Here is a 60492-nt window from a genome sequence, read left to right on the forward strand (position 1 = left end):
TTATGATATTTAACTGATTATTTATTTTTTATGACATCATGTATAGTATGGTATATTGAAGAACAAAGACAAATTTATAGCTTTTAAATTATTTTAAAACATGTCTCCAAAGTCCAATGAAGCATTAAAGGGATCCGGTAACTTTGTCTCAGATTCTGAAATAAAATTCTGGATTTAGCTCATGATGCAATGATAATTATAAACCTTTAGGTCAGTCAGGAACCCCATGACTTTTACAAGCCGATCGCCTGTCTGATTATCAAGATATTTATGATTGGAATTACAAATTTTGAAAACCGTTCGCCTGACGGTTTTCATAACACTACAGTCTATTGGGGAAAACGAGTATGGTAAAACCGGTCACTCAAAGATTTTTACTTTTTTGAGGCACTTCTTGATCATTTTGAAGCGGGATTTTTTTTAGGGCTTCAATATTACACCATATCACAGACACTGATAACATGTATGGCCGTGTATCTCAGATTTAACATTGTTAAACGATCCCTTTAAGAAGAGCATTTCAAATAAAGTTTGATGTAACTGTTAAATAGTATCAAGTTTCATACTGTACAACCATGAAAGCTAAGATTCTGAAAAGGTAAAAACAAAAATTTGGCTTGGCTAGAACGATTTCTAAGGAAAATAAATAATAATGAAAATAATATGGGGGCAGTATGAGAAGATAACAGAGATAATGGATAGAGTGAGAGAATTGCAAGTGACGGGCATTTAAATGGGAATGCTGCCCACTGGCAAGAATATCATGTTGACATTTTCATATGAAATTGGAGACGTGCATCGGTACTGGAGTGAGTCTATTGAAATAGCTCTATGAACAAACACAATGATATTGGAAGAGTTTTCTAGTATTACAGTAACTGACAAGGGAATAAAAAACGATATGCAGTATCTCTTTCCTTTTACTATTTTCTGTTTCATCATTTATAAACCATAAAGTTGGAACAAATAATGGCAAATCTATGCTTGATATTACTTTTATCATCTTGAGATTTTTTAAATGTTGCACGCATTTGAAGAAAATAATTTTCGACATATCTAAAAGCATAATTTCATTTTTTCAGGTGCTGAGATTTTGTTAAATATATCTAGAGAAAATTGCATGGAAGTTATCACTACTTCAATAACAAAAAAAAGTCTGGATCTTTATATTTTAAATCAATTACAATTTAAAGAACAAAATGCCATTATGTATTTTTGTGTGGATCCATTTATAACGATTTGTTTATCTTCATGAATATTAATGATTTGTATTTTTAAGTGAATAAACGAACGAACGAATATTCACTAGAGAGCAAGGACTACATGTACTGTATGAAGTAGCTACATGTATGTAAATGTTGACAGCTGTTGTGTTTACATTGAAGTTGAAATCTTTCCTCCTTTTATTTACATAATGATTACAGTGTTTACTAAGCAATACAACACTGTCTAATGAGCTCACTGCAGTGTACTGTGTCATGAACTTGCTCCATTTAGCAGTCCAATGAATGAAAATGCTTCAAATGGAAAGATCTTTTAAAACACCACAATCACCACATATATATGTACATGCAACTGTAAGCATTGTATCTTGGTTTGTCATTCATGACTGCCCTGACTGGTTTATCTAATGTGGTTTATTATGTACAATGTAACTACAATTTTAGAGACCATTATCAATTACATTCATGCCAGGGAAGGATACAGATACTGTATAAATATTTACTTTAGAACTTGCCAGCTTGGTGGTGGCTTACACCTAATTTTGTCACTTCAAAAGTTTAAATTTAGTGATCAAGGTGATCGCGTCCAATACATATATATTTTATTTTCTGGATTTTCTCACTTTCTCTTATTTTATTTTGATTTAAGAATTAAGAAGTACTGATTACAATTGGCTTTAGCTGAGCTTCCATGGCAACTTAGGCAACCTTGAAAACATTTGGCATTCCTCAAATTTCTTCCCCCTGAGTATCTTTTCACTCCACCCGAGTCGAGAGTGGCAAATGCAAAATCATGTCTTGCCAAAGGATGTACCTGCCATGGCAGGGATTCTAATCCTGTACCATATTATCGTAATGCCTTTAGTGCAGTGACTTGTTCACTAGACCAAAGAATGTTGATCAATATTTACTATTGATAAATTAAGCTCAGTAATTGAATAGTATTGATTTATTGAATTTGGATGCATATACAATACAAGAATGATTGTGTCATAATATTCAAGAATATAGATCATATTGTACAAGATATGAAATGAATTTCAGAATTTATTTTAGTTCTCAATTATTAACTTGCTGAAACTCATCGGAATACATACATGTACATGTATGTTTTAGAAAGTACGGTAGCCACAGCATATTTTGCAGTCCCTACTTATGAATTGGAATACTATTAGCAATATAATGTACGTCATTATAATTAACATAATGCTTATGGCTGTAATACACTAACATGTATTTTGAAGCAGCCTTGATACTTAAAACTTTCATGGAAATGGATTTACAAGTTGTAATTCTATGATTCATTGTAATTGTTCAACTTATCAATTCAAAATCAAAATTCTTGATTTTCATCCAACATTCACCACAGGACAAGTTCACATTTAAGCAACAGGATACAAGCGTCTTACTGCAACAATAACACCCATCTGCCAGAACTGTAATCCATTCATGAACAAATCAGAGGCAGGCACGTTTGCCCTTGAAAGTTGAAATAATGACAGAAATGTCTGGCAGATTGTGACCAGCAATTCCATTGTGCGTACAAGGAAGTTTCAGAACATGTTGAATAAAAAGACATACAAACTCATTAACAAGGTATTGTAATCTGTCAATGAATGTATAATAAATGACTAATGAATGTAATAGCAAGTTGCAGTTGTTTGATTAATAATGATTATACAATAGTGATTTCTACATGTCTATGCATCAGCAGATCAGTTTGTTTTACACACAAAAGTTGGTTTTAAAGAATATTATCACCATCTTTATAGCACTCTAGTCTATACTTTATGTACTTTTTGTAAATAAATATTGAGACAAACTCATGAACAGTTTGCTCCTGAATGAACATGAATCCTGATATCTGTTTATTGATCTTAACCTATTCAAGTTTCCTTAGCATCTGAACATGGAACGTACAAGCAATCAAATGAAACCATGTTCTAATATTGTACATTTATGAATACGCAGACAGCCAAAGTTTATTTTTGAAACAATTATTACAATTTCTGATAAGTTATGAAAATTGCATCCTACATCTTTCTGTGTATCCACTTTGCAAATAGAATTTGGAACACATGGGAGAAGGAAAAAAACATCTAAACCAGATAAGTTAATCTTCTAATCTAGTAAGCCAATATCTTCACTCTGCCTATCCAAGGCTCAGGGACATGAATCATAAATGTGGATACTTGATACTGATAGCATGTGTTCTTCTAAATCTGATACATGCAGTGAATAAAGCTCATATTTCCTTCAATACAGAGTGCATGTCTATTCAGTACCAACCCTACACGTACATGTACACGTACATGTATAAATTAGGGAAATGATTGATGAGTCAAAGTACCAAATTGTCAAGGAGTCGTTAGTATTAGCATAAATTTATATCACTTTAGACTAAATTAAGATAGTGATCTTGGGAGTTCACTTTATAGTCGAATAATACAAATGATTTGAATTTCTTTTGAAAACAAACACCTACACTATTATTAGAAATTAAATTCAATATGTTTTTATTGTACAATTTGAATTAACCCTTGGCATAATTTGTAGTTGTGTAAGGAACTGTGACAGTGATTTACTTCCTACTTATAAGTGAGAGCAGTATTATATCAAAGAATAACAAATATGTGAAAGTTTGAGAAAAATAAAATATTGACACGCCAAAGTATGTTCAAGAAGAGTGTCAAGTCAACATTCTTATTTAATTCCCCTTGAAGTTGCTTGAACAGATCCAAGTTTCATTGATTGACTACATGTAACATTTTACATGGATTTGTGCCCACTTTCTGGCTACTGAATTCAAATAGCACCCCTTTAATACCCCTCATCATAAGGAAATGACGATTCTTGTAGAATGGCTATTGAGGTCTCCTTATAAGGACATGACCTATTTTCCCATATTTGGCACACAGTAGTGTTACTGTTGTACATCATCCAGATACTACGTACATGTAAACACTCAAACTTTTTGTAGTTTGTGACATGTCCAAATAAAAAAATAAAAATACTAAATTAAGATGATTGCCTTCTATTCTACAATCTTCAACTTCACTATAATGTACACATGCCATTTTTAATTCCAATGACAACATTTCTATATTGAAGCTTTCACAAACATGTAATTTAAGTCAATGCTTCCAACAACAACAAGCTGGACCATGACAACGCCTTTCCATTTTTCCTTATCATTATGAATGTATTCATACATGTACATGAAGTTTTTGTTAAGAGCCGGAAGGGCGTTTCCTACAGTATATCTATGTCAAGTGTTTTTTAGTCAAACCCTTCTGACTCTCCGCAGCCAAAGCTTCAATTACCATTCTAATATATGTACATATGTTATTATTATTGTTATTATATTAATAAAATCTCATTCTGTAGAGAGATGTAATAATATTCATTTACTCTTATACTCAATTTGAAACTAAGTCTCATCACAAGAATAGGTCAATATAGTTTGTATGATTTGTACTGTAAATGTTTAATAGTATGCAGTGGACACAATATCAGACTACAGTTGTACCATGGTTGTACAGACAGACAGACATAATCAATGGCACTGAATCTTCTCAGTCAACACACCTACATAGTAGCACAGTTCAAGGCAAGCAGATCTCTTGTCCCGTCTGGGCGGATGTCAGACTTGGCTGCATTCCTGAACTTGGAGTTTTTCCCGCTGATTTGGGGAAAAGGGTTCTAAAATAATGTCAAAACAATTTTTGTGATGATGGGTGTAACATGGCCCTTAATGTCTCACAATAAAATTGTACCTACATGAACAGCCCATCTGATTCGAAAATCTAGCACACAAACTTGTATAAGTTTGTAATGCAGAGAACCAATTGATACCAAGTTCACAATGTTTTTTATTTGATAAAGATTTATTCAGTTAGTTAATTCTTTTTTTGCTCTTTTTGTACAAGTACACTGTACATGTACATGCATGTAGTTTGTATGGAGAGTTCCATGCTGGTATCATAAATTACATATTTCAGCTTTAAATATTACTTCTGTAATAATAAATTCATATTCTTAATAAAGGTCAAAGTGACTTGTTAATGATGTTTTAAATTTGCATATTTTTCCCTTTTATGTTTTATAATTATGAGTCCTTTTTTATGGGGAGGGAAAAGGGGGGGTGTTGGTGTTTGTTTTAACAATACACAAGTTATTTGTTTGTAATATCAGACTGTACCTGTACATGTACTGTACCAGGAGTCTAATCTTGATTTTAATTACACATAGCAACTGATTTTCCCCTGATGATTTTCAAATTTAATCACAACTCTATGATCATGTAATCTCTTTGGTATTGGAACTTTCCTGTTTACACGCGCCTTGAGCACTCCACAGAGTGGATTTGGCGCGGTATAAGTTACATTATTATTATTATTATTATACACCATGAAGAATGGTATGATATTGTGGTAAGCCAACTACTGTTTTAATCTAAATAATAATGAATTGAACCTTAGCTCCTTTCTCATGTAACATGGCAGAATTCCAAATCTGGGGTTTTGTGTATAATACTGTGGTTTGAGTCAGACAATCTTTGGTAAGATTGGTTTTTGTTTCGTCATTCGACTCTTTCATGAATTACTTTCGCTGCCAAGATGATTCACCAACATTCCGAGATTGAACAAAATGTCAGATTACACTTGGTTTCAGAATCTCAAATAATTGCACATCAACACAATGTACCGCAGGTACATGTATAGCATCGAGGTTGGTTTGCACAGATTTCCCTCAATATACTGTACAGTGTACATCAGGAATTTTACAACACACAGGTATGGACATACATTCTTTGGTTTATAAAAAGTAGAACAAAAATCTTTTTGAAATGTTTAAATAACAATAATAATTTGATAAGAGCTTGTAGAATCTGTTTCGATTCATCTGAAAACATGAGTGTAAACGGATTAAACAGATGCTTGAATTTAAACAAATAAAAAGAAGATAAGATTACAGAACAGTAGTGGACACAAACATGTTTTGAACATGCAGCCATGATACACCTCCATGTGACCTACTAAAGCTAGACTTATGAAATTATCATCAAAATACTTGAGCTCACAACCAATCTTGTTAATGGATCAGAGTCCTTCAATGAGTCTTGAGGGGATTCCCCATCAGTGAAATGGCATTTAAACCATGGACATACACTGTCACTTTCACACTCCATCTTTAATGGCCCAAAACAGCCAAGTTTCAAACGCTCATGTTATTTATCACCTCCATTTTTACTGCAAGAAGTTTGTTGTTTATCATTCATGTCATATTTGTACAATACTTGCACACTTACATTTAGTCATAGACCTAATGTACCATATTGCACTGAGTACATACATGTACATGTACATGTAGATTCACGTAGGCCTACAGGTACATCGTAAGTACTAATATTGCACTGTTTTGCACAACTGTACAATGTGATGTCCTTGCAATGGCTTGTGTTCTACTAATTTGGTTTACCCCGGTGCTGGTTTTATGAAACGTATATGTATAATCAATGTACACCTAAAAGCCCACCTTGATTATAGACCAGGCTTATCATAACCAGCTTCAGGATTAAATTGCAAGTAGAAGGTGTCTTGTACTGTCTTGTCTATTTATACCAGCATGTAGGATCTATTCTATACAGTATATCTTGGTTTACATTGTACCATTGACCTCTCTGGTTATAACCTGATAGGATAGACTGTAGGATGTATTGCAGACAAGTGTGAATGCTGCACTACTGGCAACATTTGAAGCATGTTTTCAATCAGTTGATGGAAGGTTGAAAATGGGCATTGAAGTACACTGCAGATAGAGTGGTTTACACTGTACTTGCCCCCCCCCCCCCTGTTTCTATCTTTCTCTCTCCTCCCCCCCCCCCCCCCATTTACCCATCATCTAGATTCCATTTCTATCATTCTCAATCTCTTATTAATATCCTTTATCTCTCTCTCTCTCTCTTTCTCTCTATCTCTCTCTATCTCTCTCTCTCTTTCTCTCTCCCTCTCAATGCAGATAGAGTGGTTTACACTGTACTTGCCCCCCCCCCCCCCCCCCGTTTCTCTCTCGATCTCTTTCACTCTCTCTCTCTTTCTCTCTTTCTCTCTCCCACTCTCTCTCTTTATTTCACACAAACTACTTCATGAAAAACATTTCACAATCATTTGGATGATGCAGTATTCATCGCATTAGTAACACATACCCCAGGATTTAAAGGTCATCCTGATTGAATTAAATGTTATAGGCAGATCAAGTGATTTATAGCATTATGTCTCATCCCACTCTATCCTGCAGTACTTGACTGCAAAATAAGGAAGGATTATTAATACAGTCAAGCTTGCATATAATTGGGCTTCAGGTTACGAAAAGGAGAATCATCTATTGGGGTCAAGCCCTGCAGACAGTTTCCCATCTAGTTTTGGTTTCATCTCTGAAAACATAGCAGGACACAGATCATCTGTCTCATCAGGATTTACTTTTATTGGAAACATTGCTTCCTCATCATCTTGATCTAGGACTAAGAATCTACTGGACCACTGGACTATATATATTATAAATAAAATATCATAGGCTCATTGTGGGTTATAAAGGCAATTGTTTAGAATCAATTTACCTTTATAATGGTCCCCGATGTCACCAAATTAGACATTGAATATTATGCTGCAGAGTTCAAAATTAAACCCAATAACTTAACAGGTGCTTTCAATCACCAAGTTAGTACTTCACTTTTACAACTGACGGATGTTGCGGAATGCACTATGCCCTAGCCTACCACCATAAGGAATTGTCATCACATTACTAAATTTCAATCTCCCTCTAGACTATATGAAGGCAAATTGGAGAATTTTCTGGTGGGACAAAGGGTTCGCTGCTTCATAGACCTTTGCAAACACAGACACACCAATTCAACTAAAACAGGTATCAGCGAATTATGATGCAATACACATGGAGGGTGAATACTCTGTGGCTTTAAAAATGTTTAATGCTTGGGTAATAGTCGTTCATAACACAGAGCCGTGGTCATTAAACAACACAGAGCCAATAGGTATTACGCTCCCATGCGTACATCCGTGTGCTGCCCTCTATATATTACCAACACTTGAGCAACTTTAACACATGTATTGAAGAGAAATGCACTGAAATGCTTACCTTCATAGCAATCCCTGATACTGTCAAAGTAGACATAGTAGTGGTCTTGACTGAAGAAGAGAAGTGATAGCCAGGAGTCGAAGGAGTAGATGGGTATAATGAAGAGGATGCGTACTATCCAGCGCTGTTCACCCGGACAGGTGTAGTGGCGCAGGTGCATGTAAATCTAATGGGGAGAGAGAGCAAAGGTAAAAGTCAGTTCAACTTCCGGTAACATTTCATGATGAAGTGGCTGAAATAAGTACAGGACGTTTATTGAATCTTCTTCTTATAAAGTCCCGTCCAGTAAAAACTAATAGAACTCGAGCAGTGGGGTTGAGGGATTCACAGATTTTCATGGATACTCCTTCACAACAGGTTCCATGTACGGACTACGGATGCTATTAAAGTAAAATTTAATAGGTCAAGATCAATAAACAACTACAGGTTGTATCAGGATTCATGTTCACAATAACAATTAAGTAATTAACATTAATCAAAAGAATGAAGCAACTACAATTACTCTACCCGTACATATTGAATAATAACTAACCACAGAAAATGTCATCGAAAGGCATACAGTAGCACACAAACACTGGTAGAATGTTAACACTTTTAAGATTGCATACAATAACTCTTTTTTTGTCTATGCACACACAGACTTTAATAATTTATTCTCAAGTGATTGGACCAAGAAGACAGATTTTGGAAAAACAGGCTAATTACGCATTGGCTCATGTCATGTGATGAAGATCATGATCGAATTAGTTTTTAATCATTTTTCATGCAATACTGGTACACTGCATTTGGGTTACTAGTACTTGGATCGCAGGGAAAAAATTAATGTTTATTTTTCGGGGGCTACTTTTCAAGCTTGCCTGCCTAAAAAATAACACTCTAAAATTTGTTTTGCATTGAACTCTATGAAAATTTACTGGGGCTCTTTTCTGATTTTCGGGGGCAAATTCGCCCTGAGCCCCTGTGTATTTTTTTCACTGTTGGATCAGCTTATAGTGAATTAAACAAACTAACACAAAAAACCTTCATTTGGATGGCACAATATTGTGTACATACATGTATAAAAGGGATCAGTCAACTTTGAAAATGTAGGTTTATACTATTTTTGCACTAATGAAATTGGTGTGGACATCATAATTATGCAAGAGTATTTAATACCATAACTCTAACATCTAATTCCAGGGGAAAACTTTGGGGAAACATCTTAATCCAAACTTTCGATTACTTGAGACAAGTTGGCTAATGACCATTGAAAACAGGATGTTTTAATTTGTGGCAACCTACTCATACAATGGACTATGTAGATGTACAGTATACATACAGTAGGCATTACACAATTTGCCTGAAAGAGAAGAAATGTCATTTACCTTTCTTTTTTTGTCAGTTTATCGCTCCTATTTTTTCTTTCTTTTCTGCCCTTATCTCTCTCTCACAACAAATAGTTACACTTACAATGTTCTGACCCTCACTGCATTCGTCTTACATTCTACAAGCCAATTTGTTAATTTTAAAAATGTTAATTTCAAGATCTAGAGCATGACATGTGTGCCAAATTACCAAAACAAAATTGTGTCTACTATTTATAGACCCTACAGTTCTTTATTCTAATTGTTTGATTATTTGTCCATATTCGAAGATGTTGATCACCCAAAATTTGACTGATTACCATTAAAGTCTACGGTACTTCTAAGGCTATCAATATGCACAATTTGCAACACTGAACATCATGAAATTCATACTCAAGAGTCATAGAACTTAGACCAAAAATTCTGTCTCTTTCGTTCGTTAGCCTCTTATTTGGGTAGAGTCGGGGGCCTCACTTTGAAGATTTGTGTAGGGTTGGCTCCTCACTTTGAGGAGCCGACCCTACCCAAATAAGACTCTAAGAGGCTTATTAAACGAAAGAAAGAGACAGAGAATTTGGGATAAGTACACCTGTACTACCGACATCGTCTTCATGACACGTCACTCGCTAATTTAAAAAGGATGAGCTAGATTATGATTCTGGAGAAGGTGGTACCTCCAAGCAAGGAGGTACCAACCTGATTTTTAAAGTTTTTTCATGACTTTACCTGATAGCATGTGATAATGAAAGCTGCCCAAGCAAAGATGCCTGCCACTGCCTTTGCTCCTTTCGTCTGCAAGAAAATGGCATGAACGGACGGTGGCAACTCTGTGGGTGCTGGAGTGCTCGACCCATTTGGGAATGGTGACGACAGATTATGGGCAAGCATCGACACAACTTTAGTCAAAGGGGCGGTTATTCCTGCAATGGTTGTCGAAGAACCAGGGGAAGATCCGTTTCCAGAAGACATCCTGATGTTGCAGATCAAAGTCAAACTTCATGGAGCTTCGACGCGAAACTCTCGAGGAAGGGGCTAGGCTGCGCCGCGGCCGGGGAGACACGGTCCGTCACGTACGCTGTCAACTACTTTCTCAAGCAGCTGCTCGACTGCAGCTCAATGAACCGAGTAAAAAGTAACGAGATCGACCTCTATTTTAACCACTTTCAGATGGTGATTCGGTTCTCAAAGAAGTATTTCCTCCAAGAATGTAAATGTCGCGATGATTCTGATGATCCAAATAACTTAATCACTGTGAAACAAAGGATTAATATCAACGATATGTTCAATGTTATTTATTCTGCTCTCGTATCTCTCGCCATCTTTCCAACATTAAAATAAGTTAACGCATGCGCACACTACTGTGCCACGCGAGTGTGTTTACGAAGTGCGGTTATCTTTATTTAGGGGAATCACCAAAATAACTGTTTGGTCATGGGATAGGTATTTCCATGTGACACTTAGTAAGTTGTGCGAACACGTATCTTATTTGCTCTAAAAGAAATTAAGTTCTATTGTGTACCATCAGATCTATTGTATATTATAGGAAAGAAACAATTACTTTTCTGACATTTATACAGATCGAGCTTCTGAGACTATTATGCATTATAAAATATATATTTTAAAATTATATTTTAATTATGATTTTCTATTAAAACCTTGACTTTGCGGCTGACCAAACTTCAAGGGATTTACCAGTTCTATATAAAGGCTGTTTGAAATGTAATAATGAAAGTAAAATCAACTGCATTCTCATTATATTTCTTGAAAAAAAAGATATTTACAGAGTCAACATGTTATTTTACTCCCTTCATACAATTTGTAAGTTTTGGAATACTCGAGTGACACACTTAGCATATCATGCAAGCAACCAGGGAAGGGGCATCGATGGGGGAGGGGCTGCATTAGTCCCCTTATAAGTTTCTTTAAATCAACTGTGTGCATTAAGTTGCAGTTTAAAATGCAGCCCAGGCCCCTCCCCTCCCTCCCTTAAATGAATGAACTAACACCCCTGCTGGCAACAGTTTATCCATGAATTCTAACCCCTCAATCGTGGAACTTTCTTGGGGCAGGTTTTTTCTTCTGATTATTTTATTATTAGATGGAATACAAAAGATTATATTTTCTATAAAATTGTGAGGCAAATAGAAAAGTGTCTTTCTCTTCCTGTTGAGGTACCATCTCTTGAACGCAATCATAAATAAGATCTCCTTTTTATATGACAAATATTTGACCATCTTCATTTTGAAATATCTAAAATTGAATATCAAACCGAGCATGACCTAAAAGTTTGTAAGCGACAGAGGGGATATATCCCTACTCCGAGTGCACTTAGAGCTGGTCAGGGCCAAAGAAGATTACCAAACTTTCCCACAATTTAAAATCACATATTTGCCAGCCCGAGTTTAAAAGAACCGTCAAATGAACATACAGTTAAAGCCCCTCTAGTGTTGGAAGCCCCAAACATTTGAAGGCAAAAATTTCACTTAAATTGTATCATAATGTGAAAGAAGATGTCTTTTAAGACACATTTCTGCAAGGATTTTCAAAATATGTGTTTGAAGTCAATTATTGATGAAAGAATACAACATTTAGGATTCCTGCAAACAAAAAACACAAATTAAGCATTCTTTTATCAATATTTGTCTTCAAAAACATTTTTTGGGGAAAATCTTTGCAGATGTGGATCTTAAATAACATCCTCTTTCACATTAAGATACAATTTAAGTGATATTTTGCCATAAATTTTTTTGGCAAATTCTGGGCTCCCAACACTTTATAGGGGCTTTAAACACTTGTTGAAAGCAAAATTCACAGGCACATACCAACACTAAGAGGCAAACTGAAGCAAAGTACACAGACAAAGAGATATTTTAATGTCACATTTGTTTATTTCATGATGCACTAGTAACATCATATCCTCAGATTCTGTTACACACATGTACAATGATTAACAAAAATATGGATCCATTGTACAGCGTTCTTTACCAGAGAATTTCAACAACTAAACTAGCCAATTCTAATACCACATAAATATGGATGAGACAGAATTACATTTTCTGTGAATGATCACATGCACACAATTATTAATGTTTATTTGATAATAAAATACATGCCCATGATTGGAAATGGGACTTAATAACAAAAAGAACATCTCATAAAATATCGGTTTGTTAATAGATGGTTAAAGATGGGCAAAGAAAAATCTTGAAATTTCTCATGCAAAGTCTTTCAAGACATGTTATTTCTTGCTTTCTTTAATAAATACCTGGTATATCAAGAGTCTTTCAAAATATATGCCAAAAGAAGATAATACGTACATGCACCTTTGTGAAACCATATGACTATCAAGGGTTGTATAATAAACTACTTTATCTATATAGTTATGTTTCTTAAAACTAATAACAGGATGCAAATGGAAAGAAAATCCTTCGGAGTTTGGCTTCTAAAGAATTCCTGAAACAGTTGTGTGACAAGAGGAAACAGAAAATATAACAGAAGCTTTTAACAATTCACACATCATCCAACCCTTTGCTTGTTGTAGAAACATTCCAATTGGTTGCCATTAGGGCCCATCACTAACAGGAGCCTGGGACACATGGGCGCCAAAAATTGAAGTCCAGACTCCCTATATTTTTACATAGGGCTCATGCATACATATTATAAAAAGTAGCATCTGGACCACCTTCCAAAGAAGTTAGTGTGGCGTCCAGGTCGTTCATAAAAATACCTTCATAATAATAACCTGCATAATAAATGGAATGTGTGGACTTGCATTAGATCAGTATGTTATTTAGTAGCTGCACAATAGGTATTAAATGATGTGAGTTGCCCCCCCCCCCCAAAAAAAAAAATCATAATTCATAATTGACTTACAGTTTGATATTCAGAGTTCTAAGCCAATACCTAAACCAACACTGCAAAGAACTTTCACTAGTATGACATAACAATCACTGAGGAGGAAATAACTTCCTGATGAGGTTAAGATTTGAAAATTTTTAAAAACTAGTTTTACCGAGTATTTCCAATGTGTTTCTTCCACCTCTCCTAAGGGTTTATGACAGCCTGGCATATCACAATATTTAATGTACAGATTATTACATTATTCTTTGCATGGTCCAATTGCATAAAAATTCAAATTATTCTTTTGAAAAGAGAAATGTAATACAGTATATTTGAAACATACTACTCGAAGAAATTCCATGCATATTAAATCATAACAATTCCAACATAAAGAATAAGGGAGGAAACTTGATCGGTGCATGCTTCCGGAAAATTGTCAAACATGTCCCCATATTGTCACACTTGTTGCTGCCACAAAAGCTACCACAACTTCTATCCAAACTACCTATTGTTCCCATTGTTGTGAAGAGTAGATGTTTCTTCCGCAAAAAGTTCATGTTGCAGCCATGTTACCCCAAAATCCTGACTGTTGTTTGAAGTTGACATCATTACTCGGATGTTTCTTTCTTTTAAAGTTGCGCACTAGTTTGAAGAGGCAATCTTCTTCAGATTCCGGTTCAGCTGAAAGAGAATGAGAAAATCAACGGGTCAATGTCTATTTTCAGCTAATGCCCACCACACACTATAAAATCCATACTAAGATCCAATTTTGAAAGAATTTGCAATTCCATTTGATAACGATCATTCAAACATGTAAATCTTAATGACCAAGGATCTGTCTTAAGATTAAGAAAATCTCAATTTCAAGAGATTTCATGCTTCCTTGGAAAAGGAAAAGCTAAATCGGCTCAGAATCGTGGTGACATCAGACCAGTAGTGGTATTCTAGGTGAACATAGCTTGGTATACTTTAAAGATCAATTAGCAAAAGTAGTACCCCCTGAAAATGTAATAATTGCCACACTAGTTTTGGATGCACTTAAGCCAGCCACATGGAAAAGCAATGTATCTTGAAGATATATTTAACACTGATTTTTTAACTGCCCAATAATTTCACCTAATGCTTTGAATTGTTTACTGATATTTTGAATTATTGTATGATTTTAAGACTGACTTACATCATGGAATTTGTGAATTTGACGAATGAAAAAATCACCATAGCGACGGGCCACCTTGGTATCTGCAATGTGGATCATCTCCTGCAAGATAGAAGTATAAAACAGATCAACTTTCATTTTCGTGTGTGCGACGAGAAAATTATGACAGAACAATTACAAGATTATAATCTTTGGGCAATCACATACTTCTTAAAACTTAAAGGGACTTGTTAACATTGTTCAGATGAGAGAAAATATTGCTAAGGTAGTGACATCAATGTTAGATATACAATTAAAGATAATCTAAAATTTTGAGTGAAAACAGACCATTATTAATGATAAAAATTGGGAAAAACTTATCTGATGGATTCCTTAATGCTCCCAACTAGGTTATTACAATTGAATTACATTTTAGGTGAATGTAAATCTTCACAAAGCTATGTATTGGTTCTATATACCATCCCAGACATTTAAGTGTGAAAAGATTTTAAAAGCCTGTCTATTGTCTTATTTTCATGGAAAAAACGGTTGTAAAAATTCAAAAATGGTTAGTGAATTTACTGTTAGAGGGTGTTGACCAGTGACACCTTCAAAGAAAACTGTAAATATCTTTGCGGTTTAAGAATTTTTTCAGGATTTTTACACGCTAAAGGGTCAGTACAGTAAAAGGAATATAATAAGTAACATTTCATACAAAAATTACGCATTTTTTTTTGTCAACCTTCAACAATGATACAGAATCACTTTAAAACTCAAGAGACTATGAATTACAGCTGTTTTCACGACATGGAACTTTGCAGATCTCGACCACTCACAACATTAAAAAGTTCATGCAGGAAAAATTTCAAGTTTTAGAGTATATTGACTAAAACGAAATCAATGTACTATATCATTACTGTAATTAGATGGCTTTGGACAATTTGTGAAATATATGAAAGGAATTTTGCACAGGCTGTAGGGCTTTCAATTCTACAGGACAGTGCCTAATATATTAAGCCTAATAGATATAATATCAAATTTCATCATAAATTCTAACAGCCCCATAATCTATGCAGCTTTTTGTAGTTCATTATTTAAACATGGGTGTATAGTTTTTCTCTTTTGATAATTAGAAATTAAAAATTGACCCCATCAAAGAACTTTTAATTATGCAAAACATAAAACATTTTCCTTCCTGCGGAAATAGTTACATATCACTTTGTTCATAGATAGAAAAAGAGAATTTGATATAAATATATTTCAAATAACTCACTCATCATCACTTACTTCTCTGCCACTAGATATATTTCTCATGAAATACTACTCACCCCGTCAATGTAGAAGTCTACCTCTGATGCAGACTGAAACTCTCCATCTAGACCGCTAGCCCCCTTGGTCCAGACCAAGTTCTTCATTTTGTGCTGCATAAAGAATTAAAGGTAAAGACCGGTAGTGGTGAAATTGCGATTCAAGGGTTTAGGGTGTAAAATATCCATTCAATATTGTTTAAATATTGCCTTCAGAGGTTTAGATGGCAATACTTCAACCTAATATCACAAAAAACAGAAATATATGCCCAAATGTTGAAGTGCATTCGCGATATCTATCCAGGCCGGTTCGATATAATAATTTACCAAATATATCAATTAGTAGGCGGTTTCCCGGCAAAATTTGTATCATCACGTATTAGTCAAAACATATTCTTTCACATGATTGGTATCACGAGCTTAGATTTCATTTTTAGAGAGGGGGGGGGGGGGTGTTTCCAAAACTGGTCTATACCTTCACCAATCAAAGAATGTTATCAGAATACGTGTGCAGCAGGGATAATAAACTTGTGCATTAGTTCAGTCGGATGAGAAGACAAAGATGATTTTCTTGTATGTTGAATATCTTGAACGACTTATATGTATATCCTGTGTACTTCGGGAATACATATATATGCATCAGGGAGAAAATGGCACTGAACAATTAATTGAAAGTCCAACAAAGGGATCGTTTCACCCCAGTCAAATTGACAATAAACCAAAGAATTTCTAGCTAGTGGGGGGGGGGGGGGGGGGGGGGGGGGTCTGAACGATGATTTTAAAGGAAAAAAATTGATTGCAGGTTGAATGTTATAAAACCTTTGTCTTCATATCATTCCTGTGAAAAACTAAATCAAGGCATAATAGTCCCTCATACACAGTGTGGGAGCTAGCTTTTATGCAATTACTTGCTTACTAAAAAATACAAATTACTAACAAGGATTGTCTACAGCTAAAAGGCATTACAAAAACTGTCTGAGATTCAAAAGAAACAGCAATCAGATACAGGTGACAATGGTGCGCAAGATACATACCTTGAAACAGAGAAGCTTTGTGCGGAAATTTTCCTCACTCTGTAAGAGAAAATGTTTACTTTATTAAAATCATATTTCAATGATCTCTATTTGGAAGACAGATACTGAAACATGAATACAAAAAACAAAAATACATCACAAATTTTAATTTACTTGTAGATCACAATTTGATTCATGTAAAGTTTGGAAAGCCCGTCTGTACTAGTTTGGTCAGGAGGGATTAGATCACTCAGCGAGGTCACTGCCAGGTGGCTTTCTCATCAACTCAGCTCTCAATTAACACAAGAAAAAGAGGATCATGGGGGACCAACGGGCACCACTTAGGCAAAACGCAAAACAATATTTACATATTTTGCATGGAGTCAAGTACATAAAACTAAAACATTACATATTTCTTCTTTTGGTCAACCTCCTCTTGGGTGATGAAATGAAATATCAGGATTAACATCATTTAAAATATCACTAATATATCCAACTCAAATGTTGTCGGAAAGTCAACAATAATCTTACCATGTCCAGGAAAATGGCCAGCTTGGAGACAGGCATTGTGGTATACAACTTCAAGAAACTTGACGGGGAAAAAATTAAAGAAAGTTTGAATTATATTTCTATCAAGCGTATATAATTGGAATGGATTTCATATGCACTAAACTAAAAGAATGTGGAGAAAAATAATTTCCTTAACAATTATCAGCTTCTTCATCATTGATTATTACAATCATATATCAATAGCAAATATAGCACTGCCCTGAACTAAAAGTATGTATAGCCGTTTGGTCTATGACCAGTTCGTCTACTACCCAATTTGTCTATTCCCCAATGGACAACTTACTATACACATGGTCTAATAAGCATTTAATCATAAATAATAACCATCATCAAATAATTATAAGACCTTATGGATGGTAGACAAAATGGGGATGAGACTTAATGGTTATTAGACTAAATGAACTATAGACCAAATGGGTAGTACACTTGATTGGAGATTAGACCATATGGAAATTAGTAGGATGACTATAAGCCTAAATGTTCAAAATGATAAGTAGACAAAATGAGCATCAGACAAAATGGGAATTAGACTTAAAGTTTATTAGACTAAATGAACTATAGACTAGTAGAATAGTAGACTGACTGGGTGTAGACCATATGGGAATATATCCATTGGGTAGGAGACAAACTGGTTGTACAGTCGAACCAGTCTACAGCGACCGCCCAAGGGAATCACAAAAAGTGGTCGTTGAAGACAGGTGGTCTTTGTAGACAGGTTCCTTTAGTACATTATTCAATGAGAAACCATTTTAAAGGGAAACAAAAAATGTGGTCTTTCAATTTCAATTTCAAATTTATAGACAGGTGGTCACTGAAGCTTGACTGTAGTTCAAACGGCAATTCACCAAAAAACCTACCTCCTGATGGTCTGAATAACGAGCTGTTGGTTGACCTCCTCCATGAAGACCTTGACCTGGAGGGTGAAGGGCTCCTTGCTGGAGCTCGGGTTTGCTTCCTCGTAGTTTGGTGGGACGGGAGACAGGAAACGAGGGCAGGCAGAGGAGAAACACTCCTCAAAGGTGGCCACATCTCTGCGGAGATCAATGACACATTGTGATCATTTAACATTTACAGTGAAACCTGTCTACAAAGACCACCCAAAGGAGACAAGAAAAGTGGTCTTTATAGGCAGGTGGTCCTTATGAACGGGTTTCTTTAGAACATGTTTCAATGAGAAACTATTTTCAAGGGAAACAAAAAATGTGGTCTTTGTAGACAGGTGGTCACTAAAGCAGGTTGGACTGTATTACAATGATAATATGTTTAAAAAAATGTTATTTCAGAAGGTTGCAATTCCCCCACCAAGCTTGGGCAAAATAATACCATAAATATTTAAAGAAGAAATTGCCAAGCCAGTGCCTAACATGTTTCCAAAGTCCTTTTAGCGTTACCTTGTGTAGTTATATAAACCTGTGGACGATTTTCTTTCCCTTCTCATTCCCCTTAAATTAATACAGGCACCACCCAGCTCCCGACAGTAATGGATTCAAGTTGATTAGATCGTACATGTATATCTGGCCTGATCCTTCCATCCAGTGCTGCTGATCAATTGTTATATAAATAAGTAATGATTTCAGTTTTCCCTCATATAATCAGAAGTATATTCAAAGCAGGACTCCACTACTTATAGCTACTTGTGTCCTCTATATAGCCACCAATGCTATTGATCCCTCATGGTCCCCTTTTTCTTATGTTAATTAAGAGCTGGGGTGGTATTCTGAACATTGTTGTAAGTTTTGTGTTATCTTTTGTTGTATCTTCCAGAGATAACACAGCGCTAATATTGTTGTAAGTTGGTATTCTGAACATTGTTTTATCCCTGTGTTATCTCTTGAAGGACCGCCTCTATCTTATCTTTGACCATTGATGACACGCCCATTTTCATGGACCCTACCAATCAAAATCTATTTTATATAAGCATGATAAGTAGATCAACCAATAGGAATACTTTATGCCATATCTGAAGATGCGCCTAGCGCATACTAATCTTGGGCGTAATTAGTTATTTGAGCACTTATTACGCGCGTCATCATTATGCGCTGTTGAATGTGGATCATGAAGACAAATCACGCTTTAACTATATTGGTTAAGATGAGAGCATTAAAATAGTCCCATCCTGGCATGTAATATCTTGGAAAGTTCTCATCTGTGATGTTTCCGGTCAACACACAATCTTCTTCTAACTCGTCTATTGGCACGAAGTTGGTTCTGGGCAAAAAATATTGCCGCCATTATATCACCACGAAAGATACAACAACCCCCTACCTGTTGTAAATATTGTTGTAAATACCATGCGAGATAAGATAAGATAAAAGATACAACAACTTTCAGAATACCAATTATCTCGACATATTATCTCCCGTGCGCATATGCAAATGAGGATTAAATGCCACTTTATTAATAATACGCACAATTACAAGCGCACCAAAGTATGAGCGCAGGCGCGGCCAATAAGATGAGAGAAAAGATACAACAAAAGATAACACAAAAGTTACAACAATGTTCAGAATACCAACTTTATCTTATCTTCAAAGATACAACAATATTAGAGATAACACAGGGTTCAGAATACCGCCCCTGATTTGATGAGATAACCACCTGCCAGTGACCATGCGGTGAGGTCTGATCCCTCCTGGACAAACTAGTGCAGATAGGCTTTAACTCAAAAGCCTTCCACATCACCTTCAAAAATAGTGTAAACTCACCCTCTCTGCATCTTTGTTAGCTTATCACCCAGCTTGTCCCTAAGCTGCATGTGCACGCTCTCATCAATACGCATAGGATGCAGGGTGAGTACCAGGGCCAGAAGCCTGTAGATCTTATCCTGAAGCTTCTTAATCTAATATATCAATCAGGAAAAGAGAAGAGATCGTACAGCTTTTTGTTGAATACAATGCAAATTGGATTCATTTGGCATAACAATAACTTGCACAAAATAACAGCTCATGTTTTTGTTGTATTTTTGATAACTTGTGCAATGTGTTTATGGTTTTTAGTTACAAAATCTAAGTCCTATTTTTATATTGCTGATTTTGTACATGTATATATCTTTTAAAGTGTTATCTATTGTGCCTAACATGTAAATATGAATGTTCCACCAATGGCTGTCTTTCATATAAAATTGTATTTGTATGACCCACGTTTGTGATATAATAAAAAACATTTTTGAATTGAATTGAACTAAATAAACCTTCATCATCACCATCAATACTACCACTGCCATCATCACCACTACCACCACCACCACCACCAACACCCTCACCATCATCACCACTACAGCCACAATCACCACCAACATCGCCATCACAATCACTACCACTACCACCACCACCACCACCACCACCTCCACCACCACCACCACCACCCCTACCACTATCTTTACTCACCACATCCACCTGGTAGGAGCCGGTGGTCAGCATGCGGTTGGTCCTCTGGATGAAGAGGAGGATGTTGGTGAAACTCCTGATGGAGTCTTGGTAACGTCTCATCATCAAGTAAGCAAAGCCAACGTAGTAGTAGGTACTGATCTGACATGCGGCCACTTTGGAGTACAATGTCTGCATAAACAAGTACAAGATAAATACTTGAGGAATTTTTTTGGTCTCTTCTTCTTATTATTAAAGATAATATATACCATTCTGGCATGGTTGTATGATACTGTTTCATCAATTTCTGACTGAACAAATAAAAACATATAGCTGTACTAGTTGCTAAAATAATAAACATTTAGTAACTGAAAAATGTAATATGTTTATAATCTAGAAGATTTCTAATCGCAACCTGGCACAACTAACCCAAAAGATAATGTCATAACTCATATACAGTCAAACCTGTCTATAACGACCACCCAAGGGAGACACAAAAAGTGGTCTTTGAAGACAGGTCGTCTTTGTAGACAGGTTCCTTCAGTGCATGTTTCAATGAGAAACCATTATCAAGGGAAACAAAAAATGTGATCTTTGTAGACAGATGGTCACTAAAGCAGGTTTGACTGTATCAGGTTAAACATACCTGTTCATTAAGCTGGATATGTTCGAGGACCTTGATGGCCTGGTAGTAGTCTCCCAGGAGAGAATGAAGACGCAGGAGACCAATCAGACTGAAGTACCCAAGCATCTTGTAGAGAGGATGACGGCCAAAATCAGACGATTCAGACTCAGGATCATCAACTGTAAAAACACAATATAAAACAGGGTTTAAGGGTCTATTGACAAATCATGATGCATCATTAGAGAAAAGGCTCAAAATGAAGTTACCTGAAAATGAAGTTACCTAAGGATGGAGTATGTCACTCTGAAAAATGTACTATCAAATTCAGTATTATGTGTTTTTGCATCAGCAATAAGGATAGTTCATAGCCATAACCATTCATGAGGTACCATGAGATAATGATTCTCAGAGTATTCTAAAGAGTATTAAACACTTTATTTTTTTCTTTAAACTCTCTTCTGGGAGTTGGTACTTGGACAATAGACTAAATGGGTAGTAGACTGATTGGAGATTAGACCATATGGAAATTAGACTAATGACTATAATGATACTCCATTTTATCAATTTACAAGCAATCTACTAAGGAGTGTAGAACGTGGGGAAGACTGCGGACATTCCAGGGCTAGCGCATCAACTTGGTTCTGAACCCGGGATCTCCCAGCTACAAGACCCCTGCTCTACCACTGAGCCATTGCGCCTCCTTTTCTTTAACAGTTTTCTGGAAGTACGCTCTTCTATCAATCAAACGTTTGTAATAAGCAATCACCAGTTTCTTACCTCCAGACCCGTACGCCTCAAGCTGTTGATTGATACCAGACTTCTCTACCAGGGAGTGCAGAACATTGAGAACACTGTGGACGTTCCAGATCTGATTAATGCAAAATGAAAATACGTTTCAGTTTCAAACTTGATTTTGGACAAAGCATACACAAAAAATGCATGATGGATAGGTAGGATCTTAGGTTTTTCTTCCCTTAACAAAATCCTTTTAATATATCTGATAGCAAGAGGGACCTTTTATTCAAATAACAATTTTAATTCAGGGCTCAACAGTTGGGCACCCAACATCTTTCTCAGGACCCTCTAAATTTCATAATTTTCAGATAGGGTGCATCCATACAGACTCAAAAAAAGTTCTGGAACCAGTCTGGACCTTCTCCCAAAATAGAACATTACATACATAAAAGGATGATCTTTTAAGGAGTCACATGCTCTAAATTATTGTTTTTAAGCACAAAGAAATCATTACTCTGTATTTGCAAATGGAACAAGTTGACTACATTAAAGAGCATGCCCAAACGGACACAACATTCTGAGGTTCGACAACACATTTCCTGGCAACAGTTGCTCGTCATCGAATTCCTATACTAACCGAAAAGCTAACATCGACCACGGACTAAATACTATCATAAACCTCACCTTACAAGTGGTTGTATTTCGAGCCTGAATCCTATATCTTTGATAAAACTATTGATTAGAGATGTTATCATGTACTGGGAGCAGACCGAGCAACCGTGTTGCATTTCACTTCTGCCCACCCAGACCGACATGCTGCTCCTATTCCTTGTTCATGTTCTTCTCATATTCTCATTATTTATTCATCTCTTGCCATTGTATTCTACTGTACTAAATTTACGAATAGTCAAATAATTAAAACCCCAAAGCAATGTCTCCCAAGCAAATGCCAGGTTGCCTTTCGATATACCTTTTCTCTCCTATTCTTCATGTACCGTAATAAACTTTGAATCAAATTAAAGAAAAGACAAGACAAAATTTGTTGATCGTGGAACTAGTAGGTCAGCTCATTCTCTACAATACATACCTTTGGATTGGCCTTCAGTACACCTATTTCATCTTCTGACTTTATTGAAAGTTTGCTGCGATACTTGCTGAATTCTTGGAACTTTAAAATAAAAAGAATAGAACACATAATGTACACAATCTTGGAGGAATACATTTGAAATATACATTGTCAGACAAACCCATTCTTTTCCACTTCTTCCTTTTTTCCCCGATCTTTTCAAGCAAGAAGTCCTTTGAAATCTCATCTTTATTTAAAGTGATTCCTTTTTTCAATTGCATTATTCTCTCCTAGTCTTTATCACTGTCTGCCTTTCCTTAATTTCCATCTCTATTATCCAGTCTCCCTCTATCTCTTCAAGCTATATTATACCGAACAAATTAACAATACCTATTCTCACAAATATTACAGAAAATGTGAAAGTATGCTTCTATTAAACATGAAATTAAAGTGATCTTCACACCTGATAGATGAACTCATCAATGATGTCCCACAGCCACTGATCCGGAAGCTTCAGGTCCACTGGACCCCCATTCGCATCTGAAATTATTTTGTACAAGGATCAATCAAGTTGTGCATACATGAATATATTGCACCGTTAGTAAATGTTATGGTAGCACATGAATAACCGCCATTTGTTATAATGATATCATAAATATTGCCAATGAAATTACAACTTCTGCTAGTCATCACAGACTTGTTACTTTATGTACCTATGACAAAGGGTTGCAATATATGAACAAGTGGCAAGACAAAACCTTCTGTGCATGGATAGAGTGATGTCTCTACGATACACTGAAATGACATCTCTGAACGTAATCCAGGCAATGTCAAAGTAAGATACAGTTAGTTGTTAAAAGAGGGAAACAAGAACTTACTGAGGATATAGTTGAAGAGATTACAGTAGTTGTAGTAAGACTCAAACCTCTGCTGCTGGTCTGGACCACTCTAAAAGAGAGAAGAAGAAAAACTAAATCGTTACATCATTTCAACGCTTTAAGATTCTTTTAACATCCAAGTTAAAAATAAGAACATTGAACAAACAGTAAATTGATGAGGAACAAACTGCCTTTCTTGCCTTCAGAAACCAGATGGCCCCTGTTTAAAACCCATGGGAATATGAGAAGTCAGTAGTCTATGGGTTAAATCTGACAAAAATTTTACTTTGACAACAGTCGAACTGGAGTTTAATTGTTCATCTATTCAAAATGGTTTCTTTTTAATAAAACTTTCATCGCTGCGTTTAGCCGTATTACAACAGCTTACAAACAAAATATATAAAACATATTATTACCCGTATCAGACATCTGAGCTGGTCATTTACAAAGCTGTATTGCCCTAGTTTTCAATGGCAGTGGGAACGGATGGGTATATTCTTTGTATTTTCCTTGGTCTCCCTGCCGGTATAGACTTTGCGTGTAGAGACGAGTGAAAATATACCTTTGTATTTTCCACGGTCTCGCATCCGGGCATCTTGTATTGACCACGCCGTATTTTGTCATATTAATTGCGCATCTATTATGCGTACGAGAACCTGCGCACTGTACACGCACTCTATTGTGACAAAATAATCACACCAAATGCACAGTGTTTGCAGTGTATCAAAAATTTTGTCAGGCACTAGATGCATAGTGCTGGTTTGACAAAGTTTGTCCAGTTCTTTGAGATTGTCATGGTGGATTTCTGTATTTGCTCTAGATGTCTGATTTGGATAACAATAAAAATATTGACTGGCTTTACTTTCGGGGGATATCAGAAATATTGACCGCGCTAAAACCATATTGCCCTCGTCTTTCGACTCGGGGCAATATGATCTGAGCTTGGTCAATATTTCTGATATACCCCTCAAGGCTAGTCAATATCATATAAATATAACATGATATATTGAATCTGAAAAATAAATCACCATAAATACAAGAATTATAGCTTATGCAACATATGGAAACATAAATTAGAAAGAAGTAGTATGTATTGGAGGTTGAGCTATTTATAGGTATCTTACCGGAGTCCTGGCCAATATATGCCTGTAGTAAAGCTCCTTGTAGAGGATGAGAAACACTTCATCTGCAGAGAAAAGAAAGATTCAAAGATACAAACAAACAGATTCAATGATTTAATAATTATTATTAAAAAAACAATGGATGTGTGAAGTACATTGATGACACCTGGACTAAACTATCTTGTAAAGAGTTTGGATTCATCTTAAGTTATGATTGGTATCAAACTCATCCGAAAATCTCATAATTTCATATGCTATGCCCCTACATATATATGTATATGTGTGAATCACGTCGATGACAGATATTTTCTTTTATCTGTTTGACTTTTAAACATTCTGATGAAAATGACTACAGATTATACTGTAATCAATGAACCCATAAACTCTAATCAATACACCTAGAACTTGCATTGGTCATCATGATTGGACATCACAGTGTTTTTTGCCATCGTTTACATAATCAACCACTTAATCAAAATTCTTTGTATTTTGATAAGTGAACAAAACATTTTCAATTAAAGTCACATCCTGGTTTAGTAATTGGATCAGGGATACCAGTGAGTTTTATACAATTAGCCTGGAATGAGACCAGTCAGACCACTGCATTTTTAAGCCCCATATATTTATACACTATAAAGCCTTGAAAATGGCACCCATGTTGTATGAATGGGTGTGTGTTTAAGGAGAACATACCATTATTCACGATTTCACCTACTATCTCAGCAGAGGGCCATGATGAATTTTTGAAGTAACTCTCTGATAGCTTGTTGAAACTGTGATCAAAGAAAGAGGATAATAGTTAATAAAATAACAAAAACAATCACAGGGCAGAGAAGTCCAATCAAATATAGTACCCCTGGGGGTGTTTCACAAAGATCCTAAGTCGAACTTAACTCTAAGTTGGACGTAAAATTTATGGAGAGCCATTCGTAGCCTTGAAATAAAATATATTCAAAAGCGAAAACTCGAGTATTTTAGACTTTTCATAAATTCCACTTCAAGAACATAAAATCTCATTGATAATAGAAAATATGAATGATTTGAATTACAATTTTATGTCGTTAAAAATAACTTTTACAAAATATTTTCATAGATGCTAACGGCTTTCCATAATTGTTAGGTCCAACTTAGAGATAAGTTCAAATTGGGATCTTTGTGAAACACCCCCTGGTGTTAAATGCATAAGTGCCCATTTGTGAAGTAACATCCAAACTAAGGCAGTAAGCCTCCATAGTCATACCTCAGCAACATTCCATCATGTACTTCATATACCTCAAAGACATCTAGACTAAAGACATCCATTCATATACTTCAATGGCACATATTTGTTATAATTCGACAGTTCAGAATAGCATACAAAGATTCATAGAAAATCAGGGAATAATGGTAAAACTTTGTGGCATGAAGTGGCATAAGAGGGTGAGAGACAAAAGTGACTGGTTGTTGTTGCTGTTATTGGTTTTTATGGCGTTCTCCATCGTCGTTGGATGATTTTCGCCATAAACTGGGATAGAGATACACAGAAATAAAAAATACGCTGAAGAAGGGAGATGAACTTCTTTCAACTTACGTCGTTTCATAGCAATGGTTGATGTCATAGACATTTTTATCTCGGATATGGCCCTGGAAATCTAGGAGAAATCTCTTGATGTCCTCTGGGACGATGTAGGTAGGGTTTGCTCCTCGGCGAGAGAAATCCTCACCGCGGATTGCAAAGTCCTTGCTAGGATCACCTGTAAAGTGGATGTCAAATTCATTTACACAAGTTGAATTATGAAATAATAAAGAGGTTTTGATAGAAATGTGCAAAATAACTCAAATTGAAAATGACAAAATCACTTAAAATATTTTTGCCCTTTTCTAAACTTGTATTTAAATGAAGCTTGTACAATTATGGTAGTTACACATATTAATAGACCCTATTATGAATTTTGCAGTTCTGTAGTACTAATTGCTTCACTCAAACTTTCTACACTCTGTAAGCATTGTCTTTGAAAAAAATTAATCTAGATTTTCTGATCTTTCTGCATTTTTTAGAGTAGCCACAGAATTCATTCTGGATTGTCTATACTCAAGGACATGTACTCTCTTCTTGATACTAAAGTCTGAAGGTTAAATTGAAAAGAAGCCGACTTGAAAAATATGATTTATCTTTAGGACCAGAACTGAAGACTAACTTTGATAGATTTAATCTAACAACTTACCTGTGTGTGATTCGTATCTGTTATCGTATCCATACTTGTCATACTGAAAGTGAGTGGACAGGGGAAGAAAACAATAGTAAAATGTGCAAAGCAATCAAGAAAAACAGATTTCACAAAAGACTATTTTTAATGAATCATCCGTACAAAACAGATTGACTGTCAATTTATTCCATGTACTAGCTTACAATGTTTTTAAGTTAATGATAGTATAGAATACTAGTTTGTGTTCTCTTAAAAAAACTTAAATTCTGACATGACACAACCCTAACCTTTGTACTTTTGAAATTTTCACCTATCAACACACATTTTTAGCACAAGTGACACAGGCCAATTGGCAATAGTTCTGCTGGTGTGCTTGTCTTGGTTTGGTCCACCCTGTTCTTGGTTTTCTTCTTATCTCCTCCTCCTCTTCTTCTCAGTAGGGGCACTGGTCTGAGAATGAGGATCGTTTTTTTCTTCGTAGTTCTGCGGGTGTAGAGTTCCCGATTCGCGCGCTGGCAATGCGAAAAAACAGATTCTGTGTAATAAAATACCCCCAGTTTACCATCTACTTTTATGGGTTGTCCATCTTCCCTAGGATTTATCGCTCATAACGTGAAAGTCTCTGTACAAAGTCAGTCATTGCAAAAATCTGTTCTCCGCATTGCCAACGGGCGGATCGGAAATAAGAATCGTCCGCGAAAATGCAGACGCGTCTATCCGTGTTTACGAAAGCGATCCTCATTTAAGCGGAGGATCCCTACACTCCTACTGCTTCTTTACCTTTATTACCAGATCTACTGGAAAAATGTATGTAGGGTCTAGTCATTTGTGCAGTCTGGTTTCCAGATTTATCTCCTTCTCAATCTCAATTCTCCTCTTCTTCTTGAAGTTCTTCTTCTTCTGCGAGTGTGACCAATGGTGACTTACACACACACACATGCAATTTACATAACGACTATACTTCAGGATTTATGGTACAGTTATATCACAAACTTTCAAATATCTAAACTTTTCAGGAAAAATATCTAAACTTTTCGGGAAAAATACCTAACCAGCTCTGACTCGTGAGACTGAGAGTGAGACGTGTCTGTCCATGTCCTTGATCATTGACATTGCATTGGTTAAAATATGACATCAAAATGTTACATATGGGACTAGGCCTACAACAGGGTGCGATACGCCAGGCTCTACATATGGCGTTATTTGGTCCAACTATCAACAGAATATACTCACCTTTGACTCCTTATAATCCTTCCCTTGATTATACGACATGTTGTATTCAACACTACTTCTAATAAAACGACTTCGTGGATACGTAAAATTACGTTTTCATTGATGGAAACTGTCGAAGATGGCACACATGTACGGACAGCCTGATAACAACCACGCATGCGCACGAATTATGCAGCTCAGGGCCCCGTCTTACAAAGAGTTACGATTGATCCAAATCAATCGTAAGTCCTCCAATCAATCGCAAGTTTGCAGTCTCCTATCTCTTATGTACATAGTTACGATTGATATCAATCGCAAATAAGTTGTGATTGATATCAACTCTTTGTAAGACGGGGCCCAGATCTCTAGCTCTCGTTCTAGCTCAAACTTTCACGTATGTAATGTGAAAGAATAAAAAACTTGGCTTGTCTTTCGGTTGAAAAGGAAACTTTTCAATCACCAGAGTCAGACCATAGGCATAATTACAATTACCACTGGCGTGTTGTTCGCTGGCTCCAGTCCCCCCCCCCCCCCACGAAAGATCCAAGTCGGCGAACCACCCCGCCAAAAAAAAAAAAGGAAGAGGAAATGAGAAAGTAGAAGAAAGAATATAGATAGGAAGGAACAGATTTATTAGCACTTTTTCCCCATGGAATTTTTTTTCTTTTTTTTCACGAGATCATAAATAAACACAATGCAGCTGTGGCACACTTTTTTAAAAGAAAAATATTGGGTGAAGATCAATAATGCATTCATTGCTGATGTGAATATGGTTTCAGTTAACTTAGCAGCTTATATATAGGGAGGCTCAATACATTACTCCCTCCTACTGCCCCCTCTGCAAGAGTGGCCAAGACAAAAAATTAAGAAAGAAAAAGAAAACTGGAAAAAATGAAGAAATCAAAAGTATACTTAAAAAATGAAGAATGGAAGAGAACGGAGGAGCTAGGTAAGGAGAGAGGACGAAAATGAGAGGAAAATAAAAGGAGAGAGATTTTTTAAATGAATAAAGAGAAAGAGAGAAAAGTGGGGGGTAAGAATACAAAAATCTTATCTAAAGTTAAATCATTGTTCTCTTTTTACTCAATTAAAAAAATAAAGGTTATAATCATTGCAATACACACAGGTTACGTGGACTCTTAAATTCCTCCCTAAATTAAGCCAATTATTTTAAGAATATTCAAAGAAATTCCAATCAAACAATTTCATGAAAGCTTAAAACTTAATCCAAATAATTTGACCGCCCTCAACTTTACAATTGAAGTAAAATAGAAAAGCATGTATTGACTCTCACCGCCCCATCTGGTATTGTCATGAAAATAAAGAATACAAACATAGCACAATCAATACAAAGAATACAGAATACATCAAAACAATAGAAAATGTACAACGATAAATAGGAATGATCTAAACCTTTGGCGATGCTAATCATAAATACAATATGTTTATGAGTTATTTACCATTCAAAGGTGTCAATCTGTTAACCTCCAATATTATATTCTTAGATGAAAGGGGAACCCTGTCTCATATGCCTAGCGTATCATGAGCATTTTCGCCGGTGGTGGTGGGGGGGGGGGGGGTGGTTGATGAATACTGCCCGAATATATAGTTCCAGTGTAGTATCAAGATACACGAGTTAAATATGACAGTAGGGACTGGATAAAAAAATGGTCACTGAAAGTGTGAGTGGGCCGAGATATTAAAAAGGTCCTGTGGCTACAATGTACAGTCGCGCCGGTTAGCTGCAGGTGGACTATTATGAATCTCGACTCAATTTATTTCCCCATCATTCTGCTGATCTAACCTTCCTTTTCTAGAGCTTTTGCAATCATTCATTTTTCTTTTCAATGTTTTCTTTCTTTTTTGCCTTATACTATCCCACCCACCCCCCCCCCCGTTTCCCTCTCTTTAAAAAAAAAAAATTCCACAAAATTCACAATTTCAACTTTGTTAAATATTTTTTAATTTATTGATTTTCTATGTATACTTTGCTTTCAATACGTTTTGTAAAACGTCCTCTGAGGAACTAATACTTAAACAAGCTCTGCTTCTAGTTAGTTCCTATATTGCTATCATATTTGTCTTGTTTAATTATTTATTTGTTGTAATATACTTTTTGTATTATGTTCTGTATGAGAATTAAAACCATTTGAATCATAAATAGCGCCATCTCTCTCTCACTCTTATAAGCCCTACCCCCCCCCCCAAGTCCTAAATAACTATTTTTATCCCCTTTTGTGGCGTAGCCAAATTGCCCTTAAAATTGCTTTTGTTGTATACTTAGTAGATGAATAATTTAAGGGGCCCTTTATTGTATTTATTTTCTACATGTCTCGCGATTTTGTTCTGCTTTCAGGCTATAGCCTAGGAAGAGTGTTTTGCTACCAGGGTTGGATTTCCCTGTTATCTCACCTTTGTAAGCAGTCATTTATCCAGAGGCGACGGAGCAACTTTCAAAGAGGGGGGGGGGGGGAGGGATGGGCACCAAAAAAAAAGGGCGCTTTTTGATTTTAAAAAATGGGAGCCTATACAAATGGCTACCACATAACGGAAAGATACAATTTTTCAGCCATTGACACTGATGGGCGGGAGGGGGGGGGGGGGTTAAGTTTCCCCCATTCAAATATGGTTTATTTCTAATTCGATACCATTAGTGATTTACAAATGTTGCTTTTTTTTGGTTTTTGTCATTACTCGCACCCCCCCCCCCCTCCCCCACCTGGTTGTGATGCCTTTTTATTTTCTGCCCCCCAAAAAATTATGCTCATTAAGCTGCTAGCCATTGGTATTATTATTATACCATTACCATCTAATGAATGTCAAAGGTCGCTGTCAACAAACTTGATGTAATCTGCTGGATTTCCTAATTTGCTCAGCTGTAAATACGAGCAAGCGTAGCGAGTGAGCTTTTGGGAAAGTTTACGGGAGGAAAATGCTCTGTTATTCCCGATGGGCGATTAGGGGGGTACGGTTGGGGTGGCAAGATGTCTCGTCATCGTACTTATTTGTAATAATGACCCCATTCAATTGACTAAGGTTAATGTGCTTTTGCAGTCATTTGCAAATCGACAGATAAAGAAGAAGAACAATTCCGGGGGAAATTACATTTCACCGATTGTTTGCACTTTGCAGATTTGCGAATAATAATGCAGCGACTTCGTCGCAGACTAGCAAATATATTTCAGTCAAAATCTCACGAACAAGCTAACCCAGACGGCAAGGATTTTCTGGTCTTTTTGGTATCTTTCGAAGTCTTAAGAGTGTGGTAAGGTATGCATTTCCTCTCATTATACATTTTTAAACGGAAAATTATAACATTCTGAACTTGTTTTTAAGAATTCTAGTTAAAAACATCTGTCAAAGTTGAGTGGTCGATCGGTGTTGCTGTCTTGCTAGCGCTAGTCTCGCTCGTCGTGTTCAGAGTGTGTGTGTAACGTAGGTGCGTGAACATATCCATGCGTACAGACGCGACTACTGCAGTGCTAAGCTAGGCTAGCTGGCCATTGCTGCATGCAGCATCCTCGATCTACCCCGCATCGCTGGTTGGCCTCTCCCGCTCAGGAGACACAGCGCCAGGGAACATGCAGAAAACACGGCGGAGCTGAGGGCATAGTCGATTTGGTGCTCGAAAGAAATTGAATGCTTGAATATGTAGCATTTTGAATATTGACGTTTTGTACAATAATATATTCTCTGTAATCTTTGATATGGTACTTGATTGTGACTGGACATTGCCATCGGTGCGGTTACTGTGGTACCTGTGCTTGTGTAGTGGAATAATTTAAATGTTGTCTGTTGACTCGTATAATTTAGTTCCAAATTCAACTTTGAACTTTTGAAGTTTGAACTTTTTTTGAAGAAAAAAAAGAAGCCTTTGTTGGGTGTCTACCCTGTCTTACTAAGTAAGGTGCTAGAGTCGAGAGAGAATGACTATGATTTGTTTTCTTCATATTCATCCGAAAATGTGAAATCTTACTCATTTAGAATCTAGATCTAGGTCTAGTCTACTGCTTATTTTTTAAAACTAAATTCTAGATAAAAATTATATAATTTTGATTTAAAGTTAAAACCCTGGATTGGACTTACAAGTGAATTTGAAATCAGTAAAATAGTAAAGTAAGACAGATTCCTTAGTAGTATAGTGGTATGCATCTCCACTCATCATGCGGAAGACCAGGGCTGGATACCCGGCCAAGGAGCAATCGTATACATGTAAAACATGATGATTTTTCCTGTTTGAAAAAGAAGTACCGGTAACACAATTATTACCAAAAAGAATGAGTAATGTTTCCCTGAAACCTGACTCCTTTATTCTTTGCTCAATTATACAGATCAGACCGCCCTCTGTGCGTCAGTAGTAATATTCATGAGATTTGTAACACGGGTAAACATGAAGATAATAAAAGGTTTAAAATCAGTCAGATTATTAATTTTTGTATGAAGTCATGAATAATATGCCAGTAATGTTCAAATAATTTCCAAACAGGGAACAAGATATTTGAAAGGATAGAAAATTGATTTTATTTTTTAAATTTTAATACATGTATGGAGAATCTCGTTGATAAAATTAACAGCACTTGTTCAATGTACATGTATGTGAATAAGTATGTGATACAAGAAGTCATCCAAGATACTCCATTTGCTCCTGCTGCCTGCTATTCCCCAACCCCAACCCAAACCGAAAAACTCAAGATTTTAAGTGCAATTGAGAGAAACAGTATGTAAGACCTACATGTACCACGTAGTTGACTTTGCAAATTAGAGATTCATATTTTAATCGAATGCTCGCTACTTTCAGATATTCATAACTTATCATATTTTAAGTCAAATTTGTGTCATACTTTCAGTTTCATTTTATTTATCAAAGAATTTTTCAAGATTTTCATATTCTGCTTTCGTATTTTTTCTTCTGATTCACCTTTTAACAACCATAAATAGTTCTTTTCATGTACTCCTTTGTTCCTATTGTGTCCTGAAAAAAGTGTATTCACAATCCACATATCATTGAGGATTTTGTTCCAGGTTCTGTTTTGTATTTGGATGTTTAATCATTTTTGTGATTAAAGCTATCTCCTGTTTGTATTTTTTAAATTTTTGCTGAGGTACAGTGAATTAAAGCATTATAAACTCTTTGGGCAGATATAATACATGTCTAAGAATAATGTTGCTCTCAATAGTGGTAAAACTGGTAATTTCCATTTGATGTAGTTTTTATGCTTAATATGACATTGTAATAATATCTGATTTTGTGCAGTCATTTCTTTCAATTACCTAGGATTAAATTGGTAATGCATTTATTACCCAATTGTCCACTTATTTTGCTATTCCAAACATTTTGTACGTTTAAATAAAATGAATACTGTCTTTGAAAAGAATGATTATCAGTGAACAACATTGTTGTTATCAAGTTTAATTAAAAAACCAAACATGTACATTTACACAATTTTACAGTATGTAGACTTGTCACTTCCTATAGAATATACAGTCATGTTGTTGATGTCTAATTCCAATATTATCTCCCATGGAAATTACAATATGATACAGAATGTTAGTGAAAATTGCTTGCAATTTCACCCTTTACTGAGAGAGAGCCTTCCCTCGAGTTAGGTAAACGCAAAGCTTTTAGCCCTAATGGTGTGAATCACTAGTAGGCAGATTTGTGTCGCAGAAATTACTGGATGAGTTGGTGAATAATTTTGATGTTGGTGAATATTTTTCACTGGCCGTCTAACGTAAATGTACAGTATATGCCTGTACATGTACATGTAGTTCCTTTGTAAATCAGCACTCACTAGTAATCTCTTGGTGGGGGGTTGCATTTTATGGTTGTCATTTTGTGTCAACTTGTATATGAAGTTTTGATGCAAGTTTCTTTACAAAAAATATTTAATATATCCAGGCATTTATAAACTCTTGTGATTGGGTGCAAATGTTTGCCTACATTTCATTGATTTTATGCAATCAAGTTTCATAGCAGCACAATCAGAAAATATTGTTTATATCAGTAGCTCCATGTTTATATGAGGAGATAATTACTAGGTGCTCTAATGCTGAAATCTGCTTCATGCACATGTTCAGATCTTGATACTTTCGTAGAAATCGGGTAGAAACAGGAAAAGATCTGTTGATTTGTTTTCCTTCTCTACCCTGAGCTAAAGAAGGAAGACCATTGACCCCGAATTACTAACTTTTGACCTCAAGAAGCATATGGTGCTGACCTTGTTATTTTCATTCTGCAGTGACTTGCTGTTTCCACAGTACTGTACATGTGCACTGTTAGTGATAGTACATTTAGGCTTTTTGTAGAAGAAGGCAATTGTATTTGTTCCAGCAGTCCATATGCAGGGCTCGACGCTAATAATAGGCGCCTAAATTAGGACACTGCGCTGCCTAAAAAAGTCCTGACCCCAAAATTTCATGAAGAAACAATAAAATAAAAAATAAAATAAAATAAATTTGGCTTTTGTGAACAGAGCCAAAAAACGTAAATTCAAACCCCCTTCCAAAATCATTAATGTGGAGCCCTGTCATATGTACATTGGCTTATCTCTTCTTTCTTTCTATTCATTGATGTAGAAATACCCCCATTGCACCACCACTAGGAATGCATGTTTGGGGGATGAAGGAGTGCATCACTTAAGTTTATGTTGAATTATAGAGGCAGCTGAAGAAGCATTTAGCATCAAATTCTAAAACAAGCAATTAGGCAGCGGCCCAATGCGACATTACAAGCAGCATCCGTCTTGGAATAATATAAATCCTCTCTCTGAGTGCAATGCAGGAGCTGATGGAAAACATAAGATGGGAAATATCTCTGGCAATCAGTCCCATTTCCGGCGGCATTTCTCATTTCGCCGGAGAGTTTTCTTGATTACCTACATGAAGTCAAGAGAGCCAAATGAAAACGAGAAAATGGCAGGACTCGGCTCTGTATGGTCTGGATAGATGGGCAGAATGGTTGGGATGCGAGATGGAGGGGGAAAGTGCAGGTGAAATTATGTGACCCTCCCGAGTAGGAAAATATGTGAAAGTATTTCTGATTATGCATTGACATTCAAACTGATAGATCTACACTACATGTACAGTGTATGTAGAACATACAGTATATCTTCACATGTATAGTGTACTACACAATGTTGAACTAATCAGTGTAGATCTTGCATCTGTTTCATATCGTCGAAAGTCGAAACCTTTGTATTAAAATAAAACATATTACCCGGTAGACATAGAGGCCAATACATTGGAGGCTTGTCAATACATTTAGCCTACATACATGTAGGTACACCACTTAGTGTATTCCTGAAGCTTCCAGTTTAGGCTGACAAAGTAACCTACAGTATATCATTGAAACAGGAGGCTATATTGCTTACAAAGACAAATATGAGTAATAAAATAGAATAAAGGACTGTCGTAAACGCCAGGTAAACGTAAAGCCATGGACTTTCTTTCCTTTTTTTCTGGTATGTGTACTTGACTGTCCATCCGTTTTGTATTATCTGTGGAATATATTTTTCTCTTGTGAATGGTTAGGCTAGGAACTTGGGCTTTATTCTTTATTTATTAATGTTGATTAGATTTTATTTAACCTTATTGAAACCTGTGGCAGAAATGGGAATGAATAATTTGAATACAGAGCTTTTTATCTCGTTACTCTGTAAATACGGTAAGCTATTTCACAATGTCACCGATTATATGTACCCTGGATATGCATGGACATGCATGGACATGGTATTTTCTTTACCCTTTCCAATTCCGTTGCCCAAGTCCATCGTGTTTTTTCCAACAACAACCCACTCATCGGGTAGTGCTTCCTAAAAATAGGCATTTAAACCATTGCATTCACTGTGCTATTTGTATGGGACGATGCACATCTTGCCCCATGCAGGGAGAAGACCGAGCATAATGGAGCGAGGGAGTCAGACACGGAGATCCTAAATACACAGTATGCATGCAGCCTGCCCAGGCCTCAATACAGACACACAATGATACACACTCGGGCATAATACCATGCTGTTCTTTGCCAGTTGTGACTGCTTAGTCTTCATAAGAAATACCCTTTCAATTCAACGTTGGTTCATATTATAAGGCAAGGAATGAATATTAGGATTGCAAGTTTAAGATTGCTGTCGTCCATGCATGGTCAGGCTCGTAACTAAGGGGGGATGACCAACCAGCTAGCGAGAGGTCCGCTTAAATAAAATGTTGCCAAAAATTGTACCAAAATTGTACCTTAAACATGATTTTCAGATCGAAAAGCATCGATATTTTCCCTACCCTTCCCCCTGTTCTTGCACTTCGTGCCCTCGGAAGGATCCACTTCATATAATGTCTGCACCCCCCTACTAAAATCCTATTTAAAGGCCTGATTGTATTGTAAGGATTACGGACAAGACACAGTTTGATACTCTACATTTTTGCCTTGTCCTTAGTGATCGCTCTAACAATAACATCATACACCATTTACATATTCATAAAGGCTTACTTTATTGAAAATGCATGATTTACATGTACATGAGGTATTCTAAAAAAAAATATTAGGAAAATAGTCTGTTTATCAGGAGACTAATATTTTCTTTGCATGGTGCTTTTCAAATGTGGAAGTGGCCTTTCTGTGAGGACATTGCCAATTTGATTGATGTTTGTCTTGAACAATGAGAAGGCTTGTTTACATTGAGGCTACATTGAGACATATTAGGTGCTCATGTTCGATAAGATCAGTCTGCATCAAATGAGCATTGCGTCCAGAAAGATAGATGCATTGCTCACCAAATTTATTCAAGTTTTAACTTTTAAGCTCATTTTACACAGCCCAAACACCATTTTGAAAAAAACATTGTTTTTTAAATTTTAATTGCCATTTGCACTATTGGAAAACCTCATATTAACCTAAGAAACCATTATTTGATTATTCTTTTGTGTTGTGTAACTACCCTGCTTATAAAGCAGAGAAGCGAAAAGAGTCACGTGACCAAAAATTGGAATGATTCACCTACGAGTGAGCGTTCACACTGCTTAAACCAGTGATTTTTTTCTTGTGTTTACATATAGTTGCTTAGCAACTTCTGACGAAACATTGGATTGTGATGGTGTAAATGTAGCTTTTGTTTCCCTTTTTCTGGCTAAGTTGACTTAAAATTTAAGATCTACCGGTAATAGTTTTTCCTTTGATTGCACATGCGCTAAACAATGAATTGGTCTCATTGAAATTATGGCAAAAATATTTGTAAGCCTCGTGTATACATTATGTAGGCCTGTATCCTGCATATAATCTATGGCATAATATACTAGTATATTGTATTCCACGAATGACGAATCCTCATTACTCTGTTACGAATTGGCCTGAAAAAAAAGAAATTATACTGTGCAATCAGACGTTTAATTTATTTCCACTTTATTTTTAGGGTTCTAACACCACAGCTGTGTTTAAAAATTGAGGTTTCCTTCAAGGCAATCTGTATCAAGGACAGGCCTATTATTTTTCAGTCTAAGCTATTTATAAGGTTTTTGTGGGCTAATTTGCTATTCATTTCTACCTTAGTGCATGACTACATGTAAGTTCAGAGGTCATGGCTCATGGCAAAGCAATGCTACTGTAAGTCATACATGTGCATTGTGGTACTTGTCTTATTTCTCTATTTGTATGTGACTGGTGACTACATGAAGACCTACTGTACAAAGTGTACATGTGCATGCCAGATGTTTCTAGTTTTGCAGTTGAAAATGAAATTAGATTTACTGCCATTGGCTAGAATTGAAATAATAACAGATTGACAGTCTGAGGCATTTATGAATGTACATGTATTTTGGCCTTAGACTGGTAAGTTGTAGTACAGTTTGCTTTGCTGCAACACTTATGAACCTCAGTTGGATGATGCAAAACTTCTGTCTAGACTGGTTCTAGAACAATTTCATTTAAATTAGATTGCAAGTGAGTTGATACTGCTCATTGTGTGTGATTTTTATGATTTATTTTCCAACTTATGTTCTGAATTACTTGTATTTATCGTGATGAAGAGAAAGGAATTCAAATTTGTATTAACATTTTAGGACAGGTTAGGAAAATGCTATGCAGCTATGCAAACACTGTTGGAAAGAAAATTATTTAGCAGACAATGGCCTCATTGAGATTAAGACATGGACAACTTTTGTACATCTTGTAATTCTTGTCATTCTTTTCTCCATACATTTTTTAAAATTCTGTAAAAGGGATTTATTTTTCTTATAGTCCCATAATGTTTGCACCATAATTGCCTAAGCCTAACCCGGTCAAGAATACTAATCAATGTTTTCATCTTATGATCTACCCCTACATGTAGGTACCACTGCTAATATGCTACCAGGCCTCATTGGTCGTTCCATCCATATGCCAGTCGTTGTCGTTGTGGTGGACAGCAACCTGCCTGCTTGTATGGAATGATTGACCCATGGAATTCTAGCATCAATCAGCCACACAGGACGCATGTTGCATTCTCCCTGCTCCTCCAGTCCTTGTGATTAATGAAAGCCTGGGCTCGTTCGGCTAGCTCAGAGTACCTCGCATAAATCAGCGCTAGAAAGAAGAACTAGGAGAAAGAATTTCATCATCGAGGGGAAAATTCATCTCAGCTCAGTCAAGAGTTTTTCATTTTGGTTGGATGGACGGTGGAAGAGCAGAGCGGGGCAGTCAAGTAGGAAAATAAGCTGGCAGTGAGAGGAACGAATCGCTGTTGCCATGGATTAATGGAATTTACATAATAAGCATTGCTCAAATATTGGCAACCATGTGGAATATGCACTTCGTCTGGTGACATATCTTGATTGGTAAGATATCCATCTTTCTCATTCTAATTAGATTTTTTCTTCTTCTAGATATTACAGGTGGCAATGTCGGTTATGAGTTTTTAAAATTGTATTTGTATACTGTTATCGTCTAATTTGAAGGGGGGGGGGGGGTGGTTGCGGACTGATTTGCTCTCGTACCATTTGTTCGTATTGGTTTTTTATCTCGGTATTGTAATTTAAATTTTGTCTTTTACACAACTTCTCTTCCATATTGTGCATATCAATGGAGACTCGCTTTATGTACATGTATGATACACATTGGAACACCTACCTGTGTGTAAAATTTGATTTCTTTTTAGTAGAAGCTCTTTTTGGACTTCCCTGTAGGAAAAGTGGTATAACTGGAGAGTTAATTTATTTTTTTTCCAATTTGATTTAAGATCTCCATTTTGCTTCCCAAAGTGAAAGTGCTCCCCCACTTTAGTCCATACAAGCCATTGCTGTGCTGATGTATGTACGCAAGATACCTTATCTGTGAAAACTCTCAAGCATGGCTTTTTCTTTAATTGTTTGAGTACCTGCAGTAATTGTAGCGTGATGCATGAACATGTATGCGCACAATGGACTACAACCTTCGCCATTGATGAAAATTTCATTTCAATACAGTGCTCCACTCCAATCTGGCCAAGGGCATTCAGGGCAGAAATCAACAGGGAGAGGGCTTGGTTGCTAAGTTACTAATCCATGTGGATACTTGCTTCAGATACTCCTATAAAATGGCCTACAATAGTACAAAGGCTGTATAAGTAAAGGTATACATGTAGGCTGTAGAGTTTATTCTTAAATGACCATGAAAATGCCCAATTGGCAACAAGGCTGGAAAACGTTTCCATTAGAATTTTGTCCACTCTGACATTAATAAACATATTTTGTGCTTGAAATAAAAATATGTTAAATTGATATTGAGTTGCAGAAATATTTTTGTTTTGTAAGAAGGGCCTCCTAGATCCTACCGCCTTTGTTATGTTTGTAGTCCTTATGAAAAGTGGACTTTGGATTCGTGATGAATAATAAATAGGATGGCATTGGTCACAATCACTGATGATCAATAAACCTGTTGCGATATAGGATCTACAACCTTATATTTGATTGTAGATTGTAGGCTCTTAGTTTGCCATGCGTCATACGAATATTGGAAACATTTCATTTGCCAGCAGCAAATTTGTTTCCGCGAAGACTTTGCATTTACAGTTGAAGACTGTATTCCCAAGGCAAGAGCAACCCGGCATGTTGGAATGTTCAATGCTCTTACAAATATAATGTACAACGTGTGCATTGTTTTACATTTAGTATGCACTGCAATGCATTTGAGACACACAGGACTCGGGCAATACCCACACATTTCAGTTTTCTTTTTGTTGTTGTAAACTCTGAGTAGAAAGGCACAGAACACGCTGGGGTGTTTAATAGGTCCATGGTTGGAGCGTGCAATGATCCATGAGTCTCGGGCACTGAGGCAGGGGCTGTGGGAAGAATGTGACCTGGTAGAATAAACATCACAAATGTGGTCAGCTTAAATCATAGTCTGGTGTCCAGGCTCAAACATTTGTATTATCACACTCCTATTAAAATCAAAGACAGGAAAGGGCATTCATGTTCATGTTTTAAGTCCAGTACATTGTACACCATGTACAGTACATGTAATATACATTGGCAGTTAGGCATTCATATAAAAATTATGTGCAGTCAACCTGTAGTGTAGTCAGGTTTGTACCTCAAAATTACATGTAGGGTTACTGGGCTGCATTTACCATTCACCACATGCCGAAATTTTAATGAACACATGCGCCACAATTTTGAAAGAATAACATATCCAGGTAGCGGCCATAACAATCCATGGGAGCGCTGAGCAATTATGCTCTGGAAAGCTAAAAAAAAACTCTGGTCATGTAACAATAATATACTTTAAATAATCATTGCGAGAAAATCACACTTTTACCATTCCAAATCCTAAAAGATGTATTTTTTTTACATTGCCAGGTACCAGTACATACATATTTTGATTGTCTGATTAACATACAGGTACTTGTATGATTATATTTTACTTTCCCATCACTCCTGTGCAATCAGCTCATTCAGCTGCCATGTGATCCAACACCACTCAGCTGAATACCAGAAGGATACAGAGTCAATAGACTTTCCATTTTATAACTGCTTTCTGGTACTCGGCCAAATCTGGATTATGTTTGATGGAAACAGCTGGAAGAGTAATCAAGACGTAATCGCTGAAGAAGCTTGCCTCAGATCTACATGTACATGTACATGTATGTGAGAACAAGTAGAGCAGAGCATTCACACTATACAATGAACATGTGTACATGTATGTAGAAAAAACTCATCTTCTGGAATTATGTGAAATTGAATTCTTGAATACCTTATTTGCCGGCGATAAGGCCGCACCACCGCATAGGCCGCATCCCAACTTTGACATTTCAAAGAGGAAAAAAAATAAATAAATAAATAAGAAAAAAAAAAACATACGGTCATAACAAAATAATCATAATTTTCTCGAAAACACTATTTTTTTTTTACAAACTGATACCAAATTCATGAATATTCTTATAATTTACCGGAAGTTTAGCTAAAAAAGTGATCACTGGCAGATTTGGTGTCCGATATATACCCCTACCACAATGTACGGTGTAATGCGAAACTGCATAAAATGGAAAAACAAAATGGCGACTTCAGATGGATGTTCGCGACAGCTCCGTTATTAAGGGTCCCTTCCTTTAATTATGCAATGCATTGGCACAAACTTAGATCAAGATCTATCGCAAATGTTGTGTTAGCACGTTTATTTTCGTCTTCATGTCAACAATGCAAATTAAAATTAAAATTGTCGGTAAGATGTGTGGAAATGTCCTGTACCATAGTGGTATAGTTATTTTACCGTTTCTAGTCCCATATATGCAAATTCGTGCTGGTTTTGACTTTCGTTTTTTTTTTTTTTTTTTTAATCTTTCGTCGTAAAGGCCGCACCTCAACTTTTTGATATTTTCTCTTCCAAAAATATATGCGGCCTTTACGCCGGCAAATACGGTACAACGAAAACTGGACACCTTCAAATTTTTTAATTTTTTGTTGGGGGAGGGGGCGGGGGCGGGGAGAACTGGGGGATAGTAAGTTACATTAAACATACCCTACAAGGCCTACATGTACACATTGTATACATAAAGTGTTTAATATGTACATGTAAAGAAAAACAAATCTTTATGCTATTTCCTAAAGTGTCCATGTTATAAGAAAAGAAAGTTATAGAATTACAAATACAACTCAGAAATGAGTTAAGGCCTATAAATGTTTGTATTTTGTAATTCATACACGTACATGTAGGATACTGTATACCCCCCTGTACTTGGAACAAACAAAATCAATCATAAACTGGCCTACATTTGTACATGTAGGCTTAGTACTAGGCTACAATAGTCTGTCCTTGTAATGTTCACAGTTTCACACTACACTTCTAACAAATATTGTCAAAATTCAACCATGATAGTGTAAAGTAGAACACACTAGTAAAAATAAACACACATCTACACCTGTACATTACAGGTGCATTCCTGGAATTGGAATTCAAAGAAAAAGGCATTTTGCAGGTCTTTATTTTACTATTATTATTATTTTGATGCCTATTGTTATAACATGACTGCAGATGGCTCAGCTGTCTCTTGACAATGATGCAGTGCGGTGTAATGGAGCACTGGAATGGAGATCATAAATTAGGTCAATGGAATTCTGAAGGACCATCAAGTTACCATCAAGCCCATGCCAAATGGAGGATCCAAAATTATTCCAAATGCATTCGTCATACCAATGAACAGTCAACATTAACATGCATAAACATACCTGTACGCCTACTGCACAATGCATATGTACATTTACACGTACAACATGTACACATACTGTACATGTACCGGTACGCATTTCAGGGAATTTGCATACACAAGTACATACAAATTATAAATATGCGTAGGCCTATTTGGCACAATATAATCTGAAAAATTTACAGACCACATCTACAACATTGTTTACATTTTACATGGACAAATATTGATTCAAAACAATCACTAATTACCAGTGTGTGGGCATCCCATTTCATGACAATGTTTATTATGATGAGTCATATTTACCCTGGGTCTTTAATTACATCAATACATACAGCTGTACATCTTCCTTGTGCAGGCCACTCATTTTTGTTTTCATTTGTTTGTTTTTATTTTTTTTGTTTCATGAGAAAACTTGCAAGTACAGTATGATGTACTGTAGTCAAAGAGTGAAATTATTTCTTTAAATAGTGAGAAAAAGTTATGATAATTTAATATCCATATCTCCTTCTGAGATTTTACCAAAAATAAACAAAAAACAAACAAATTAAGAATACTTTTGTTGCACCAACTGATGATTATTGTGTTTGAATATGATCCATGCATTCTCGGATAGTTCCTTGCATATTTCCAAAACTTCGTAGTGCCTTTACATGTATCTACTCAGACATGCCCTCTGTCTCCCAGTCTGGCCTCACGGTATAGGGAAGCAAAAATATCTTGTCTGGGTGAAATTATAATTTGGAATATTTGGATAAGCAGAACATATGGCTACATGTATACTGTAGTGTACGTATCAGTAATGTGCAGTGTCGTCCCAAGAACATTCATGTGAATGCTGTCTAAATATACTGGTTAGTTTGTTTATTGAGATTTCATCTTCATTGCCTGTCACAGAGTTTCAGTTGTTTGTTGATCACATCATTGGCAGAATGTTGAATTTTATACTGTTAAATGAATCAAGCCAAGAAATGAACAAAACTAGCATTAAAAGACAGTTCTATAACATGTACAGATGTACTGTACATGTTATATTGTAATGTACATGTACATGTACAGTACATCTAGAGTCTAGACTTACTCACACATTTGATTCAAATTTGATTCATATTCAAATTTATGGATGTTTCTTTCCTGGGGACCTAGTGACGAGTTATTTCATTAACCTATTATTAACATGCATAAATGAATAAGCTTCAATTCTTGGAATCCAGTCTTCTAACATTACTTGTTGCTATGTCAGACAAGTCTCGCCAAGCCTCCAGGCTGTCAACACCACCTTTGTTTAAAAAAGTATGCATACTGCAATTTGAATATGTTAGTAAACAGGTCTATTAGTTAGCAACTTAGCATACACCTGTAAGTGCTAACTTCATACCCCTGTTTGAAATTGATGTACAGTAGGCGGTGTGCTGCATTATTTTTATGTTTATGTACATGTACTGTATGTATGTACATACCTGTACCGCCTGTACATGTACATTGCAGGTTCATGTAGACTGTAAAAGTGTAATGTACATTGTACAATTTTTATATCTTCCATACATATTCAGAGGCGAGGGTATGTGTAGTCTACATGTACATGTACATGTACTGTACATAATATTCTAACATATTCCAGACTCTAGCCCATTTTTAAACCAAGGAGGAACAAGTCAATGTGTTTGGAAGTCAGACTACTATTCAACATGATTGGATGCAATCCCAAAGGTACAAAGTAATTTCAGCAGTACTTAAAAAATTATTTAAAAAACTGAAATCTTACTATCTGAAGTCCTCATTCCTACATCCGGTACTGTTAAAAGCTTGGGTTTCAAATGCTGGCCACTCGTTTTGAGTTAGTTGTCTAGGGTTCTTTGGGATTTCCATGTGACCTTGTCCGTAACAGGCATTGCTGCATGTACATCACGGTGAAGAGATTTCCTGTTTGAATCATCTGCCCGTCTGAGTGCAAGCAATCTGGAAATTGAAAAATGTGCTTAATTCCGCTCTTGCAGGGTTCCAAATACATTGTAGAAATGGACAAAAATAAATAAAAGCTTGCATGTCAAATCAAATAGGAATTTAGAATGGTCTGCACTCATTGACATGTATATTTATTATCTAAAGCTATTTTGGGAGTTTTCACTTTGTTGCTGATAGAATTTGAAAGATAATGATTTACAGTTAAATATTACATAAACATGTACAATGTACATGTACATGTACGTGTAGGCCCAGATGTACATGCTGCGATACACGTCTAGCTTTTTTATGAATACAAAAATAATAAAACAAAAAAGAGGACAAAAGTAAACATTGATATTTAATTGGAGGGTAGAATGAAGGGCACTTGCAAGTACATGTACATGTATGTATTTGTAAGTACTAAGTAAATTCACAGTACCTACAGTATGTACACATTATACGTATCTATGCCAGCTGAGGTTATACAGTACCATACTGTACATACATGTGTAGAATATACATGTTCAGTACAGTTTGAGGCTGTTCTCTGTATTCATAATTTCTAATATTCTATCCATAATTACACAATTAATTCAGGTTCATTTGTACTGCAAACCAATCTATCCTAGCCTTTTCTCAAATATGCAGTATGACAGGTTATTTGTACATGTAGATTGATATAGAATCTGACAGTAATGCTGAAATGGGCATTCACTGTCTGGGTTTGGACAGAGGTCATTTTAGGCCTGTCGTCATCAGCTCAAGTTTGCCAAATATCCCGCTATTTCTGATTCGGGAAATTTGCCCGAAGTTACAAATCGCATCTTCATCAGCTCGAAACTTGAAACTTAAAAACGAGCTTGAGATATTTTGCTCAGTGTTCGCGCATAGTGCGAGGTCTTCAAGCTGGTGAAGACGGATTTGACAAATAGAGGGCTATTTTGCAAACTAGCCCAAGATATTTTGGGAATATTTCCAGAGCAAATAGCCTGCTATTTGCATCTTCATTCTTCACCTGCCACCTGCCAAATAGCCCGCTATTTCGTGATCAGGCTAATTTCCTGAATCATAAATAGCGGTTATTTGGCAAACTCAAGCTGATGACGACGGACCTTTTGAGACATCATTAGCTGTACATAAACTATAGTGTGTCATGTACTCTGTACACTCACATCTACATACACTGTATATTAAAAGTTCCCAATTTCTGTCAGAATTCAGCTTTGGCATGAAATGGAGTATGTTCTTGTGAGTCATTATTTTTTGCCTGTTATCCAAGATGTATCACAAGATGTAACGTCTACATGTACATGTACATGTGTATTTGGTTGCATTTTATCCTTTAATGATCTTTTTCACAACTGAGTCATATTAGATTGTTTTCACTTGAAGCTCAAAGTAACTCTGCTACTTTGTAAGTTCATTAAGCAGTACATTAGTCTTTAAAAACACACGAGTAAAATTCTGTAAAGCTGATTAGTTTAAAGCGCTTTAAACCAATCAGATTTACATACGACATCATTCATGTACAGAAATTTTGGTGCGATCGACGATCGTTAATCGTTTCGTGATTAACTACTGCTCTTAAAATGCGCAGTACTGAGTAGTGCCATTGCGCATTGAAGGTCAGGTCATATCAAACAAAGCGCACGCTCCATCCAGTTTAAAGACGTATAACCGTTCACACACAAAATGTCAAGCTCTCTAGATATGAACTTCGTATCTGCAGCCTGCTTTGAGGGGCGTATGAATCCCACTTTGTATCTATCCGAACATCTTATAAACGATGTTCACACAGAAATTTTTCTTTAAAGCTGTTTAAAACAGTTGAGTTAAACAGCTTTAAACTAATCAGCTCTTGATACAATGAATTTTAGCTGTGTGTGAAAGGCTGCACGTACTGTACATGCAAAATGCTTCAACAGACCTTGATCGTGTTGATATAAATAATTAAGATCTACAGTATCTGTAGAATACAACCACAATATGGTTAAATGAGATTTTTGTAAACTCTGAAAGGGAGGCTGAGCCCCAATGGAGGCCAACATAACAGTCTACTACATGTACATGTGCTATGTGCTGAACGAAGGTTATACTTACAGTACATGATGTGTGCAGTCAGGTATTATTTTTCTTGTTCTTTAGTTATAAAACAGTTGGACAAAAAAAAAAACAGCTACTGGAACTGAGAGTGATACTGGAAAAGAACCCAGCTGAGATGAAGAAAAATCTGATAAATATGTTTTTTAAAAACTAATGAGGGAAAATCTCCCTTTTAGAAACAAATGTTAAGAGATTGCCTATAGATGAATAACAAAGTAGTTTAACTATAATATGAATTATTGGAATTATTGCATAAATGTTGAACAAAAAGTTTGTAAGTAAGGATGTCCAGTAAGTTGGTAAATCCACTGTTGCAGCGGAAGTGGCTGTGGAACATGTGTGGTGATGTCCTTCGCAGTGGTATTTCACATGGCTTCTACCCCCCCCTCCTCTCCCCTCCTCTCTTCCTCCCCTCCCTTCCTCTCTTCCTCCCCTCCCTCTCCCCTACTCCCTCCCTCTCCCCTCCTCTCTCCCCTCCTCCCTCCCTCTCCCCTCCTCCCTCTTTCTCCCCTCCTCCCTCTTCCCTCCTTCCTCTCCCCTTCCTCTCCCTCTCCTTTCCCTCCCCTCCTCCTCTTCCCCTCCTCCCCCACCCCTCCTCCTCTTCCCCTCCCCCTCCCCCTCCTCCACCATCACTCAATACCACACAGGACTAATACTGTCCTCTCATATGATCTGATTGGGGCACCCTGTGTCGCTATACCTTCAGACTAGTGCTGTAGTCAAACGTTTAACCGTCCGGTATCCGACCGCCCATGGCGGATTCCGTTTTCAATTGGACGGTTTCGTTTTCCCGTTTTTTTTTTTTTTTTTTTTTTTTTTATAATTTTTTTTTTTTTATAATTTTTTTTTTTTTTTTAATTTTTTTTTTTAAAAGTTTCGATTTATGCCCCTCCACCTGGCACTATGCCTGGCAATGTCTCCCAGCTCAGTAATCGGTGTGATGACTTACCACTTGGAAACTAGAACAACACTCCAATTTGTCTGTCATCTTGGTTTGAAAGTAATCTTTGTAATAGATCTCAATATATATTCATCCAAGTTTAACACATGGTGTACCACAAGGTTCTATCCTAGGTCCTCTACTGTTTTTAATTTACTTTAATGATCTTACACATTATTCTAAAACGACATTGTTACTATTATTTGTGACTAGTTCACAAGCACAAATCGGCGCCTTCAGTTAAATTACCTCCAGCTTTTTCACACGGACACAAAAAAAAAAATGATTTTTTTTTTTTTTTTTTTTTTTTTTTTTTTTTTTTTTTTTTTTTTTTAATAAATCGTTTAACCGAAAACCGTCCGGTTTTGACAGGCGGTTAAACGGAATTGGAGATATCCGTGATGTTACAGCACTACTTCAGACTAAACACACACATCAGTCGTCAGGACCTCATCCTGTGGAGCTGATCCTCTCTCTTCCTAGCCTGCCTCCCAGACTAACCAGTCATTTTATTCTTGAAACTTTCAGGAAATCATATTAACCACAAGAATGTCCTGTACTAGTCTGTAGTCAAAATAATAAATTCAACGATGTAAGAGGTTTTACTATCGGATTTTTCTGGTGATTAAATAGTGGTGGTGCTGTTTGAATATGTGTTGGGTTTATTTTAGAGGGAAAGAGAGGAAGAAAACATTTAAGTATTGAAGGAAGGCTATAATTTGTGATCAGTACATAATGCGTTTGCCCTTTCCCTATATCAGAGGCATACATTGTTGCTGGCATAGTAGAGATATATACTGAGATATGAATATATTTCATTGGATGAAGAAGGCTTCATCTATTCCCGGTGTGGTGAGTGAAATTAGGGCATTAGCTGTTTGTAGTAGGCTTGAGAAAGAGCTTTTCGTGACTGTTTTTCTTCTCGTCTTGTCCACTATTGATAGGAAAAGAAGGAACTATCGGGTCTGTGTTCCTGAGGTTCATGTGATGTCACGAGTCCCGTGCAACCACAGACATGGCGTGCAGATATACACTGTACATTACTTCGGATAACAGATATTAAATTACACAAAAGTGCTTTGATGAGTTTTGTTCTTTTCATTTGTACATTGGAAGACCCGGTGACCCAGAATACCTTATTGCATATTCGGCTTTGCTTTGTAATTGCTTTTGGGCTAAGAAATCTGGAATTTTCAGAATATCTCGTGCAAATTTTATAATTCTAAAAAAGAAACACACATGAAATTTTTGAGCAAAATACTAACTGTACAATATTCTCTCTTTCTTGTGTATTATATCTCACAGGCCTGAAGACTACTGACTATTAAACAGAAGAAGTCATGGAGCAGCAGAACCAATACTTCTACAATCATAACCAAAGGTCTTCTGCCTGCATGCCACCGCAGCAGCAGCAGCAGCAGCAACAGCAGCAACAACAGCAGCAACAAGATCCTTCCTACCCTGTCAACAACATGGACCAGTCTAAGATGGGTCCTATGATGCGGGCCCTGACCGAAGACTTTGATATGCCAAGCCAGAACTCTGCAAGCAATTACCCACAGCAAGGAATCCCCAGCATCCCACCTGCTGGTGATCAGCAGAGAGTACCGTCGTCCAACAGTTTTGGCCCAGCTTCACAGACATTATCTGGGTATGCCAGCCAGTATTCCACAGGGCCAGGTTCGCACAACTACTTTCCACATGGGAATTCTCCGTCTCCTTTGAACAGTGGGTTTGCGCCCCCAGGTACAAACTATCCTTCTGGAGGAATGTCCAGTCCGTACCAGAGACAGATGCCTGCATCGAGCCCTTTGGGAAGTCCCAACGGACATGGGCACCCGTATCCAAGATCTGCCAGTGCTGGTCCAACCATACCTTCTCCAATCATGATGCATGGGCCTGGAATGTATCCTCATAACCAGACATCTCCAGGGAATCGCTCCACACCATTTGGCTTCCCTACGTCACCTACGTCACCACATAATCACCTCAATCACGCCTCTCCACCTTTAGCTTCTCCAAGCAGTATGCGCCCTGGAGGAACCCTACATAGTCCAAAGAGTCTGCCAGCTAGTTCTCCTGTACCGTTTGTCTCTCAGATGTCACCCACAGCTTCCCGTGCTCAAAGCGTTCCTACTCTTCCTGCAAATTCTCTCGATCACTTGCCACCAATGTCCCACGGCAGGTCCAAATCCCCAGGATCTGCTGGCATTCACCGTCCATATCCGCAACCACCTGGCCAGCAGCAGTTATACCCACTGCCTTCCCCTAAGGTTCGACCTGTTGACCAGACCGACAGTAGAGGACAATATGTAGAACTTATACACACAAAGCCTGGGGATCAGCGGCCAAACAGTGAAAGATCCCGGAATCACAGTGGACATAGAAAGATGTCTGACCCCGGGCACTTGCCTCGATTAGAGGAAATGGTAGCAGTGCTCAGTGATTCAAAAGTCAAGGAGACTTTGGATGAAATCGTTTCAGACAAGAACCTTCCTGTCATTGAAAATGGTTCACCAGGAGAATCCGTCAAATCTGATTCCTCAAATCACACTGCAGATAGCACGAAGACAAAAAGAACTCCTGTAAGCAATGGAGCATGTGACAAGAGTAAAGATCAAGACAAAGGAGGACTTTCGAATGGATTAGCAGATTCAGAGGACAAAAATGCTGATATTGTTAAATCAGAAAGTGACTTATCAAGTGAAAAAGACATTAAGGCCGTAACTCCTTTGAAAAAAGTGACCAAGGCGCATTGTGGGAAGGTCAATGCCAAGTCAAATGGAAGAAATGGTATCAAAAAACAAGAAAGCATAGACTCTACTAACAGTACAAGTGATTTAGATAATTCCCCATTCAAACCACCTTTGTCCAAGCAGTCTCAACCTCAAAACCCTGATCAAACCAAAGAATCAACAATGTGTACAGAAGAAGTTGTTAAAGTGAAAGAGGAGGAGTCCACAAGAGAGTCATTACCAGAAACTACTAAGTGCCAAAGTGAAGCTACATTATCAAAGCATTCCCCTGTACATGTAAGTGAGCCAAGTCATGATGTGGCTTCCACTTCCTCACAGAAAACTGAGGATGATAAACATGCCCCAAAGACACCACCTTCATGTGATGAGGACCTCATGACTACTCCTAAAAGTAAGAGGAAGAGTCCTGATGACAGTGGAAGTAGTACTGGGAATGATTCTCTTCCCTTGAAGAAAAGGAGGGGAAGACCCCCGGGGAGTAGAAATAGACAAGAAGGGGAGGAGGAGAAACCTAAGAGGAAATACTCCAAGAAAAAGAAACTGGTGATGGATGATGGAGAAAAAGCGGATCAGAGTAAAGATAAGAGTAAAGATAAGCAAGTTAAAACTACAACTCCTGTGAAAGTTAAGGCAGAGGCCAGTGTGCCTGTGCATGTAGCTCGAGGGCCTGTACTAAGAGTGCAAGGTGCTAACATCGAGAGCGTTGTGTCGAGCAAGTTAATCAACGTACCGGACGCTGAAGAGGAGGTTGTCAAAGGTGGGAAAAAGAAGCAGAAGGTGGTGAAACACGCCAAGAGACAAAACAATCTTGTTGCTGGACATGTTGGACAGGCTGCTGTTCTTTCTTCAGAGTGCCCAAGTCCTACAGGATTATGGGTATGTACACTGTGTGGCAATCCTCCAAACTTTGGAATACTCGGTGACCTGTATGGACCCTACTATCCACCAGGATGCGATGTACCTTGCTCCTCGAAGAGAGACAGTATGTCAAAGAATGACCGACACAGAGGGAGCGACCAACGGGAGTCGCACTGCAGCAGCTCCAAAGGCGGCAGGCAAGTTGCAGGAACATCAAGGAAAGGGGCAGTGCAGGATAGCAGAAGCCAGAGAGGAAAGTCGTTGATGGCAAAGCAGGCTGATCTCTCAAAGACTCGTAAGTGGCGGCAGATCAAAACGTACATGGAGGACATGTCCTTGATGACGGGCAGGAAATCATCGAAGAGGAGGAAGAGTGAAAGTGAAAGCGATTACGTGGAGCTATGGGTCCATGAAGAATGCGCTGTCTGGTCCCAGGGGGTCATATTTCTTCAGGGGACTCTCTATGGCATCCATGAAGCAGCCAAGGAAGCTGAAAACAAGGTATAGCTTGCTCTAAATGTTGTAAACAATGTTGATTAATGCTTACAGTTGAAAAGAGACTAGATTTTGTGCCAAAAGTAATTCCAATTGTATCTTTCATGTTGCACTTGATAAAACAAAAATAAATCTGCAGTTGGCAACATGAAGCTGAGCTAAAGAAATATTGCGAAGATTATATTTCTGAACATAATGTATCATTAATGATTTTGAACAAAAACGCAGTTGAATTCAGTACAGTTCCCTGCAAAGATAACTTTAAAGAGTACATGTATGTGTCTACTATGATATGAAACATTTGTATTTTAACATCTACATGTACCCTGAAATTGATGACAATTTTTAAATATCAGTGAATTATATGAAGAATCGTTCATATTCTACATGTATACATGTATCTGTCCTGAGATATATGGATATGTGGCATATGACTCGCCAGCTTGAATCAATACATGTATCCCCCCCATGATATTTGTCTCACCATTCCCATCGAGCATGCCCCTTCATTCCCCAGTTAAATATAATTTATTACTACTTTCAATTTCTAATTCTAATTTGATTTTCAGAAATGCAACCTGTGTCGAGACTCTGGGGCGTCCATCGGTTGCATGCATAAAGGATGCAAGCAAGTCTACCACTACCTGTGTGCTATTGAGTCAGGTAAGACTAAGAGTTAGCTCTTAATACCAAGTCCTTTTTATTGCAGCTGCACACAGTGGTGTAGCATGGGCCCAGATAGGGAGGGGGCCCTGGCTTCATATGCTGTATGTGATTGGGTGGGGGGGGGGGGGAGCACCTGTAGCACCTGTCGTACTGGTTGCATGAAATCTAAATTAAGAGGTGACACATTAGGAGGAGGGGTCATGGAAATGTTCCCCATCTTCCTTTCTGTCACCTTTTAATTTTTTTTTCTTTTAATGGCGATGTTTTGGGGGAAATTTTGTCGGATAAAATACTAAAAACCTTGTGTATATCAATTAGGTATGGCTAAACACTGCACAATATCAGTTATTGTGTTTTATCTAATATGTAATAAGATTGAATTTGAAGGTCTTAGTGATAGCGATAGTGGTGGTTATTTTACCTGACAGCTAAAAAAGCACTAAATGCTTCAAAGGCTTCTCGCAGCAGAATATGCAAATTTTGCAAAATCTTACTCTATGGATTTGATATTTATTAAAAATGTAAAAATGCATTGTTTCTGATGTCTCAGTTTTGGATTGGAGGGGGGAGGGGATGTCATGTCTGTGTTTTTTTTAAATTCCATCTACAAGGGATTAAGATGCAATTTGTTTATAGGTTTGATATGAATGTCTGCAGATGGTTGACATCACATTCGACATGAGGTATATTCTTTACTTTTTTTACACTCAATTTTACAAGGTTAGTTCATATATTTCCTCTTTTTCTTTTTCTGTTTTGTTTGCAGAGTGTCAACTACATCAAGATAACTACTCCATGACTTGCCCCAAACATAAGGTAAATATTTTGCTCTGTATTGTCGCGGTTAACTTGATTATTACATTTTTAAATAGCTTGTGTCATGCATGGGATTAATTAGAAACATTGGGTTAGGTTGTATTCTCATGAATTCCACAGTGTACCATTATGAGATTTGTTTAAACTTACATTGATTAGGAAAATTTATTTTGACTACCGGTATCACCATAACCTTCACCAACATGATTGGTTATTATTGCGATAGCATGTTTTTTAATAAACTATTTACCTTGGTTCTCAAAAAAGACACCAAGAAATGCAATGAAAAGTAAATATTACAATTCTCTCTCCTCAGATTTGGTGACTTTTCAGTTTTCAGTTTATTATAATTCATTTGATGATTCCTCTTCTAGATACATATGACATTGAAAACAGTTTCCCTGAAAAATAGGCTGTACCGATGCTATGGTGCGAAAGCTCATAAGAAACACCTTGGGGAAACCAGGTATACATGTTATCTATGGCAATTTGCAGGTGCATCTCATAAAGGGAATGAGCTCATTTCATTGAAAAGTACCATATTTTGAAACAGTATATTTTCCCCAATTTGGCCAGAAAATGCGATGAAGATTTATAGCATGTTTACGACCACTGAAATTGGATCTACCGTGACGCTGCGTGAATATCATATGCCAAATTGCAAAGGATGAATATTGCTGTTATGAATCCCAATTGTGTCTTCCATTTTAATGGCGGTGTCTGCCGAGCTCATCTTGTGATAATCCGACAGTGTTGTGTGTGTTGGGAGCCAGAAGGTTGTGAAGTCCAGAGCCCTGTTTCACTAAACGTGTTATCAGTAACAAGATAAGATGGTTGTTACAAGCTACTGAAATCCTTACATTCGATTGGCTAAGAGCAGAATTGTCATAGATATGTGGCAGATGTTAGTGATACCAAGTTTTATGAAACAGGGCCATGATGTTCAATGAGTTACACCCTCCTGGCCCTCAGCAGAATGTTTATTGTCTCCTAGATGCCTACATAATATCATTCCATCATTACTATGTATTTGTGCGCACTTTATATGCGTAGTCACACTAAAAATGTCTTTTTGCTGTCACCCCCCATCCCCCTACTTTCCAATTAATTTTTTTTTATCACAAAATCAACTACCGGGTATTTACGATCCGACTCCAGCCTCTTTCTCTCGTATTATCTGTCTTTACATTTGTCTAGCTCAAACAACTCTTTATTATCTGCACCTCTGTAATCACCCAGTATCTCTGTCATGCTCAGAGCAAACTAATTTTAAGACATCCTATCTTTACAGTTCTATCCAATATTTTAAAAGTAAAAAATGAAAGTGAACGAATTGTGCATAACTTTATCTAAAACTGCTTGAGTCACAAAACAATATTGGAACTTTCAGGTTTAACACACCTCAAGTTTCCTAGTACCCAGTTTCCATGTGCATATGTTTCATATAATCTCTTGAAACTTCATATGTTGATATGAGAGACATAAGAGGATATATCATCCTCCCTGTAACTATCGTACATTCAATGTAACTTATTTTCCTCTCTTTTCTCCTTCTTTGTCGTTCTTTCCAGGACAAGAAAGTCAAGATGAGAGGGGGAACTTGATCCACACTCCCGGAAGCCATTTGAATTATTGGACAGTACAACAAAGATGCATTTGTGTTTGAGTATTTACCTACAGTCTTCAGTGTGTCTATTTCTTTCTTATATCTTCTTAAAGTATCAAGATATCTTGTACCTGTTGAAGTAATGTTGTGAACAGCACACACCTACCTGTAGAATGCACTGTTTGTTTGTAGGTATGTGTATTTTGAATTATCTTGGGCATTCGAATCTGAGTAGTGCTTATCTGCTTTCATATTTTCATTTTGCTGAACCTTTCAGTAGATTTAATTTTTTTTTATTGAAGGCAAACAAACATGTATAAGGATGGCTTTTCTCTCTCTAGATGAAAATTAAGCCATACTAGTAAGTCAAAATATGACAAGCCACTTTTAAAGGAGGATGCATTTTTTTTGCAGTGTAGTGAGTAGATAAATATGCAAAAGTAACGATGGGGAATATCATTTGAATTTTGTTTGTCTGATGTCATTCAAACTTTCACCAGTCTACTTCTCTGACTACTATAATTAGTTTGCTGTCAAGGTTGGATTCCCCTTTAAGCACAGCATGTGAATTTATAATGATACCCCTTTCACTGAGATTACTGTTCAATGTTAGTCTTCAAGATAATACAATATTTGCAGTGAAAATTAATTCAAACTTTCATTTTGACAACTTTTGTTTGCCAGGCATGAGATATTAGCCTGCCAGGTAGAAGCTAGACTGAAACATCGGTCTATTTCGTTGGGTGGATATGTTCCGCTGAGACTGTGTCTGGCTTCACCAACTCCCTCTCTGAGAGCCTCAAAAGATTTTAAGAGACGTCTCCAAGCAGACATGGATTCTCTCTAGGTAGAAGCACATAAATCCTTGATCATAGATTAATCATATGTACAGTAATGTAATCCTGACCTGCAGTCTGAATTCTGTTATTTTCTCTGAAATCCAGAGGATCGTAAAAAGCACTTAAAACCAACACTGCCATTTCAGACCTTATTTAAATGCATGTTATGCCAGTGGTTTGCTGCCATATGCCATGGCACACACTGTAAGTAGAAGATCCCAGTGTTTATTCCCTTGGCGAGTAAGATATGCAGCATTTAAGACCTTTCAAGATAAAAAAAGCAGACTAACTTGAAGACATATACTCAGTATGTAATGCATAATGTATGAGAAAGAGCCAGACAGAATGTGCGTCTAGGTGGCTACATTGTAAATGAGGTCTCCCAAGTGTCACTGTACAGCTGAGCTAGTCTTGTTTTCAGACATCTGAAGCCATGTCTACAGGTATACCTAGCCTACCATTCAGGCCGAGTATGACTTTTCATCCTGGTTGTGATATAGAATTTAACTTGGTCTTAGTATTATTTCAGCTTGTTCTCCTCACTCAGAAGTGTAAACAAATAAGTTTTCCAATGAAGTAATTTCCATTTCGAGAGAAAATGTCTTGCAAACTGAAACTTTGTCTGTGTAATAATCAGAGTTCGACAGAGTACAAACCTGATATTTTAAGCAACTGCTGTATAATTCTTTAAATTTGTTCGTCTTTGTGGATCATGAACCTCGTGATTATATACATGTATTACGATTTTCTGAAGAGGCACGTGTATGTATTCACATGAATCAGAAAGGTTTGGAAAAGAGACTAGGAGCTTGGAGCATGCCATATGTGTCAACAAGTGAGTCATCATTCTGTGCACATGTAGACAAACTATGAGCACCTACCTCAGGTAGATCTGAATAGTTATTAAAGACCCTGTCGGAAGCGAAAAATAAAGTAGATGAATTGTATATCGCAGGAAAGCTTATACGCCATAGATTACAATAATATCAGTTCTTTGCTATTCTAGTGTCTGTCAAAGGATAAACAGCTCTCTGAAAACTCGAAATCTAAAGCTTTGGAAATCGAAAGTTGTCGACCTAAAAACTAGCTATCAAATTGATGACATCATCTTAGGGGGAGTACGCATATTCACAATGACTTTGCATTAATTAAGCACGGCGCATTGCCTCGGCTAAATAGGTGAGCCGATCGGGTCCACATGTTATGTCGTCACCATAACTGAGGCAAATTTGACCCCTGTTGACCCATAATTTGGAGGGGTGCAGAAAATGAGCAATATTGAAAAGGAAAATATTTTAATTCCTTTACATTTGTATTCTACTTTCATTCAGCTTTCCATTGATATACAGAGATACTTTCATTGGATAGGGTCTTTAATGTTTCATTCCACAGAGTTGTTGAAGGTGAAAAGATACTAAGTCTCCAGCCATGATAGTCTTTACCTCCAGACCTCTATCCCACTTACATGTAACTCATAACCCACTGCCCTTAGCATAAAAATGATTGAAAATTGAGATTCCGTTTTCCGTCTTTGTTTTGTGTTCATGAGAGCAAATGACCCATAAATATTATATAATTTCATCCTTGAAGTAATCCTATCTTTGTTATGTTGTTAGATTAACAACATATTATCAAGTCATCCTAACTGTACAGTAGTGTACAGAATGCTGTTAAATCATTGCATTTTTAGAGGAATAAGCCAGCTTGTAGATCAATCTGCACATGGGCAGATAAAAGTCATTTGTACAAAATCGTAAGCCCACCGAGATGATACTAGATACATGCTCATGGAAGTTATTAATCATCATTATTTTTGTATGCACTGACAGTACATTGTATGAAACATAGGTAAAAGTATTATTTTTCAAGAGGACAAACAAATGGATTCATGAAATTCCTCCCTGACTACAGCAGTGATTATTCTAAAATGCATAAAGTGGGACCTCCCCATGTTTAAAATATATGTGGATTTTCTGAGTCGTTTGAACTACATGTATGTGCCAAGTCGAACTGGGGGTGTTTCACAAAAACTAAGATTGACTTAAGTTGGACTTGAACTATGGCAGGCCATTCATGACAATGGTTGGTCTCTTAAGGGACGTCACAAATCTACAGAACTCCCATTTTTTTTGACAGTTTATTATTGAGGGTAAAAACATTATCTAAAGGTCATAATTTCGAAGGTTTTTTCCTCTAATTCAATATCTGGTTCATTACTTAAAAACTTAAGTCAATCTTAGTCTTTGTGAAACACCCCTAGGTGTATTATTATATTGTGTTTCTCGAAGATGCTCAATTCTGCAATCATTCACAAGTTGTCTGTGAATGTTGTTGATTTAAGTAAAGGCAAAATATGGTTGTTTTTTTATCTTTCATTTTGTAGCCCTACCAGAATAAAACACTTCTTTCCTACTACTATTCAGACCCATTCCTCGTTTGAATTTATGTCATGATTGTAGATAAATCTATGCAGATTTTTTAAAAGTATGTGAGTGATGTGCACCACTACCTAGTCTTCTTTTTGATATAATGCGATTACTCTGTTACAGATTATTTATCAGTAACCGACTGTCTCGGTACTGAAAGGCATGCTTTTAAAAGTAATCACACACTCGCAAAAAAGAGGAAACAAATGTTAAAAGAAATTCTTTCCTTATGTGGATTGTAAAGATGAAATGATTCCTTTATTAAAATGGGCATTCGAAATGAGCTTCCATTTATATTAAAACCAGACAGGCAGATAAACCAAATTGCAAAATATATGTAATTTAAAGCAATATTGTTCCAATGTGTATTATCCAGTATCATATCAATGATTGATAGAAATGAAGGGAAGTGTTCTGGTCATAAAATTTGATTTGATTCTAATGGGTTCGGCTCTTTTTTTGATCCTCTTTGTAATTGTTTCATCATCCTAAGATAAATCAATATAATAAATGTCTCAAATGTTGTTGGGTCTTGATTCAAGATGATTTTCATTAATGTTTGAATTATGTGCTCCTTTTCCCAGCCTTAATATGATTTATGCATGTATTGTGCTTAACATGTAAGCCAAATCTGTGTGTTGGTTTTTAATTTTTCGTTGGGGGGGGGGGGGGGGGGGGGGGGGAGTGGCATCTTACGGCATTTCATATACAAATGTGTTTGATTACTATTTTCCTGCAGATCTGTGGATAATGGGTCAGATCAAGGCATTATTACGTGTATTTTTGTTGGAATCTTTTGAAAGATTTTGATCTAGTTGTAGATGTCAAGGGTGTTCAAGTGTAAATGCAAGGAATTTTCTTTCTCATCAGTTGAATGGTACTTACCAAGGACCTAAAGGATTTGCGTTTACCATATAAATGTTCGCCCTTTCCAAGAATGGACTTTCAAATTAATTTAGCTCGATTATCATTCTCAAAATGTCAAGAGAAGAGGTTTTTTTTTTTTGAGCATCTTTGTGAAACTGCTCATCACTCTTCAAGTCAGGTGAGAAGAGTCGTATCAAGCTCTCGCTATAATTAGTTTTGTAATTGTGGTTGTAACATACATGTAGTGGGTACTTTCATGTTTGTACTCTAAATGTAAATAAGTATCGTTGTTTCACAAGATGGCATGCGTCTTTGATGAACATTTTCTGTTTGGGGAAATGATTATTTATTACTTATTATGAATTTTATTTGTCTGTAAGTATGATTTCTTTCATTATTGATTTCCATCAGTATTCTTTTGTATTAGTGAATTTTGTCATCTTTGTGGAACCTAGCAGTGTCCAATTCTTGCTATCGCCACTATACGGTATTCGGCTGTAGAGGGCAGCATTGGCCATGGGTATATGTGACAAAGGCACTTCCAGCTCCCCAGGGAAAAAATTAATATTTATTTTTCGGGGGCTACTTTTCAAGCTTGCCTGCATGAATATAACATTCTAAAAAAAAATTTGCATTGAACTCTATGCAAATTTATGGGGGCTCTTTTCTGATTTTCGGGGGCTCTTTGGGGTATTTCGGGGGCTAATTCGCCCTGAGCCCCCGTGTATTTTTTTCACTGCAGCTCCCATACAAA

General features: G+C 36.7%; 3 protein-coding genes across 5 annotated transcripts; 1 reads left to right on the forward strand and 2 right to left on the reverse strand.

Annotated features, from left to right (window-relative positions):
* Positions 1-4811: 4811 nt before the first annotated feature.
* LOC115923718 (transmembrane protein 184B-like) lies at positions 4812-11034 on the reverse strand. The gene is made up of 3 exons (XM_030984977.1): positions 10448-11034; positions 8282-8544; positions 4812-4905 (listed from the first exon to the last, which is right to left on the reverse strand). The coding sequence occupies exons 1-3, from the start codon at positions 10688-10690 to the stop codon at positions 4812-4814; spliced, it is 600 nt and encodes a 199-aa protein (XP_030840837.1). The 5' UTR covers positions 10691-11034.
* Positions 11035-12587: 1553 nt separating this feature from the next.
* On the reverse strand, positions 12588-28959 carry LOC591170 (eukaryotic translation initiation factor 3 subunit L). 2 transcript variants are annotated; one of them, XM_790748.5, is made up of 18 exons: positions 28796-28958; positions 27581-27623; positions 26947-27109; positions 26070-26149; positions 25380-25441; positions 24256-24325; positions 23841-23917; positions 23399-23479; positions 22354-22444; positions 21598-21755; positions 20973-21143; positions 20292-20425; positions 18444-18617; positions 17548-17605; positions 17038-17076; positions 16025-16117; positions 14739-14819; positions 12588-14242 (listed from the first exon to the last, which is right to left on the reverse strand). In XM_790748.5, the coding sequence occupies exons 1-18, from the start codon at positions 28832-28834 to the stop codon at positions 14204-14206; spliced, it is 1653 nt and encodes a 550-aa protein (XP_795841.2). In that variant the 5' UTR covers positions 28835-28958; the 3' UTR covers positions 12588-14203. The 2 variants fall into 2 exon arrangements, with proteins under 2 accessions (XP_795841.2, XP_030839981.1); XM_030984121.1 differs by lacking the exon at positions 23399-23479 and having other exon boundaries at positions 28796-28959.
* A 2966-nt stretch (positions 28960-31925) lies between these two features.
* LOC100892059 (transcription factor 20) lies at positions 31926-57501 on the forward strand. Of its 2 annotated transcripts, none has more exons than XM_003727079.3 (6): positions 31926-32044; positions 39091-39574; positions 49715-52524; positions 53088-53181; positions 53951-54000; positions 55572-57501. In XM_003727079.3, exons 3-6 carry the CDS (start codon positions 49750-49752, stop codon positions 55602-55604), a joined length of 2952 nt encoding a protein of 983 aa, XP_003727127.2. In that variant the 5' UTR covers positions 31926-32044; positions 39091-39574; positions 49715-49749; the 3' UTR covers positions 55605-57501. The 2 variants fall into 2 exon arrangements, with proteins under 2 accessions (XP_003727127.2, XP_011680563.2); XM_011682261.2 differs by having other exon boundaries at positions 31931-32039.
* The last annotated feature ends 2991 nt before the right edge of the window (positions 57502-60492 follow it).

The sequence above is a fragment of the Strongylocentrotus purpuratus genome, unplaced genomic scaffold, assembly GCF_000002235.5.
Source record: "Strongylocentrotus purpuratus isolate Spur 01 unplaced genomic scaffold, Spur_5.0 spur5_scaffold_14, whole genome shotgun sequence".
NCBI lineage: Eukaryota > Metazoa > Echinodermata > Echinoidea > Camarodonta > Strongylocentrotidae > Strongylocentrotus > Strongylocentrotus purpuratus.

What these genes read in the sequence shown, in the direction of transcription:
- LOC100892059 (XM_003727079.3), top strand. Translation starts at nt 49,750, where the DNA reads ATGGAGCAGCAGAACCAATACTTCTACAATCATAACCAAAGGTCTTCT. An exon ending in CCAAGGAAGCTGAAAACAAG is followed by an intron (nt 52,525 to 53,087) that starts GTATAGCTTGCT and finishes TTTGATTTTCAG; the next exon opens with AAATGCAACCTGTGTCGAGA. An exon ending in CCTGTGTGCTATTGAGTCAG is followed by an intron (nt 53,182 to 53,950) that starts GTAAGACTAAGA and finishes TTTTGTTTGCAG; the next exon opens with AGTGTCAACTACATCAAGAT.
- LOC115923718 (XM_030984977.1), bottom strand. Translation starts at nt 10,690, where the DNA reads ATGTCTTCTGGAAACGGATCTTCCCCTGGTTCTTCGACAACCATTGCA. An exon ending in TCATTATCACATGCTATCAG is followed by an intron (nt 8,545 to 10,447) that starts GTAAAGTCATGA and finishes TCTCCCCATTAG; the next exon opens with ATTTACATGCACCTGCGCCA. An exon ending in ACGGATGTACGCATGGGAGC is followed by an intron (nt 4,906 to 8,281) that starts GTAATACCTATT and finishes TCCCCAAATCAG; the next exon opens with CGGGAAAAACTCCAAGTTCA.
- LOC591170 (XM_790748.5), bottom strand. Translation starts at nt 28,834, where the DNA reads ATGTCGTATAATCAAGGGAAGGATTATAAGGAGTCAAAG. An exon ending in AACCATTGCTATGAAACGAC is followed by an intron (nt 26,150 to 26,946) that starts GTAAGTTGAAAG and finishes CTTTGATCACAG; the next exon opens with TTTCAACAAGCTATCAGAGA. An exon ending in ATATCCAGCTTAATGAACAG is followed by an intron (nt 21,144 to 21,597) that starts GTATGTTTAACC and finishes TTGTTTATGCAG; the next exon opens with ACATTGTACTCCAAAGTGGC.